At 43.5% G+C, this 64,380-nt stretch overlaps 1 protein-coding gene across 1 annotated transcript; it reads left to right on the forward strand.

Moving 5' to 3' along the window:
- The first annotated feature begins 29,315 nt into the window (after window positions 1-29,315).
- On the forward strand, window positions 29,316-38,950 carry LOC112452775 (netrin receptor UNC5C-like). The gene is made up of 14 exons (XM_025013172.1): window positions 29,316-29,485; window positions 29,566-30,011; window positions 31,405-31,619; window positions 31,980-32,193; window positions 34,243-34,578; window positions 35,077-35,244; window positions 35,521-35,685; window positions 36,012-36,047; window positions 36,127-36,397; window positions 36,510-36,658; window positions 36,895-37,634; window positions 37,914-38,305; window positions 38,430-38,531; window positions 38,611-38,950. The coding sequence occupies exons 2-14, from the start codon at window positions 29,951-29,953 to the stop codon at window positions 38,780-38,782; spliced, it is 3,021 nt and encodes a 1,006-aa protein (XP_024868940.1). The 5' UTR covers window positions 29,316-29,485; window positions 29,566-29,950; the 3' UTR covers window positions 38,783-38,950.
- Window positions 38,951-64,380: the final 25,430 nt, after the last annotated feature.

A 64,380-nucleotide genomic window follows, 5' to 3' on the forward strand; every position in this document is an offset into this window, starting at 1 on the left:
TTGTTATTCAGATACAAGATTAAAATAATTATTTTTCTAAATAATTTTTTTTTAAACTTTGATCTTTTAATTATTAAAGCGTAAAAAGTATGCAGCTAGAGCTTTATTTAGCGACACTTCTGTGCGGGCACGGCGTGAAGATATTCTTGGCGGTTGTACGCGGATACGAGTACAACACGTAAAATGAAAACACGTGCGATGCCCGATGTTATCGTCTCTTGGCGCCGCGCACTCGGGAGTGAGTCGCCTTCTCGGTCGGTTTTAACGGAAGTCCGCCGCGAGAAATTTAATTCGAACCACAAGTTGCTTCAAAGCGTCCCAAGTAGATTGCTACATCGTGTATGAAATCGCTCTCTCAAGCTTAGAGCTTGTCTGTTCGTCTCCATCGCCTAACTTCCGTTTCAGATAGTAGCATGGCACACACGGGTCCGCATCTTAATTGAGAACATTCCTTCGTACACGGTATATGTTCATTTAGCTCCTTTCCTGGACAAAAATATTATATAATTATTAGCATGTATATAAAGATTACATTTACGGTGCCTTTTTCAGTGCTTGGAATTCGATTAAAATCATTTCCTACTAAAACATCTCTATACTTTTTGCTATTTGACATTTATAATAATAAATAAAGATTAGCCTGACATATCTTAAAAAGACTGCCGCGCTAACCAAGCAAGTAAGAAATTAATCATTTGACTCGCCCGATCAAAACGAATAATCGGTCACGTAACCGGCCGACCGAAGCGAGCAAGTGTCCGTTCGATTAATCCGCCAAAAAACGAGTAAACCGAACAACGGTTTGATCGATTTACCTTTTATTCGTTTGTTGGATTGCTCGGCCGAGCGTGACGCACGCGCGCGCGCGCGCGGCCCTATATCCGCGCGAAAACACTCGTCCCGTTAAATGCTATAAATCGAGAAACGAAACGTGGATGGCGCGTCGCCAGAAATTTATCGAACGTTGCGACCGGTCATCCGCAAACGGCAGCGTTCTGCGAATGTGTGTGCCCGGGGGTCCTTCCGGTTTTTTCGCGATCGGCTACACGTAAGTGTAATGAATCTCCCGATCTTCCGTGAAACGAGCGCGCGCGCACGAGTTTCGCGCGCACTCGCCGTCCGCGTCCGAAGCCGCTTCAATGCGGCTCGTTAACGCGCCTCTTAATCACGATCGTCTCGCGGACAATGAGCTCAATCGACGGAAAAAGTGGTCGGCCGTGTGGCGGCAAATATAAATCTCCGATGTCAGAAACAATGCGATGCGATATACGAGATTGCGAGAAGGAGAGAACCGCGGGCTCGCCCACGCGAGTCGTACTCATCGATACTCATTCGGACCGTCATCCCCCCCCTGGTCCTTCCTCTCATCCGCGTTTCTTTATTTTTTCGCTTCTTCGTTCTCTCCGGCCGGATGAAGGGCAACGGAACGTGTGGCAAAGGCAAAGAAAGAGGAAGATAGAAAGATGAAAAAATCGCCGGTGATCAATTCTGGTGTGCCGATAAAAAATGTGCAAGTGGGCAACCTACAGTTTTTTTCCCGCCTGGATTTGATTCGCGAGAAAAATGCTACCCTCAAGCTGAACCGGATATACGCGTGGCAAGTAAAAATACCTCGCGTTTTCACGTAAATTTATATATTCCATTTAAATGTAGCGACAATTGACTTTAAAATAGAAAAAGGAACTAAAGGCGGGAAATAAAGGCCCGGGAACACATAGAAAAACTTAAGCAGTAAGACTTAAACATTAAGCAAATCAGTCAATCACAGTCAAGAAACTTAAGGCATAACGTACGGAAAACGGTAACGAATCCAAACTATTGATTTCCTTGCTGCTTAATTACGTCTTACTGCTTAAATTTTTTCATGTGCCCGAGCCTTAAATAAATTTTTGTTTATCGTCACATAGCTTAATTATTTATCACTGCAGCGATTTATTTCTTTCTATTTACAGTATTTACACACTTGCATTCGAATTGCGATGCAGGATACTCCCGAGTGCGAGGTTCCGCCGAAACTCGCTCTTTCGGCTGGCGCAAACTAAAGTAGATCGATAATCGATACGTCGAGTTGCGGGGTCGTAGAGCTGGGACGTTCTGTAAGTGAAATTGAATTGTGAACCGCCGGTGTAATTGGCTCGAATCAAGGCGCGTATCCCCCGTTCGGCCCCGTTCGAGGAGGCGGATAAGGAGCGATTAGGGCAGGAGAAGAGGACGCACGGAAGCGAAGACGTGTATGTACGTGCATATCGTTGAGCCCACTCACACGTTCCCCCGGTATACGCGTGTGAGAGAGGAGCGGGGGTGGGGAAAGAGAGAGGGCCACTCTTCGAGCAGGTCGGTGCAGCGAGGAGACAGGAAGAATTTCACGCTCTGCGAAGCGGGAGACTCTACCCGAGGGATTACCTCCAATTGATCCGGCCCTGTTGCCTCCTTTCTCACTCCTCGATAGATTCTTCTGTCGCTCCCTCCGTCTTCCTCCCCTTCTTCTCTTTTCCTATCGTTTTGCGCGTATATACCGTGAAGCGGAGGAAAAGCCGGTGGATGAGAAGAGGATGTGCGCTATCTACTCCTTTTTCCTCACGCTTTTCCCCCCCTGATCGCCCCCGTCCGCCCCCTTTCTAACCATTGTTCGCGTGGGAAACCAATAGCGGGAAATACATCGTTAGGAAGTGACAGGAAGGAAGGAAGGAAGGAAGGAAGGAAGGAAAGACGAGGAACCGCGGCATAGTAACGACTCCTCCTCTCCCCCCCCCCCATCGCTCGCGAGAGTGCCCTTTGTGTCAGAGCTGCTGCTCTTTCGGAGGGGGAGCCGAGCCGGCGCGACGGCGAAGACGAAGACGATGGCGAAACGCGGGAGAATGCTCGATCACGCCTGATTTCTTCTTTCTACAGCGGCTTGGCAGCATCTCTCTCTCTCTCTCACATACACATACGTCTCATGTCTTATGTCTCATCTCCGCAACTTCGAGGGGAGCCTCTGCTTGACATGAACTCCCCTTTACTTCACGAGACTTTCCGTTATGAGCGCGACCGGAAGACTCTGTCTCTCTCTTCCTCGGACGTCTCCGATACCTCCCCTTTCTTTTTTCCGTTTCACTTCGCTTCCTGTGCATCCTCTTTACGCCAGTCTTCTTACACGGCCGGCTCCTCGCGCCAATTAAAAGAAGTGACTCTCTATTCTCACGCTCGACAAGGAGAAACCCCTCGGGGGTTTAAGCGTGATGCACGTTGACAAAGTGACAATTACGCGGCATGCATGTACGAGTGTGCAGGCGGGCGCTTGAACAGGGGGAGGGGGAGGGAGAGGGGCGGGAAGGGGAGCCGCAAACTCCCCGCGTATTTCGTAGTCACGTGCGGTCTCGTGTTACATTTTCATTCGGCTAATTGCCTTTTCATCGAATCCCCGCGCCGCCGCCGCCACGAGCGCTTCCCCGCGCGGCACGGCTTAACACTCGTCTCTTCATTCTTCCTCTCGTGTCGCTCTCTTTTCCATTGACGAGACTAGAACGAGGCTTAAATCACACGACCCGCGGGGACATGACCCTGATCACCGGGCATCGGCGCAAATTGGACGCTCCCCTCGAATCTGAATGGCGCGGCACTTACGTTAGAATGTCGAGAGAAGCGTTTTCGCCGCTGAAAGAAAGGACTCGATATGCAGAAACGTTTTACGATATTTACGCGGACATTAACAGAATATTTAAGAGTACACAGAGGAAAAGAATATTCTTGATTTAACTTGATTTGAAAATTATCTTTAGTTTCAACGTGAAAATCTTGAAATGAGATTATAATATTGATGTGTTAAACTTACTTGAAGAAAACTTGCTTAAAGAAAATTTGCTTGAATAAAGTCATTATATAGTGCAACCAAGAAAAACAAGTTTAAATAAAAAGTTGAAATTTGTATAAGAAGATTATAGTGATTTTGCTTATATACGAAACAATCTATATTTTCTTATAAGAATTTCAACTTTTTATTTTAATATTTTTTTCTTGGTTGTACTATATAATGATTTCATTCAAGCAAGTTTAACGCAATATAATCTTATTTTAAGATTTCCACTTTAAAATTAAATATATTTTTAAATAAAAAACATTCTTCTTTTCTGTGTGAAGAAAACGTCGGTTTATAGTTCTTACATCTCTGATTGCAATATTATCTATTGAAATAAAAAATATATTTTATAAATGTGTTTTGATTGTGTAATACAATTGATGTTATTACGCTAACAAGTTTTGGCATGCATACACGCGGTATTCTGAATTTATTTTATATGTCACATGATTGATTAAGTGCTTTACCGATACCCTCTTCGAGATCTCCCGTTCAGCTCAATTGATTTCCAAAGACTTTTAATAGCGGTGCCTCTGGGGACCTCGACTCTCCGCGCAAATTGGCAACTTTCCCCACTAAAATTGGTGCTATTCCCCGATAATAAGGACGTGATATATGTTACTATCAAACACCTTTATTTTCCCGACCATTGAGTCTCATAAATGTAAGATCTATTAGGATCAATATAAACGGAATCAAGAAAATCTTTGTTTAATTTTGTTTAATTTTATTAAACAATATAATATTAAACAATAAAGTAAATAAAACACGCATACATTTTTATATTATTTATTATAGATATACGTATTTTATTAAAACTATATACAACTTTATGTTTAATTCGGATTGCTAATTTAAATCAACGACCGTGGCGGTTCAGCAACAATATTAGCGATGAATACATGGTAATATCTTAAAAATACAATTATAAAGTAGCGTAAATTTTGATAGGAAACTATCTATTCTCAAAGAGCAACATGCCAGAGACAAATTCCAGGCAATGTATAGACAATGCTCGATCAGAAGCTCGAGTGAAAACGCGATCGGTCTTTGGCGCGCGGAAAAAGAGGCGATTGTAAATCGAGCGGACGCTCGCGAGATATAACGAAAGACTAACAATTTGAGCGAACCTTGTACACGGAACAGCCATCGCACAGAACTTCATCTCTAATTCAGTTGAGCCGTAGATGATCAAAGAATGAAAAACACGTCCATCGCCCGACGTCGTTCCCTTCGTATGGTTTCGGGCGATCGGGTTCACGGTTGCGCCCCGCTAACGTTCCGTAGAAAGACATTTACAGTAAATGAGAACCGGAGAGAGAAAGAGACCCGTAAGGAGAGAAGAAAAATAAACGCGAGGGGACAAACGCGGAAGAATGGGGAATGAGGAAATTCGCGTTTCTTCCTAGCTGTTTCGAGAATCATTGACGTCGGCAAAGTAAACGGCGATCTGTCGTCGCCCGCAGCACCTTCAGCCTTTTCCACCGCAGTTTATTCAACTTCTTCTTTATTTCAAGTGGACTCGATTATTTTCTCATTTCGCCAAACGTTTTGAGCACCTCGCGCCCCGTTGGATAGCTGCCAAGATAATTCCGACGCGAGAAGAACTGCGTCATGACAATAAATGCAATCTTAATCCCTCCTATCTTCAATGCTCGATTTTTTAATTGAGGATTTAGGAAGGAAGTTTGATATACGAGCTGGACTGAATCGGTAGTGTATGCGAACATGTCTCTTCTGTAGGGGCTCTGCGCTTTTATCTCCTTTATAAGCAGAATTATAAAGTAATCTCTTCTTTTTTGCTCCCTTTCTAAATATAGTAATTTAATTTAAGAAGAATTGTAAAGAATATTGCTACAGTATATATACGATTTTGTGAAGATAAACAAATTGAGACCAGATTTGGTTCACTTGTCATTACATCTTATTATGCGCGTAAAATTCTTTTAAATAAAATTTTTTATAATTTAATTTGAGAAGAATTGCAAAGAATATTGCTGCAATACAATTTTGTGAAAATAAATAAATTAAGACCCAGATTTTGTTCACTTGTCACTACATCTTATCATGCATGTAAAAATTAATGTTCTTTAAATTTTTTACAATGATAATCTAATTTGAGAAGAATTGTAAAAAATATTGCTGCGATACGATTTTGCGAAGATAAATAAATTGAGACTAGATTTGGTTAACTTAAGTCAGTGCATCTTATTAAAAGTTGCACGTAAAAGATTTTTTTTATAAATATAACTAAACATTTTTTGTGAGAAAACTATTATATTTATAAAATGTGATAAAAATGAGTAGTTGATAGGAGAAATTATAAGATATATTGCACAAAAAATGGCGGTGAAAGGCAAATGGAAATTCTACTTACTAAAGCGGAGCAGTACGGATTTATGCTCGTTAGTTTACGTGACTGACTTTAAGAATTTGTAGCAGATTGAAGCAGATCAAGTCGAGGTCCATTATCGAAGATATCGCGACGATGCCGGGATATGGTTCAGAAAATCGCTTTCACGCGACGTTGGCATAAAATATATTAGCCGATACTTTACCGCAGCTTATTAGGAAACGCGACCAGAAATGTAATCTCTCCCTGGCGCGGCGCACGGCGGAACAAATCTCCGTTAGCAAAAAACGAATCCGTGATTATCGTAACGATCTCTTCGTTTCCTCATTCGGTAGACGCACGCCGGTGCGGCGCGGCGTATTCCACATCCCGGGCACGTATATAGAGTCGGATTTATTTGCGAACGGAGTTACGCCATTGGACAGCCAGGGAGAGCATTATTTACCTTGGTAATTACAGCGAGGTTGGTTCCACGCCGGTGGCTCGCGAGCCACAAATTATCGAGTGCGAGCTTTCGTTGTTTTCGGCGATGCGAGGGCGTGCCGGCCAGACGGGAATCGTTAAATTCTCTTTACAATCCGCCGTAATTTTTCTCGCGGACCCCCTCGACCAAAGTCGCGGGCTGCTCCGGCTATGCGGATCTCCTTGGCGACGACATCGCCGCGTCGCGCCGAGCTAGAATAAACCCTCTCCCCGCGCGTCCCCGCTTCGGTCATTTTCTCAGATTTTATGTGCACCGGTTTCTCCTTACGACCGTTAATTGCCGTCCGTTGCACGAAGCCGGTAAATTGCGCGCGCGATACTCGATATGTTCTTCTGCGCGGCATAATTAGATCCGAAGCAGCATTATATACGACTGCTCTTATCCAATCGGCTATTAATTTGTTCCTATACCCATCGTCGTTAATTTTAACCGGAATAACGCATCTTTTAAGATACGAAAGCGTAACATCTTTAAATAATTCAATAAAATTTAGTGACAGAATTAATTTAATTGATAACCTTTCTCGATAAGAAGCTTTTATTTAGTTATCGAAGATATTTTATATTAGTTCTCGTAAAATTAATGAACTATTTCTAATAAATTTATAAAAAATTATTTATTGTCTGTAATTCTGGAGCGCTACAAATTACACGTTTTCTTAAAGTGGATTCTAAATATCTAATCTTGAACTTCTTTCAATTTTCCGACAATCGCTTCTTCTCAGCTCCCAGCAGTATTACCAGCGACTTTGCTTTTAGATTTTCCATTTCAATAATACCTACATATTATTAACGAGATAAAGGATAGTAATATCGGATAATCCCATTTCGTACGACGTGCTGCCACGTCGTTGCGCCCTCGAAAAGAGTCTCGGCGAAGGCGGATCGCGGTTTGCCGGCTTAGAGAAATCTTAGCCGACAGCTCGCAATTCCCCCATGAGCCCACCAAGAAGACCCACGCGAGCGACCATCGCGCCTCGGTTTTTGCGTGCAATTTTGCGGGAGTAACTCAAGCCGCGCGGACGATCGCGGTCGCGTTCCCCGAGACGTTCCCCGGGAGATACGAGGGAAGTCTTACGAACTCCTTAAGCTCCACCGGGCATCTTCTTCCCGTTAACGAGCCACGAACCAAGAAACAGCTAGTCAGTAATTGGATCGGCCGATCGACTCCTTTATGCGCCGGCTGTTGCTACCACCGAGCGAGCAATGCGGTCTTCCTCAAAACCGCCGGGGTGTATACACCGTGCGAGAGACGGAGGGTCACGGTAACGTTATTAACCCGTAATCGAGCCCCGGGCAAACAATGAGGCGGTTTATTCAAGTCGGTGCCCTCGCGATCATGCCCTTCGGCACCTCCGGTCCGTCCTTCTCTCCGGCCGCCGAACTTCGTCACCCCTCGCAAGAAGTTTCCGCCGTTCTACGTAATGTTATGTAAACTTCTTGTGTCTGATCGGAAAAGCTGAGTTTCTCCGTTCCTTTCTGACTGACTTAATGGGATTTTTAAATATTTATGCGACTCTGATCGCGGATCGGAGACAAACAAAATAAATAAAGTCTTCAAATTTGAAATGAAAATAGAATGAAATTGGTTCCTTTTTAATCATGATGTTTACAGTGTACACATTTTAATATACTATATGATAAAAATATATGATGCAAAATATTTTAAAGATTTTATATAATTAGAAATGCTACCCGAAGTTAAACGATATATAGTTTTAGCAACATTCGAAAGACGATTATTTGATCCTTAATTAGGCAGATTGTTCGAAATTTGTCTATTAATTAGGTAGGTTCGTTAGAACTTGCGCCAGTTGGAAGGAATTTGGCGATCGTCAGCGTAAAAGATACAGAAGCAATGGAGAAATTACTATGATGATCGATGTACCGAGCCCGGAAATGGAAGGAAACACGCAAATTTATGGGAAAAGTTTTGCAGTCCTTGCGAACTTTATGCGGAATGACGTAAGCATAACCCCCTCGAGGGAGAAACAACTTAAAAACTGAGAAGTAAAGATTAATGCCGGCCGGATAACGCAAAGCGATATTTTAATGTAATTACCTGTATCGCATAATAGCGCAGTCCGCGGATCTCCACCTCTGCTTCTTCCCATCGCAATTTAATATACATATGTCCCTAAGTGGATTACATGCACGTGTCAGGGCGATGTTTAATTATAACAGGACGCGGAATATTTTATATCACAGGATATTTAAATTTCTCTATGCAAATATATATAATTGCTTATAGCGTGTACAGGCGGGAAAACACGTCTTTCGGTATTTCGATATCCCGTGCCGTTTATAAACCTCACCGCGTAAGTGATGCTTAAAATACTTCCACGGATATATCATTGGTTTAATAACGTCACGCGGACTAGCTGTGGCGATAAAGCGCTTAAAATATTGCCCGGCGAATTCCTATGTCGAATCGCGTCGCGTCGCGTCGCGCGGCGTAACCAGACGCAATTTTTCTCGTTATCGCGGGCAAGGTATGAAATAACGAGATTTCGCTATCGGCTTTGAACAGAGATCGGGGCGAGAAGTGAACTCGCTGGAAACATCATGGAGAAACGGCGGTAGTGATGAGCCAGCGCCGAAGGGATTTCCATAACCGAGTCGACCGGACGCGGAGCTGCCTTGTCGACCGAGCTGTCGCTGCAACCGGTGCAAGCGTATTCGATTTTCACGGGTCACATCGCCGGAAACTTATTATTCTCCGACAGAAGCTAGGAACAAGGGTAGAGAGGGAAGAGAGAGAGAGAGAGAGAGAGAGAGAGAGAGAGAGAGAGAGAGAGAGAGAGATATATTTCACCTGCCGATGCGTGGAATCGAGAGACAAAGAGCGAGAGAGGGTCTGATACATTGTAAACTGCGACTGTACGCTTCGCAGATAAAACCATGGCAATGTGACACGATAAAGAACTTTGGTCTGGTTTTGATTTGATTCGCGTATCGACTCGCGCGCACTTCCGATTCGATTCCGTATATACGCGCGGCGCGACCAAAGTGCTCAGCCGTGAAACCTGATTATGCAGAAATGAATTTTTGCGATATCCCGCGGTGATGGACGTTCCCTGTAACAATCGACGTACTCTTAGCAGCGCGCCAATCATGATCTTCAATTAGAAAAGTAAACGCACCTTCGGCATTGGAAAAGCATTGAAATTCGTTCAATTAACCGGCGATTTTCCGCTGCGTCGACGTCTACGAGGCGCGTTGCTCGATAACCATTGAAAGGGCTGCCTCTATTACGTCACCGGGTGGAAAAGCGATTTTCTGGAGTTTCCTTGCCCGTTCTCTACGTCCATACGCTAGGTTGGTCGTATACGTCCTATTCTCGACGGGCGGATCACGATTTCGTGACTTCGTGAGAGCGCGCGCGCGCGCGGCTCCATGAACGATGGGCGTATCGATCGCTCGGTCTCGATGCCAATAAGATCCTTAGGTAAATCTTTAAGCCGATGAGACGAATCGAAGATCAGCGCGCAAAGACCGAAAGGCTCCGACTCGGCGGCGGGCTAATCCTAATTGAGTCGCCTTATATAAAAGAGTCCGTCCAGTCACTTCGTTCCCCGGGCTTCCGATCGTCCCTTTCTTCCTTTCCTATCCTTTCCCCCCTTCTCCCTTTTACCCCTCGTATCGCCGTCTCGACGTTTCGAACGAGCAGCAAAGAAGCGATTTTCGCCGCGCGCCGGAGTAACTTCTATGATGGATTCCGAAATTGATCTCTCGACTGCATCCACGTGCCTCGAGAAGTGAACGTTTCCCAGCCACGCGGCGGTGTCGTAACTTAAAGTCGCGAAAACGAGCCAATCGAACGGTCGCGATATACCGTTTGCTTATTCTAGGCCGTGCCGGGGGAGGGGGGGTTGGTTATATAACGTTGAATGACGAAGTGGAAGACTTTGATTAAACTTCGATCAGCCTCTGTTTTTCCAGGCGGGTTTTATTGGCTGTCGATGAAGCGCCAGGAAGGAGAACTCATTGGTCTCGCCTCGCTCCTCTCCTTTTTCTCATTTTATTTTTATTAAGATTGATTTAAGATGGATTTATTCGGGATATTGGCTCGCGTTAGCCGTGCAGTTGCCGTTCTTCTTCCACGCGCAACATGAGAGCGAATAGAGTTGGCGCTTCAAGTTCTTTTTTTTTCTCTTCGATGCTCCTTTTCCATCTCGTTCTCTGCAACAGGTAGACGCGACATTCTAATTTTCTCGTGCAGAAATAAAGAGAAACGAAAGAAGTGTACAGATGAATCGAGAAACGTCAGAGAGAAATACAGTTTCTCTCGTTCGCGCCCTCCCTCCCACCCATCCTCGATGCCAACATCGCCGTCACTCGATCCATTTTCATCGGATTGTCTCGCGCCTGGCAAGCGCGCGGCATCCACAGGGTCCACGGGAAATACAGTACAGCGGATGGTTGTGTGATCCTTTGATCCATTGTCTCGACGAGGCGTCGCGTCGTCGTCGTCGTCGTCGGGGAGCCCCCGGGGAGTCCGTTGCCGTCGTATATCGGCAAAAAGGCGAATTCTAATTTGACGAATGAGAAAGTTTCAAGGAGGCCTCGCCGTTGTCTCGGTAAGTCCCCCTGGTGGCACGCGACAAAGAGAACGTCAAAGGCGGCGAGAGAAGAATCGTTACGATATGTAAAAGAAAGAATACGCAATGCCGTTCGTGCCGGACGGAATGGCGGAGAAACCGTTGTGTCAGTGTATCGCTGTGCTCAAAAGAAATCTGGAAACAAGAAAAACCTGTATCCACGTTTGACAAATAACGGTATCTCCAAGGAATGCCTTGAAGATTTCCTCGGAGGTTCCAGCCCGCGACGCTGAACGCCGCTTAAACGCATCACATGATTATATAATCTGGATGCTAGTTTTTCTTTAAGAAGTCTAATGGATCCGCGCACTTCTAAAAATTCTGACGTTGTTTACCGATGCCAATTGATAGGCATATAAATCAGATTTTAGTTTCACCGAACGTGTCGAAAGATTCCAATTCGACGTTCCGAACAAAACAGTTCTGTATAGAGTTTCGGATAGACTGATAAATGATATGAATGAATGATAAAGAACGTTAATAGGCGACGTTGAAAGGCCATGGGATACAAACAATAAAGGCAAAGAAGAATGTGCGGATCGTGCGAAGTATCGTTGCGAGACCGATCGAAGCGCACCGGCTTCAAAGAGTCGTCGTCGAGCGCGCGTGAGGAAAACACGGCGAAGAAGGCGGGAGGAGTGGAGGCGAACACGAAAACCCGGTGCCGCGTAATTAATAACCGTTCGAGCGGCGAGGCACCGAGCGTGGGTGTCGTAAAGTGGCTGTCGTTAGTCGCTCGTTGAAACCGGCGCCTTACTGGCTGGCTGGCAAATCGGAAAACTGGCTCGCAATGCTTATTTCTCCGCGCGTTCGTTCCCTCGTTGCTCTGGGTCTCTGAAAAACTGATTACCTGATTTAATAATGTTTCACGGCGGCACGAAGGATCCGAGATAATTATCTTCTCTTGGACGCCTATTGCCGTGGCAAAAGCGAATCACGCGACCACCGCGCAGCACACGCGCCTCGCCACGTTGCGCCTCGACTTTACCGTCGCCGTAAATCATTGAAATCATTTGTTACGAACCGTTTGGTAAACGATATCCCCGTTTTGTATTTGCACAGTTTCTCAATTGCACGTTCTACCCCGTGGATGCAATCCTGTTGTTTGATTTATAATAATTGTGATTTAATATTCCTTAATAATTTGAACCTGCGTCGTGGGCCCGGGAATGTTATTTCCAAGGTATAGATTTTTATTTCGTTCCGAGATTTACGAATATTGGCTCCGAATAAAAAAAATGACTATGTTTAATCGCACGTATGTACGACATGCAAATATACCATCCTCGACCCTGCCAATGAAAATAATAAATGCACGTAGCGATAGCTCCACGACCGTCATCTTTTATCGCTCGTTTTTATCACCTCGTGCTATCGCGCGTATCGCACGATTCCGCCTGGTCTTCGACGTTTTTGCTTTCCGAGTTAATTGCGCTTGTAATCGTTTATAACTTAACCGAACGGTTACGGTTAATAAATCACACATTCAGCCTATTATTATCGCGAGAGATTTTCGACAATACCGTTACACCTCGCAACTCTCGCGTCGCAGGCGATTAAATCACGAAGTCTCTCGGATTGAAATCGTTAGGCGAGAGAGGCTATTCATCCGAGTCAATTCTGAAAAAATTGAAACCGGTAAATTTATTGTGCCTCTTCCAATATACACGTTATCTGTGTACATATTTCTGTCGAACTTTTACGCGAGGATTGCTATCTTCCATCGAGCTTGCGACGCAAAACAACTATTTCTTGAAATAAAAACATGACAGTATATTTCAACGAACGACAACGTGACAGCCGTATATCCGTTTAGTAGCACTGATTGCTTCGACGAAAGCTTAGCGTGTTTCTATATTCTGGGGAAAATTGACTCTGTCATACGTGCAGTCTCTGAACGTATGATGGTACGGCGCGAGCTTTCATAAGGCATAAGCTCGGCAGGTAGTCATCATTCGGGGTCGAGAGGGAACTGCGGCAGTAGCTCGATGGAAGTAACGCGGATGGCCGCCTTGTTTCATCGTCGATCGTAGACGGTCGCTAGCCGGTTCCTGCAAATTGAAAGAGGCAAGGACTTCCAAGCCGCTTCTCGTTTGACGAGAGCGGAAGCGCTGGAGGACGTCCGGATTGGAAGGGCGGATAATTTTACGTCACGTCGTGTCTACGAGGATAGAAGAAGCGTCTCTCTCTCTCTCTCTCTCTCTCTCTGTCCCCGTTTCTCTCTCTCTTTTCTCTTTCTATGGGATCGATGCCAATCGGCGTAGTATCGATAGCCAGCCGTCCGTAAAATTGATTCTGCTTCTATCGGCTCCCTCGGGCTCGACCACGAGCCACAAAATCTCGTGGGAACCGAAAGGTGCTTCCTTACTTCTTCGTCGCTCGTCCAGCCCATGGCCGTCTTACTCCTTTCTCTTTGCTGCAGACCGCTACGTATTTTATTTCTCCCTCTCTCTCTCTCTCTTTTTCTCTTTTTCTCTCTTTCATTCAAGAAGAGGCACGTTCTCTCCTCGCTCGGCTGCCCGGCACTGCTGTTTGCTTTTCCGAAAGTGGTCCGATAGTGCGCGTACCTTCTGCCCCGTGCCACAGGTCGATAAGATTTGTTCCTCGCGGCCACGAGTGTCCGTTGCATCGCGACACGATCGACACGACGTTCTCTCGAGTGCCCGAAGTGCCATTTTATAACTGATAAGTCCTATCTGAAGATGGCGAAATATTTACCGTGCCCTACTGAGGTACTCTTTGTATCTTTATTTTGCTTTCTTTGCGCGCGATTGTCGAACGCGAGAGAGATGCTATTCCCTTTGCTAGCCTTGCTAGCGCGTCGGTGAAAAATTATATAAGAAAAGATTGCAGAATGCTTGTCAGATACACGCATCTGGCACGGAGGAACTATTCCTATTTCTTTATGTTATACAACGAACATAACAGTGAATAGAACTTTTAAGAGAAAGACAAAAACTATGACACATATATAATCTTTTATTTTTTTATAATAAAGAATATATAAATGCAATTGTATAAATACAGGAGTAAAATTTGTAAAAACATTAAACAGCTCAGACATTAAGACATCTTCTCTTAAAACAAGCACGTTCTTTACAGAGATATATGGTCTGAGAAGAAGCAGCGTAGCCGGCACGTAGACGAACTCTGCTCGTAAAATAGATTTCAAGATATTCGATGGGGCATCACTTAAAAAAGCAAAGGAACGATAATAGCCGTAAAACCGAGTCTCTTAATTTAAGACTCAGCTCAGTTTCTACGTTGATATTACGCATACGCAGTGTTTCCTTTGGAATACCAGCTGTCCCTCTAGTTAGTTGTTACGATCGAATGAATCATAAGGATATCGAATCGACGATACACCGCACGATATATAATTCTTTAATGATACTTTACGAGTGTCTATACATACATACATGTCACGCAGAATCTGCGCGGGAAGGTAATTTAAGAAACGTCATATTCCGCCGGCGATATCTTCTAAATCAGAAGAACGTAAAAATCGTAATTCCGCGAAATTCCGCTGCTGCGCGTGTTACATTTATAGAAAGAGTTAACGCGGCGTACGATCAGCACTTCATTGGCTATTTAACGCAGTCACGTCGAGCTCCTGCTCTTGAGGCGCGCTATCGAAGATTGTTATCACCCGTGGCTTCTCCTCGATTCGTAGACACCATAACAGCGTGTATTGCCTGAGCACATGATACATGCATCCGTTGATCAGCCTTTTCTCCCACCACCAGGAATTGATGCTCATGTTCTGATGAAGATCCATCAATGATATCTAAAACCAAATAATTATCAGGGAAATTTTGCATTTGCTCGATGCTCTAAATTTTCGTTGTACAAGCAACGTCTGTTTTTATGTTTACCGAGCTGAGGAATGTACCGAATACAGCAGCGACAATGGCCACTGCTGTCAGCGTGCGCATAATTACGAGCAACTCTATTGCGACTACAATGGCGATTAATATAACGCCGAAACCAAATTCTATTAAATACGACCAGTCACCGCTCATGTCCACCTGTCGGCCAATTGATTTGTCGAGCTTAACACGTGTGATAATGCTTGCGAACGGGTCAACGAGCTTTCGACGCAATGGCAAACATACTCTAACGCAATTTATTTCATTCTCACTAAATATATTTCTTTGATTTAACACATTGTGTAATGAGGGAGAGGAGCGTTTTACCAGATCAGAATACGCAATGACGATACCGAAGAGCTTTATAATAATGACGGTAATTAACGTTAATGACACTAAACCAGTAGTATTCCAATCCTCCACTTTCGTCATGGACAGTAATGTCAGAAGTAATAGCACAAGTACCACTTTCTATAAGTAATAGGACTGTTAGTTTTAGCTAATGCCATCACAAATCACAGAAAAAAATTTTGTTTTGACATTAATGTTTATGATATATCATTTACCACAATTGTAGTTAATATTAATTGCACGCATAGCAATTTCGAATTTTTAAATAATACGATATGAAGAACGGCCAACAGTAAATAAAGGATTCTGTAACGTGATTATGAATCAATGTATTTATGAAGTTATTAAAGCCAATATAAGTATTGTTACAACTTTCTGTACTTACGTTAGAATAATTATTGTTACAATTCGTGGAGCCAAATATACCTTGATGATTGGCCTACAAAAAACACAAAATTTATTTAAAGTATATCGGATATATAACGAGATATATGTATATCCAAAAATAAAAATCCAAAAGTGTAATGGTATTATATTATGAAAAGTCATTAATATAAGTCTACGTGGGTAGTCTGAAAAGTTTTAAGCCTTAAACATTATTTTTTCGGTCAAATTCGGTCAAATTTTTCAACATAGTCTCCTTTTTAAGTCGATGTTCGGCTCAAAACTTTTCAGATTTCCCTTGTATATAATTGTATAAGTATAAAGAAAATGTACTTAACCCGAGAACGGGCACCTGGGGCTATTTAAACACCCCAGTGTCGAAAAAGTGAAGTTCATGTCACAGTAATTTTTTTTAAAGTCGAGAATTCATATCTACCTTTCATTCGAAAGCTGTACCTTTAAAGTATAGGTCTATTAGAACTTACTGGGCTGTAAAAATCACCTCAGCTGACCGTTTACGTTACAAAAAAATTAATAAAGTATAGTCAGAGTTTATATTATAAATTCGAAATAAATAATATATATAATACGAGTTTGAATGAGATTCTGAATATTATTTTATATAATATATTTATAATAAATAAATAATGTGTATAATTATACAGTTAACAGTTAATATAAAATAGAAAAAAAATAATTCAATAAACACACATGTGTAAATGCTTAGAAAAAAACAATGGTTATAAATTTATTTAATTATTCTTTTTACGAACCTTTAAATATGCAATCCCGTCAAAAATTCAGAATATAAAAGCGTTTTATTAATTGATATCTTTATTTTATAGAAATACTGTCATAATAAGGGCCAGTTTCACCACCATCGGTTAATTGTAACTTTCGATTTAAACTCACTCTTCGTCTCTTTCTAGAGGAACAGTTCTCGGGTTTAATCAAAGGTACAATTAAGGCTCCTGGGTAGTCACCGCGGCCATATTGGATTCTTACTATCGAGGCGAGGAAAACACCCAATTTTGTTGTGCATGCCATTTTCAAATAAAAAGACATTTCAATAAAACATCATTATAGATCGTTTCAGAACACTTCCAAAATTGGCCGAAAACTACCCTTTTCCCTCGACAATAAACAAACAGCCATAAAACGAAGCCTAAACATACGAGAAAAACAGCCGTTTAACGACTATCGAAAGGAGGTGAAAACGTTCTTTCCGCATGCAAATCTTACTTTTCGGCCAATTTTACGACTTTCACGAATACGTTAAACGTTAGAGCACAAGCACAGAGCAAATAATAAAGAAATAGCACGCACAACAAAATAGGTTGTCAACATGTCACAAGACAGAATTCTCCATTGGAGAGAGTGAGAGGAGAGAGTGGCGTCGCCACCGTCAACGCAGAGTTCTCGGCTCAAGGACCAGGAGCCTTAATCGATGTTGCTGAAACTGGCCCTAAGTCGCTTAATTTGTGCTTTTTTGTTTTTTAAATATTTTTTGGGTTTTTCCTTACTTTTTTCACCAAATGGTTAGTAAATCTCTATGGATATTGTCCTCAAATACTAATAAATTATAGAACAATAAAAAATATGTAATTAATAACAATGACTTTTAATTGGGGTGTAAAAATCGCCCTAGGTACGTGTCGGTTTACGCAAAAGAAAGAAAATAAGGTGTTCCCGGGGTTAACAAATCAAATCAATTTATCACTCTATCTACGAAAATTCGACAGCAGCTATTCCAGCATAGAAAAACTTGTCGAGAATTTCGAAGGCACCGGCACCGATGAAGCAGGCTCTACGATTGGCTCTATCCTGGAAAATTCCAGAGTAACTATGTTCGAAGCAGCACATCGCATGAGAATTCAGATTCGTTCGACAATACGAATTGTTCTTTCGAAGAGCGCTGGGGAGCTACCCCCCCGAGCGGAAAACTCGAAGAAAAACTCGGTGATGTCGATCCTGCGGGCGACTTTAGTTTCTCTCTTTTATGTTCGATTAGTATCCGCGACGCGATGGCACGCGAAGTCCACGAACGTGACAGAAAAACGAGACAAAAGTCACACGACTTGTTGTTTTCTCGCCACGTTCACACGATTCGCAGTGCTTTTGGATACTTTCAGTCATAGCGGAATTGAGATGGACGTTTCAACAATAGAGTCGCGAAGCGACATGAAAAGTCATGGCATTATGAAAAAATTTTGACCTTCTGAAAATTGTCAAATTCATAGTGTCAATTGGACCATTCCTTCATTTTTAATTATTCCTATAGGTCGTCACTACTTCTGCTCAACATATGTTGTTAATTTAACTAGACCAATAAAATTAAAATAATAAATTTTGACGCACATGGCAGTTAAAAATAACAAAATAACAAAATATTTAACTTAAGGTATTGGTTTAAATTTCATCTTTTAATATTTTACAGCACGTGGACAAAGAAATATTCCGTTTTACGAACATGTATATGTATATCTTACATACGTAATTATGCGCGAAAAAACACCATATTTATTTAGTGCATTTGAAAGTTGTGAAATATAAGCACGAATAAAAGAAAACAACTTTTAGTTAGTACCTTCCTTTTCGTCTCACTCTGTAATGACGATTCTCTCAAGCGTTTGTCTTTAAACCGCGTAAAAACCGTTCTGAATAAACATGGGAGAGCTCCGCTGGTTCGGATGCACGTTTTGTCAGCAAATTAAAAAAAAAAATGGAAAACGAAGAAGGGAAAAGCAGACTCGCGAAATAAAGTTTCACTGGGGCTAATTCGATCGGAAAAAATTCCGAAGGGATTTCCTCTCCTCTTCTCGGGACGGGACGGGAGGTGCCGCGCGCGTTAAAACTTTTATTTTTTCGTATTGGGCCGAGTTTGGATCGGACGCTCGTCCATTTATATGATTAAATTCCACCTGATACTCTCCCGTTCGATTCGAACTTTACAGACAACCTGCGCGAGGAAGAAATCCGGGAGGTAGAGCTGATTTCTTTAACGTCTCGACGTGACTCGCTTCCATACGCGGCATCGGAGGCGACAATCTAATAAATATGTAGCAATGTCGAAAGAGTATATCTCGTTCACGGACTGTGTTCACGTTTACACGTCCGCTACGTCATTTTTCAAATATTCTCAAGCCGAACGAGTTTATTCGTCGGACGCGGAAAAAAGGAACGAACGCTCGCGGCAATTGACGCGCCGCTACGGACGTTTCATTCGTCACCAATCGTCGCCCAAGACCCAATACCCAATGTCGCGGCGACAACCGAACGAATTCCAGGCGTCAATAAAACTTAGTTGAACAAGCCCCGAGCACGATCGCCGGCGCTTAACACGGTCGCTACTTCCGATGGAAGAAGTTTTACCGGATATAACTCAAGCGAGAAGAAAGTCACTTTCCCGCGCAAACTACTTTGATAAATATCGTATTTGTGCAGTGATATAATGTTTGGAACTTTCGCGGTATAATCATAATGCTCAACGAGTTAGAGGGACTAGCGCCCACTAATGCTGCAACTTTTAATAGCGTAACACTGATAGTCCCCCGCTTGCGCGCGCGCACGAACCTAGCATCGACGTTGAAACAACAGGCGCGCCATCGCTAAAGTTACAATTGTATTCCCCCGGTCTGATTATGAATTTTGACCAAGTAGGACGCGTTATTAATTTACTTTCGATAATTATGCGACGGATTAATGCTTCGTTATACTTCGCAAACGGGATTTGTAAAATTATTCACCGTAACACTGCGAACGTGTTTTTCTTCTAAATCGAAATATTGTATTAAAAATATTTAATTTTGAATACAATAAAAAACTTCTCCAACACGTCACATATCGTAGTTATAATATGCCAAAATACACTAAAATAAATCTTTTTTTTTTGTAACTTCAACTGCAAATTTTTTAAAATTGTGACACGATAGAGCAACAACGTCCGAAAAACTATAAGAAATGATTACTCTCGTTCTTGTGCATTTTTTGTTGAACAATGTAATTTAAAACGGATTTTTCAAAATTAGAATGTTTTAATCTTGCTGAATACTGAATTATATTCACGCGACTATTTGTAAAAATTCACTGAGATAAGTACAGTCACATGATGCAGCTTCTACTTAGCAATGAAAGTATTTAATAACTGTACCAATTGTATAATAGTAATAATAATGTAATAAACTATAACAATATTTCAATGTTAATTTTAGCAGTAACTATAATTGAGATTTGAAGGAAGAGAATAACGCACGCATATAATTAGATCTTCGCGAACAGCGTCGCGAGAGTGCATCTGGATTTGGCGGCATATGGTCACTATCACGTGGAGTAGCGGAAGTTGCGGACAGGCGCTCGCGCCACATGCTTGATACGCGGCGATTATAATTTTCTCGCGAATGTACATGCTCTTTCAATTACCTCTGCCTCAGTGCGCTTCGCGATCAGGTGACTACGTCGCGGAAACCATGTATCTCGACGGAACGGAAGTTTCGGCGTAATTCACCGCGGAGAACCACTTTTCCCGACGGCATGGCAGTGCGCCGTTGCGAGTTACGAACGGAAGGCACGGAAGAAACGGGGCGGACGTCGAAAAGGCAGCTTCAAAAGAGAGAGCCTGCGGAAAGAGGGAGTAACAAAAGAGCGCGGCGCGGCGCGAGAGGACGTATCGAGCCGTATATCATCGCGCCGCGCGATCGGGGAAGAACGGCGAGAGACCATCTCGCCTCCGTCCCTCTTCGCGCCCTCGCCCCCTTTTAGCATATCGTTACTTCGGTACTCGAGTACGGCTGCGTTTAACGACCGCGCGGGACACCCGCGCCGCGACCCTTTCCCACTCTTTCTCACTCGTCCCCGACGAGTTCGTCGCGCTTGACAAAAAGCCCACCAATGGCGCGGACTCGGAACGCAAAGAGTGCTCGCGACGTCTCAATTGACTCGGTAACAGCTGATTTATGGCACGATTCACCACGGCCGATCCGCAAAGCGCCACTCCACCGACTCTCGAGAGCGTCGCGAGAAGGTGCGGGATCCTCCATCTCCGGTCGCTTCCTCTCACGCGAGCTAGAACGGATAATGTATCTCCACCTCACAGACTCGGCGCAACCCGCGGCTCGGTGAGGCCGCAAATGCATCGAAAGCGGAAACCGGGCAAAACGCGATGTGCACAAAGCGTGTACGTGCGCAAACTTGAACATACATAGACTAAAGAAGATTATTCTTGATTTGAAAGTATTTTTAGTTTCAACGTGGAAATCTTGAAATGAGATATATTGAGTTGGACGAAGAAAACTTGCTTGAATGAAGTATTTTATAAAGTTCAAAAAAAAAAAAAAGTTGAAATGAAAAGTTGAAATTCTTATAAGAAGATTACAGATTGTTGCATATATATGTATACGAATATATAAGTTTTGATTTGACACTTCTTTTCTTTCTGTACAAAAGTGCTTAAGCGTTTGTGCGAGTTTAATCTATATTAATTACTTCTTTTTGTCAACCTCTTAGCTTCAATTGGGTCTTCCACGTCATGGAAAATATACACTAATATCTAGTACAAAATTCTACGAATATTAGGTATTTAAGTAATGTTTAAGATATTGATTGAACACTTTTCTATCATTGATTTAACATTTTTTCGAGATTAAATATCAAATATCTGGCACTTGTTGAATTAGGATCGCAAACTAATCGTCCTAATAAGAGCAATAAGATTGCGGTATCTGACTTCGATATGGTCAACAATAATAATTGATTTATTAACGGGGGCCGAATATGTATGCCGTCACACAGATGCACTGTATTTTGATTGCAAAGCGTGATGGAGAAACCAAACGGTTTTCGCGAATCCATCGGTCATCGGTTAGCAGATATACATACATTTCCGAGCGGATATTTTAAGCAGCTTCATTGGTACAGCGGGCAAAAATTTAAGGGTCGCGCATCGCGAAACGAGTTTTTACCGGCGCGGCGGTGAAACGGCGCGGGCGGTGGCGTCTTTCGTGAGGAATTACGAGGAAGCTTAGTTCAATATTGACCCGAGCAAACGTGTGGCGAATATTATTACGCCATCTGCATAATTTCTGTATTCAGTCGGTGCTCCCTGAAACGCGTCTGTAATTACTTCGGTTGCCGTGAGGCCGTCGGTGTGAGGGTGGCGACATTGAGCGGCAGCGTTGCGGCGCGGGCGGTTTCGGGCGTCGGGGGCACAGATAGGCGTTTGTATACGTTATGTAAATGCTATATACGAGGTAATTGGACGATCGTGCGAGCCCTGAAAAGCCGAATTTCTCATGGCTTCCGGTTTTCTCGTTGGACCGTGCGGACATAAATCCGTATTCCGACCAAAGTCTCGTACTTCTGTTCTGACACGTATGCGCTTCATAGTATAAGCAAACACGGTCCCTAATCTCAGAGATTGCATGTATAGATCTCAATACCCGTTACAGTAAATCACCTTCGCTCGCATCGTGTAACGCATAAAAGTTGCGCAAAGTTTCGCTCATATCATGTTGGATTTGTAAATACATTCATCTATCATTGTATAAATGAATTTTTTTTTTATTAAATTGTATTATACAAGAATAGAGTGTGACCTGGAGACGATGTTTCGGAATCTAAAGAAAAGGTTCCATTTTTTTCACGGTACTAATTTGCATAATTTTAATTTAATTTTATATTTGTAGGAATAAAGATAATAATTTTTCGAGACAATAAAACTTATGATTAAATTACGAAATATTTGCATATCTTTCTGACATGACACAACACGAATTATTTTAATGAAACAAGTGTTACAGAGTGTAAAATTTTATGGAAATGAATGATTTATACTGCCTCATTCGGAATTCACTCAGCGACGACGGCTACAGCTATTGTATTTTTTTAGCAGCTCGCGAAATTAACTCTCTATTCGGCACATAACGGCTTCCTCTCGTGTACGTAACGACATCGGATTCACGCGTCGAATGTTGCTTCGTCAATAGATGAAGATACATTCACCGTTACAATGGAGATCGTGAACATTTTAATTCATGAACCGATGAATTAATCATCGCTTGCAAATGCGCACCGTCTGGAATCTCGAATAGGGCCTTAAGCTGTTCTTGCCTATTCGTCATACCTTCAGTTATCTCACGATATTAATAGCGTTTGCAAACAATTGTATACAATCAAAATTTCTTAAATATATGTTCATTAAATCTCGTATTATATTTCTTTCATCGATAGGGAGATGGGAAGGGAGATGGGAAGTACTACTCGTGAATTGAACGCGATTCCAGGTTTTCGGAATCGCAAAAGTTTCCCAAGACTTACCTACTAAAGAGAAAGGAGCCGAAACCTGCAATATTCGCACTTCGTATCTCGTTGCGAGAGTGAGTGCTCGACTGCGTGGAAGAGGCGATTTCCCTTATGCAGGGACGTCGGCGGCGATCGGTCGCGGTGCGGAAAGTGCGCTGATTGTGAATCGACCTGATTGCCCGAGTGCCGGCGGCGTTCAAACATCGTCCACAAAGGCGGTAATACTGGGACCGTAGCTGCGGTGCCCTCCCTAAAACGATTATCCACTCGACGAGCCCTCGGCCGGGGGGAGGGTTAGCCGCCCCGTAACGACGTATTGTGAGGGCCTCTCGTTGTGAAAAGCCCGCCGGGACTTCCTACCTCTGACGCCGGAAAATCCTCCGAGAGTATCCTCTCGAGAGTCGCGCTCCTTTGCTTCCGTCGCCATCCGCCCGATCCGCCGCAACCCCTCCCTTCGCCGAAAGACATCCCGTCTCTTTTTTTTGCGAGCGCGAACGAATCCGCGCGTATCGTAAGATCGAGTGCCGATTCCGATCGAGTGTGTCGGTATCTAGGAGCGTATCGCGCTCGCGGAGTGCTTTCGGGAATTGGGAGCTTTGTCCCGCTCTCGTAATGTCGAGGAACAGAAGACCGCACCGAGGATAGTTGCTCTTTTTCGCTAAGTCTTATAGAGAAAAGTTTAGCTTAAGGGAGTTTTCTACCGCGCGCGCGACAAGTCGCTGCAAATTGCAAAGCGTGCCCTTGAGGATGATGAAAGTTTGGTCTCAAAGCAAGTCCTTTGTTTCTTCTGATGGTGGGCGTTTCGCGAATAAGGCCATTGTGCGGCGAGTGAAAAGGGGACTTTCATTTTTACGACGATGCGAACGTCGTATTGTCATAGTAACGTCGAAAATGTTATTACGCAATTAAGAAAATTAAAAGAGAGCGCGCGGTATTATTTAAGAAATATATTCAATAAAAGATTAATTAAGAAGACGTTGAATAAAAATATATCGAAACGCATTGAGTACACTCGTTCTGCTTCCCGACTTTCTTCTTGTCGTGAAAGTTTGATGAAAATATTCAACTCTAAACTTGGATACAGATGCCTACATGTAAAGACGGAAGTAAAATTCTCTCGAAGGGTTAAAAGCGACTTACTTTTACCGGAGCATTGGTCGCCGCTTTGCATATTTGAGTATTCTATTACCTCGACGCTCATGCATTATAACTAACGTCACCGTGCACGTATCCCTAGATCGGGACCCTTTCTTTGTTCGCTCTTGTCTCGGGAAAATTCACCATGCGCGTACAACCGCGCGCGAGTGCTGAAAGACGAATAACATTTGTTTCTACTTTTTTTCTTCGAAATATATTGATGAGCATCAGACATGGGAAACAAAAAAGGCGGATAGTCGAAATATTTCTTTATGATTTTATCTTGGACAATAATTATGTTTCCTACAAAAAATGACTTTAAAAAATGATACTATTTTAAATAAAATTAAAAATGAAATTAAAAACCAAAAAAGCGAAGAATGAAATTGAGCAATTAATATATCTAATTCTTTAAACGCTTAACACTGTTAATATAACAATAATGCGATAGTCACTGGTTAACTGAATGTTTTACCTAGAATTAGTCTCCTCGTGATATTCATCAAAATTTTTTCTTACTGGTTGCATGATCGTGCATTTTTACATTGCATGTTTCGTCGAGGTAGCTGCGGCGCGCTGTTTTGCTGTGACAAACTTTCGACATGAATAACCGATGGCTAATAGGCATTCCGGCTTTCTCCGCGGTTGATCGGCGGGTCTTTTTATAGTATTCGTTAAATTAATAACAGATGCACGTTGCGCGTGTTTCCAAAACGAATGATACCGCCGCGAAGGAAAACCGTATACAGGTCCGAATTCTTTATTTCTCGTTACAACCGCACGACTATTTTCGTCAAAGATATGTAAGAGAGCACGTAAGGCAGAGCCGCGCGGGTTTTCTCGAGTTTGCGAAGACAACAGCTGCACGTACGCTGAAATATTAAGGTGAGGTAGATCCTATGGACAACCCTTTGGGAGAGATCCAATCGATGAAAGAAATAGTACGGTTCCTCAACCCCGCGATACGTATATGTCTTGTACGTACCGACGACGTTTTATTTAAACGTATAGACGCGAGAGCGGTCATCGGCTTGAAATAATACATTGCGGGCTGCACAACGTAACGTTGTACCTATATATATGTGTCATATCAGTAGAGTCGTGCGAAGGAATGACTCGAAGTACATATCTTTGTACTTCGAAAAGTATTATACTATTATATATCCGGAAGAGCTGTATTTTTATACTTCAAATAAATTTAAAACCTCTTGCACAATTGAAAGCCATTTTATAAAAATATATAGAAATAAATAACTCGAGGTACGTATCTTGTACCTCGAAAAGTACTCTACCCGGAAGGACTATATTTTTATTTTTTTACATTTAAAATGTTTTGTACAATTGAAAGCAATATAGAAATAGGTAAAAATAAATTTATGAAATAGTTAGAAATAGATTGATTAAATACAATTTGCAAAATTATTATCGACAAAGTAATTTACCACGTTTTGTCTTTATTTTTATCCTTGAAGCAAATCGTATAGATGGTAGATGTAACGGATGCGTCAATTTTTCAAGAGGGTCTTTTTATGATAAAGATAGAGAAATAGAAGAGAGTGACGATTAAATTCGCGCTGAAGGAATTATATGACAATCGACCATCATGATGCAGCACTGCCGGTCTTCGCAGCCGGCGCAATGGCGCGGTCGAATACGATGGGCCTGCGACCTGCGAATGTGGTCATGCGGATACAATCCGCATTTTAGCCGCTCCGCCTAAAATGGCATCCGCGCGGCACCTTCAATTTATCCAACGCGCGTGACTTGGCGAGTGTTTCACGCCTTGCCGGCGCACGAAGTTCATTTGCCGAGCAAATGTCGCGGATTATGCCACCCGCTGCCGCCGGCCGGTTTAATGATTAAATCGCCGGCCTCGTCGTCGCGTTATCCGCGCGCATTCTGTCAATCGCATTGATCATCGCGCGACATATTTGACGATACGCGTTAAGCGTGTTTATCGTCCGGCGTTTAACGGCCGCAGCGCGGAAGCCAATTACGCGCGGTGTCTGTTTGCAATCGGGCAATATTCATTGTCACCGGTTTGCAAGCCGCGCATAATCATACGTGACGCGACATTGTTTTTAATTACGCCCCCTGATTATCTCGTTATGCGAATTGTGATTTCCACTAAACGTCGCTCGACGGCTAACGCGCCGTATATATAGCCGTTATACACGTTATATTATATTATGATGTAGATAAAGATGGATAACAGTGTGCGATACGCAGATCGATCCTGTGTATTTGCGCTGCAAAATGACCAATTAATATTTTACGATTGATAACATATTGAAGAGACGGAAAGAAAGAAACTTATTCCATTAAGTTTTTCATTTCTTTTTGGAGCATTTGAATATTACTAATATTAGCGAGAAGGCGGAGCTTATCGTATCACCTATAACCGTCTAAATAATTATCAAATAAGCTGAATGGAAATCACGATTTCAATATTAACAACATATGTGCAAAAATTTAAGTCTTAATATTGAAATCGTGATTCTCATTCAGCTTGTCCGATAATTATTTAGACGGTTATAGGTGATGCGATAAGGCTCCGCCTTCTCGCTAATTTTTCACATAAGCGCGAATAAACGAGCATCCCAGTCAGCGGTGGCCACGCGTGTTAATAATTCTAACGGCGGCTTATCTAGATATAGCATGATGTACGACGTGCTACACGCGGAGAACAAGCATGTGGTAATTTATACTCGAAGCGTATACACCTTGGAGTCGATACGACGTAGTGTCTACGAAGACCTGCCTCAAAGCTCGATGAGATAAACTCACCTATTTTATTTCTTTATTCGCTTTTACTCGAGCGGAGATTTTTTATTTTCTTTTTCATATCGTCACTAACCCAAAATGGGCGATTGCAATTAGCTGAAAAAGGTTCGCTTAACAAGACATCAACTTGCTAATAAAACGCGCATATTTTCTTCTGTTATTTTTATCTATAACATATCGACAAAGTAAGAAAACGAGCCGCGTATTGTTCTCGTGCTCTTTACGTTGCTCTCCTTTTTTCTCCTCTCGTACGCTTTCTCTCGTGCCACGAACACTTCTCTCTCTTCTCTCTTTATTCTGTCCCGAACGGTACGGAACGAGCGCGTGGGCTCCTTTTTCCCGAGGGCGACATAAAGCCCGGGACAAATTGCTACGTGTGTTTACGTTAAATCGCTTAAGCACATTGCGCTCGCACACAGGCTCGAACGGATCGACTCTCTCGTAAAGGCGCGAGATAACCATCTGCGAGTGAGGGCCATCGGCATAAGTCAAGCTTCGACGTCTCGCCGAACCGATATACATGTGAGTATAATACATAATGGCGTATACACACATCGGCGTATAGATCCGGATTAAGGCCATACGATGCTGCAGCCACCTTAATGCCCGGCATCGAGCGCCTTAAACGTTATCGCGATGCATGCCGAACTCCGATCGGGCACTAATGTATATACTTTGTGTACACGTTAATCCTTTCCCGTAGGGTATCATTAATTACGGCGGGCAAGTGCCATGCCGTGGGGATTTTCTTGTCTAGTTGAGCGTGAGATACTTAGAGTAAACAGAGCGAAACGGAACTTCTCGTGGACAGAGACGCTTGAATGCGCTTTATAATGTTTGCCAAGACGCGTCGGTCGGATTCCCATTGCAGGAATGCGATAGGTCACTGGGAAAATATTTGCAGCTTTGGCATCTCTCAATTTGGCACCTCGATAATAAATGCCTAAAAATACGAAAATTTAATTCACGATGTAGGAAGAACGCGGGCTCTGTTCTCCAAAAATATGCCTGTGTGTTACCTAACATCTATAAAAATCCGCGTGGATCGTAAAATAAAGTTTTCATCCAAGATTTTTCTCTCTCGTGGAGCAAAACCTGACGTGACACGGGCACGTTCCGTACTCTTCGATTTTTAGCGCCAAGTAGCAACAAGGTATCGGTTTTCTGGATGTGTAACCAAGCGATTTGGAAGCTCGTTTACCGTAACATCCCACCCTCGTATATACGAAATTGCGAGGTTAGAGGACCGCGTCGTCGCGACGCTAAACTCGTTCTCGCGGTTGGATCCGATTTCACGTTCGAGCGGATCGGCAGTGATCGAACGTAGGAAATCCCATACGTTCCCGTGTAAGGATCCTCTTCTAAGGAATCCCCCTCCTCGATCGAGCGGATGTTCGAGCGATATTCATTCAGTCCTTTACCAAAGGCACCACGGTGGTAGACGAGGCGCGATAACAATGACCTCGAGGCTAACGGCGCTGGCTTTATGACGCGCCATGAATGAGGACGGGGTAGATGAATATTGAATCGTCAAGGAACTGATGTATCGACGTTTCGTACACGACAATGCACTCCTCGAACGCGCCAACAAGTACTCGGCTTTATCCGAAGAGACGTGTCCCAGCCACAAATGAGAGCTTCGTTAAAAAACAAATGGCTCTCGATCATTCTTTTCTGACTTGGGTCGTCGTCGATTATGTCAAAGATGTCCCGTGCGATGAAGGGTTGAAGTACTAACCCTTCAAGTGAATAAGCGCTTTACAGTCACTAACCCCGTGAAAAACTCTACATGCTCTTGTGGTGTGTGATATATATATTTTTTTTTATAAAAAAATACGGAAATGTATTTTGAAAAGGAATACAGATTGTTTCATACTCAATACGCCAGTAAAAAGTTAAACAACTTCTGTGACGGATATAAGAGTTAGAGGGATGCATATTTGGTGCGAGAGTGATATGTCGATCATCGCTCAAAGGCGGAAGGAGAACATTCGCGGAAGAAAGCGCAGCCTCCGGCGTCACCGCCACAACTACCACCACCATCAACGTCACCACCACCACTGCCGCCATCGCCGCCGCCACCGCCGCGGATACCGCCACCACTGGCAGCAGTAGCAGCAGCAGCGAGCAGCAGCACCCCCGACGACAAGGGGATGAAGAAGAGCGTCGGTATCGAAGTGAGACGTATATATATGTATATATAGAGGTGCGCGCACGTCGGCAAGTTCAGTCGTCTACCGCGTGCCGACCCGCGAGCATCGGTGCAACCACCCTCCCTTAGCGAACTTCTCGTTTCCCTCGTTTCGTTCACCGCCGTGCGCGAGGGGCTCGAAGCCGGTCACGTGTCCCCCACCCTTTCGCACGCTCGAACGCGAGTGCAACCATGCAAGTGCGAGCACCCTCGTTCAAATTCGTCATGTAGTCCTCAGGACGAGCCGCGACTAATTATTTATGGTATTTTTTTTCAAGGAGACGGGTCTTCTTCTGCAAATTAAAAAAATTTAAATGTGAGGTGAATATGACCCTCGAACGTTGGATCTGTCGTATGATTCTTGCGTACGCACAGACGATCGGGATCTCTTCTATCTCCGTTTGATCGAAGGCCAGGTCGATCTTTCTCGATGCATGTTTCACTGACGTAACATACCTCGATGCATCGCGGATGTTCGTTAAAATTATAGAAAATATCCAATGATACTTGACAATGATCACCGGCTATGAAGCCAAGATCATTCGTGGTTAACAAGCGCGACACTAATGAAACGTGTCAGCGTAGAATACAAAGTTCGTTGTGCCTAATTTCTTCGAGTGGCATGAAATAAAAAGACCGGTTTAAGTGAAATGTGAGGTAACGATGGAGCTGAGGATCAGTATTCTTCTTTTAACGCTTCTTCGTCTTGCCAGCACGCTCGAAAGTAAGTAACGGAGCATGAAGCAGTAGATTTAAGTTTGATGACACCTGTCGACTATTCCCGATACGTTAATAAATCCATTCAACTTGTGACAAGCATTCGAACAGATAAGTTGCACGAAATGCACGTCTCGCATGTTTATTACTTGAAACTAAATGAATTTATTATTAACACGTTGACTGCGCCAAATATGAGTTAATTCGTATTTGGATGATTTGGCCATTATATTATTATGGGTCGATTTTACAGTCTCCGATTAACTTGATTCTCCGATTAAACTCAGTCTTCGTCTTTTTCTAGAGGGACAGTTAGAAAGAGATGCAGAGTGAGTTTAATCGGAGGATCACATTAATCGGAGACTGTGAAATCGGCTCTATATATTTATTAACACGTCTATTAATACAAATATTTATTATTTTTGTACATTATATTTTGGGTTTTGAATAATTTATAAACATAACTCAAATTGACATCGGGGATTCTTTTCCCAAATATGGCTTGGCAGTCAACGTGTTAAACACATTCTATTTCATTAAGTGCACTCAAAAAATCGGTTTACCAAAATATCGGTTAAACTACCAGCCAAAACTATTGCAGCGCGGAAGTTTGCCGGCACTTTCCAGAGCGACCAAAAATTCATTTCGCTCGCTTCCGGCCGAAAGCGTGCCCGAGCCGTACGAATCGCGGCGTAAATTTACGCCTCGCGTTCCTCGCAAAAGCCTCTCACTGCGAATCGTGACATGTTTTCTCATGAGCGTGACAGCGGGGGTAATCATCGGTCCGCCGGTGCTCGGTTTACCGCGACCACTCAAACAAGAGAGAGGCGCAGTTACTCGGGATGTAATAAAGTTCCCGCGGGACTTAGGTGCGGGACGGCGAACACGAAGTGTAAAGTCCGGGAGATCTAAGCGCGAACGTGTCTCGCCACGGCTGATACACAGCGTAAAATCCGCCACGCATCGTTAAGCCCGACTTTACTGTTCCATCGTATCCGACTCGACGTCTAAATATACCGCGCCGTTTCGAACGCGCGCGCGTGTGTCTTCGGATAACGATACACTTTCGTAGAAAAGACGATCGGATATATAGGGGATCGTTTGTTGGACGTCATTGGATCCGATAATGCGCCATTAGTAATCCGATAACGCGTCTCCATCGGCGTTTCTCTTTATCGTGGTGGACGCGGCTTAATCCCTCCGATGGACCAAGAGCGAGAGCCCGCGGCGGCGACGATTTTAATTCAATCGATCCGATATGAAAAATTTCGGGGACGTATGGATAATGCCGCCGAGGGATTAGACTGACGGCTTTATCGGATTTGCGGAATAAAACGCGCTGGAATTATCGATTTTTTCGCTCGCAAGAGGGATAAAGCGTGTGCTGCGTTGCTCGCCAGGTACGAAGGAGGAGGATGACGCCGAGGAGGATGACGAGGAGAATTATCCTGTCGAAGATTACGACTACGGTGACTACGAGACCGCGACTATAACCAGCGATACCGATCTCATCGTTGGCGGTTCCCTGCCGATTTTCTTGGCGGAGCCCGTCGACACGTTTGTCGTTAAAGGGAAACCGGCGACGTTGCATTGTCGCGCCGCGCACGCACTTCAGGTACGTATTTACTGTAATAATCTTTATATATGATTCGCGTCTCTATATGACGCTTTGCGCGAAGATTTATTCCGCGTTATATATTTTCTTATTACCACTACACTACAAGTTACTCCATAGTATTATATGAATACATGGAAGTATCATTTCCCTTGATGCTCTCATATACAACCCCCGTTGGAGCTTTCCACAAAATGCCTTTGTCTTTATCTCCTTCTTGGCTCGAGTTTGGTGCGGCGGCTCTCTCCTCTCTCCTCGTTCTTATTACCTACTTAGCCGCAATTTAACGAAGACAAGCTGTTTCTTTCATGGCACGCGAAACTATACACATTCCCTCCCTACCGCCGCTCTTTTCCGCAGGTGTATTTTCGCTGCAACGGTGACCGGGCCGAGCATTCGCAGCAGCAGGATTTCGTCGACCCTCGTACCGGAACGAGGGTCGTCGAGGTCGAGTTGAACGTGACGAGAAACGAGGTCGAGGAGTACTTCGGGAGGGAGAGATTCAAGTGCGAGTGCGTGGCATGGTCGGGACCAGGTCAAATTCGGGGCCAGCCCGCTACGGTTGAGGTCGCCTGTAAGTAGAGAGCTCTCCCCATCCTCTCTCTTTCTCTCTCCCCCGCTCGCTCTTTCCCCGCTATCCTGTATGTCTCCTGTCTTCCCTCGATTCCCTTTGAATGTTCAGTTTACCGACGCGACGAAAGGATTTTCTTTCTCTCATTGCGGTAATGACCATGCCGCTCGTTTCCGCGGTACGTGAGATGCTCTAACTCAGGAGATTACGTCACTTTCACTCATGTTAACACAAGGGGGAAGAACGAGGCCCTTGAACAAGCTGTAACAATTATTTCGAGCGTTCTTGTAATTTATGTTCTAATTCGGATTATAAAATTATATTACGATTGTTGATAACATGGAAATGTCTGTGTTCCTTTGCAATCGCACGTATAAAAAGTTATTTCAGAAACATTTTTGTGCAAATTTATTTTATCAAATGTACGATGAGCATGGTCTTTAGTTACATCGCCATTCCATTATTTAGTAACTTTATTAATGTAATTTCGGTAACACGATTTTCATTTAAAGCTTTTGAAGAAACTCGACGTAAAAGCTTAATCTCCCCCCGCACCTTGTATATAGCAAAAAGAGAGCCTGGAAGATGGGACAAATTAATGGGACAAAGCGGACACGATTCGGTTTTCATCAAGTGTCCTGTGACGCGCAAATCGAGTACAAAATCTAATCGATATTCTATCGCAAATGAAACGACAGACGCGTAAGCCCCGGAATAGCGGCTGCGTTTTTTTTTTCACCAGCGGAAAACGAGGGAGAACCTCTGTTATTCATTGCAGAACACTCGTAGGTTATCAAAGCTAAAATAAAGTCGCCTATATATTGCGAGATAAGCCATATGAAAAGTGTATTTTGGTATTTCGGTGTATGTGATTCCAATAACGATGCGGGATTGCTTCGGGATTGGGCGCTTCGTAAAAAGTGCAACGCAAGAGCAATTTTCATTTAGACATTTCGAGTCGCGCCACGCCGCGCAAACAAGCGTGGCAAACAGGATGCAAAATTAAATCGGTATTTGCGTGCAAACAGAAAGCGGACGCGCTTTCGAAATTGAATGCAGGATGTCGATCGAATCGATGTGTATACGATTCGCGGAGAACGATTTTCTGCACAACCATCTTATTCTATTTCCGAATAGAACCCAAGTGCCGGCAATTAATTTAGCTGGATAATAGCGGCGCGCATTGAGTTATTCATGTCTCAAGCTTTAATATTTTATGATCATATAAAATACATTCGAACGCGCGCGCGACGGCGACGACGAGGAAAATGAGATATCTGCAAATTGAACGATCGAATCGTGTAATGGGAATTTGAAGTGGGAACCTATTATCCGAACGTTTAGGAAGTAGAAGTGATTTTTTGCGACGAGTGACTTCTACGACTCGTACGAATTATTGTACCCAATGTCAATGTCTATGGAAAAAAATATTACATTTTTTTTAAAAAACGTAAATTCAATGACACGTTAAAATTGTGTTTGGCACATGACGTATCGCGTGAAAATATCTCGAAGCCAGCGAAGGCAGCGTAAGCCGAAATGCATTTGAATCGGTCTAGATGGTCCATAACGCGGTATACTTTGTGATGCCGGACGTATCATCCATCAGTCGCGGGCCTGCATACCGTGGCATAGAATTCCGCCAGCTTCTAAAGCGCGTAACCGCCACGTCGAGGTACTATGGCCGCGCGGTCGGTGCTTACGCTCTTCACGAGCGATATGAAAGCCTCGCTTTTTGAACGCGGACGTGGTGCGGCAAATAATACCGCGACGGATAGCCACACCGAACGAATGACCGCAGTTATGCATTCTGTGGTTCACGCGCCGCAAATCTTTTTCCGTCTTTCTGATGGTCGGGGGGCAGGGGAGAGGGGGAGAAACCGGACAGAGAAACCCCGTGAAAGCCCTTTCGCGCGTCTGTACGCGCGCCCTAATATCGCTGAGTGCCACTCCTCCCTCTTCCCGTTCTCATTTCCCGCTCCTCTCGAACGTGTTTCCGAGCGAATATTAAAAAACCCGCCCGATACCGGCGGCCCGATCGTGCCGATGTAGATCTGAAGAAGCACTTCCTGTCACCGCCGTATTCCCTGTCGGTGGAAGCCGGCCGCAATGCGGAACTGCGATGCTCGCCGCCTTTGGGTGTACCATCACCAAAGGTTTATTGGCTTAGGAATGGCTCTCCTCTTGAGACGGCCGCCGCTGGCGCAGCTTCCGCCACCGCCGACGCGAACCCCAACGAGATGTCCTCCGCGACCGGCTTTGTACAATCCGCCGACGGGCATCTGCTCCTCGGGGAGGCCGAATTGAGGCATCAAGGGAACTATTCCTGCGTCGCTGAGAACATCGCCGCGAGGAGAGTCAGCGAACCGGCGGTGCTCACCGTCTACGGTGAGCAATTTTCTTTTTACTGTGCAAATCGCCGAATGGATGCGGTTGAAGAACACGCTCGTGCGCGATGATTGAGGAAGTGGATGGATAAAGATGATAAAAAAGCTTATAGCTTTGTAACAATTTATCCTATAAAGTTAAAAAAAAGATTCTTCTTTTATGTTCTATCTAAAATATTATTAATACATATAAATCTATCTTATATTTGTATTCCAAAAAATAATTGTAGAGACGTTGTGGAGATGTTATTGTATTATTCTGCGCGTTATTCATCACATGTTCAGCTCCTCCAATAACTAAATTTGTAGTGGATGCGCTTGCAGATTTCACGATGATTAAAATTTGATTCTCTTATTTTTAATTGACGTCGCGTTGGATAAGCAACTCACTCATGTCTTGTGGCCTGTTCGAGCCGCGGGGTGTAACAAGGTGTTATTTGTTCTCGTTTTAATTTCGCCGTTGTATCCTTTTTTTTCTCTCTTTCCGATCCATTCTCAGTGAACGGCGGGTGGTCGTCCTGGTCCGGATGGTCGGAGTGTAGCGCTCGCTGTGGTAGAGGCGTACAAAAGAGGACAAGAACATGTACGAATCCTGTTCCAATCAACGGCGGTCAAACGTGCCCAGGGCCAGCTACACAAAGGGTAGAATGCAATCCTTCCTGCCCCGGTAGGTGGACCTACAAAGACTCCACTCATGCGCCACTCAAAATAATATAGAGCAAAATAACATAGAGTAATATTGTGTCGCAAATCGTAATAGAATACAAAAGTTAATACGAGTGCACAGGCCCCGTATTGACATGTACTAAACATTTTTAAGCGCGCTACAAAAATGCGTCCCGATCGAGATACACGGTACAGATGTATTCATTCTTTTCGCCGTCTCGCAAATCAGATAATCGCAATTTAATCGAGATTTTCAACTTCGCCCCGTTGCACGCAGCGGTCGACGGCAGATGGTCAACTTGGTCCTCGTGGTCCGCATGCGGTCCCGATTGTTCGAGAGTAAGGAGGCGATCCTGCAATGACCCCCCGCCGAGCAACGGCGGTCGTCCCTGTCAAGGCAAGGACGTCATCGTCGAGTCCTGCTCCGCGGATCGATGTAATGGTGAGGCCCCAGCCCGTGTTTCTGCTTCTTATTGTTCTTCGTGACTCGCACTCGAGTGCCTAACGATTTATTTGGAACGAGCGCGGTCCTTTTTAGCTCTCCGCATTCGATTGCTATTCGTAAAATTCGATGACTCTGCATACGCGGTGACTCATCGATAAAATGGCCGGTGCCGCGGTGGATAAAATTGAAATCTGCGCGCGAGGACCTTCCAAAATGATTAATTACTTTAGACTCCATAGTCCCGCGATGTAAATTGTCGATGTAAAATTATATACGTTATATCTTTGTTATTTGAAACATTTCTCCCTTCTTATTGCATGCAGCGCTCGGGCAAGATGGGCCAAGAGTACTCAAGGAAGGTAAAGAAACCGGTTGAATTATTTTTAAAAACGCTTCCGTCTGAAATGGAAAAAGAAAAAGAGATATTTTTCTTTGTAGCGACTCGGGCGGTCGATTACAGAAATATCCTCGCATTGTGGATCACTTTGAGTTTAGCCGCGATAATTCTGGCCGTAACAACGATTTTCTTCGTTCGCTTGATGCGCCGGAAAGAGAGAATGGAAGCGTTGTACGGCGTGGCGAGATTGGACTTTCGTCGTCCGGGTGATCTCGCAAAATCGGTCGTTTCTAAGAACGAGCGCTCGGTTTTAGCTAACGACAGGCGTCTCGAGCATGTGATAGACGAATCGAACGCCGCCAGACTACCCAGGTATATATATCTTATGTACCAATCAAAATAATGAGAGAACACGGTATACATAATATGAATCAGCATTCAGTTACATTTACATAATCTTACGACGCGCTGGCGCAATGTGCAGATCCTGTTCCGAGCATCATTATGACGTTCCGCAATTGTCATTACCGTCGACAACGAGACCATCGCCGAGCTCCTCCGTAACTAGGTCTTCTTGCAAGAACTCGCAACGAGGACGCGGCATGTCGGATAATGAGGAGGGACGGTCTTCTCGTAAGAAATTCCCATAAATTCGAGATCACGAGAGCTCTTTAGACAATCAGTTTCGTTTCGAATAAATCCCACTTCCTTGCCAAATAATCCGAGAAAAAGTACCTTGAATCTCTTATTTTGAAGTAAACTCTAAATTTTGAAATAATATTGCAAAAGTAATAAATTTAAATACATTTTTTTGCGTACGAAGATGAAAGTTCTTCGTCTATCGGGAATCTTTATACGTATATTCTCAGGCTCGACGTATCAAGCGAATCCAGAGAGCACAAACGAGGACGACGACGAACAGGACGATGATGAAAGACCGGACGAGAACGAACGATCCACGACGGATGACGGTAGTGGCTTCATCGTGAGAGCCATAATTGACGAGCAAGGCGCCCTTCTGGTCGTACCCGAGGTGGGCGTTTCAATGTCGGTGCCGGAAGGTGCGATCCCGCGCGGTCGCCGGCACAGTCTGCATCTCGCCGTGCTCGGCGAAAATTCCTTCAGACCGAATCTCCCGCCCGGATTCACGCTGCTGTCCGCCGTGGTGGCCTGCGGTCCGGCGAGCGTCGATCTCGCGAAGCCGGTGATCCTTCAGTTCGAGCACTGCGCCGAGCTGAGAACCGGAAACTGGGAGATGAGTCTGTGGTCGACGGAGATCGACCTGGAGACACGTTCAAACAACTCCACGAGTTCGTCGGCGAGCTCGAACGGCTCGCCGTCCGCGACGACGTGGCGCAAGGTGTTGATGCTCGGCGGCGACCCGACGAATCTACCCGGTCAACCGTTCGCGCAGCTCGATCACGCTGGGGTGTTTCTCGTCACGGAGACACCCAGCGTTTACGCGGTGGCGGGAGAAAATTCAGTGGTCGCGCCTGGACTGGCCGTGAAACGGCTCTGCGTCGCGGTTTTTGCGTCTCGCGAACGCGATCACATCAGATGCCACGTACTCGAGGACACCAAAGCGTCGTTTAAGCTCGTAAGCGAACGAGTGAGTACAAAATATATATGTATTTTAAATCTTAATAAATATATGTATTTACTCTTGTATTTATTTTTATACCAATGTATAGATTAACTTTAATCTCGGTTTAACTTACTTTTTATCCTCTTCTAGTTCTAAGAATTAGAAAAAGATAAAAAGTAAATTAAACCGAGATAAAGTTAATCTGCATTGATAGAAATGGACATTAGAGTATTGTTATAATTCTATTAACAAATTGCCCGGTGGTTGTCTTATTCCCGCGAGTTGTGTGTAATCCTTTCGCAGGAACGACGCTTGGGTAGCATTTACATCGATCACAGTACTCTCGGATTTCGCGCTAGCGGCACAGCACTTCGCGTCGATCTCGAAGATAGAGAGAGCGGTTTTGCCGAGCGGCAGGAAGTACCTTACCGGCGCGTCTGGGCATCCTCGAGGATTAGCATCCGGCGTTCCTTTAGGATAGAAAAAGTTGTCGGCGACCTCAGGCTCGGCTTTGAGCTTCGAGCTTGTCAACGTGGTTTCGAGGATCAAGGCTTGCTTCTCAGGATCGATCTCGATCTTGTAAAAAGGAGTAACATGAGCGGAAAGAGAAATGGTAACAAGACGGAGTCCTCTGTTGTTCTACGAGGGAAAAATTCAGCGAGGTCCACGGAATCCGTCATACCGAGACCCTTCAGGTACTTTTTACATTAACACACACACGTTAAAAATAAGATAAAATATATTTTATACTCTCATCAATAAAAAAAATATATAATGAAGTTGATATGTATATGTGATATTTTATTTCGATTGTTGCAGATTTTCTAAGACGCTTAGAAAGCAGTTATGCCAATGTCTAGATCCGCCAAGTGCGCGCGGCAATGATTGGCGGATGCTCGCTCAGAGATTGCAAGTAGACCGGTGAGTTTTAATCCTTTGCAGTACATCTTCTTTTTTTACGGATTTACGAAAAGGATTTAAACCGAGGCAATATTTTAAGATACGTCGACTACTTTGCGACGAAAGCGAGTCCAACGGAACATATTTTGGACTTATGGGAAGCCAGGCATCGCGAGGCCACGGCTCTGGCAGATTTACTGAATCATTTAAGACTGATGGGACGCGTTGACGCAGCCAACGTACTCGAGAGTCGTTTGGGGCCATGGATTTAAAAAAATTATGAAAAACCTACACTGTCATAAGCAAACAAAATGCAAATTTATAACGCAGACAAAGTTTTGAGAGACAAAAGTTTTGTAAATAGAGTAGCTATTATATGGTATTAGCAAAATGGATGTAGGAACATATGTTGTATAAATATTGGTCATATTTGTACATAAAAGTTTACAAAAAATACCTGTGTATTGCATTATTTTCTCATATTCCCTTTATATTTTTATTCTTACGTAAACCATAATAATAAATAATTATTTTATATCGATTTTCTGTATATGTGTTTTCGTTTAAAATAATTAAGATATCATATTTTTAAAAATTTTAATTGATTTAAAAACAAATTATATTAATTAATAATGTTTTATATTTATTAAAAAACGCATACTAAAAAAAATAAATTATATTAATAAAATGTATTACCTATAACAATTTTATTATATTGATAGATATATTTTAAGATCAACAAGTATATATCTCATTAATTATTAATGCAGCAATCATGTTATCTTTCATATCAATTTCTTTTATTAAACTGCAATTTATATTTTTCATCATTATTAAATCAATATCAATAATAATTTATTTCTGCTCATTATTCCCTGCAACCAACTGCATCGGATAATTGGTGCAAATTCCACCTAATGAGACGCGCTTTAACGAGCAACATGACCAAGCGCTCGGGAAGGTCGGAAATCACAGATGACATTCATGGCCGCATGTGCCCAATTTGCACCTGAATGCCGATCGTCGTCGGGCCAGGTATCCGGCAGTCCTTGAGCGGGATCGGACGAAGCGGAAGCCTGTTGGAGGATCCAGTTGCGGCCGCATTTAGGCGGGTATTTAGGTACCATTTGGATGTATCGTATCGCGACGCAAGCATTCGAGGAAGGCTCCTAGGTATCACGTCCTGGACCAAGGATGCGTAGGATGCTCGAAACAATGGGCATTATCCCGTCACCGTATAGGGGTAAAGGTCGAGGGGTTTGGGAAGGTATAGGTATGCAAGTACGAATGGCAGAACCAACAGCCTCCATATAGGTATGTACGTATCCCTCTGCTTCCTCTCTCCTGTCCCCCTTTCACCTTCCATTTCCGTTAGTTGCTCTCTCTCTCTCTCCCTCTCCCTCGCTCTCCGTCTGCTCTCCAGATCCTCTTGGAAGCATGAGAGGCGGAGCATTTAATCACAGGTGCCCGTTGGTGGTAATTCCGCCGGACAATGCCTGTTGACCCGAGTCGCCGGGAATGGTGTACCGGGCCACCCTTTAACGCAATGCGATTCGCCAACCACGAGCTCGAATACCTTTCTCTTTTCCTCTTTCTCTTGTAAATTCTCGTTTTTTCCATTCTCTCGCGCGATACCTTCCGTTTATCTCCTTTTTGTTTCTTTTTATCGAAAACTCTCGCTGCGATCACGATAGCGGAATGTAGAATCGACCGTTCGATGCCTGATAACACAAAAATGTCATGTTTCGTTCTTTTCGCAACCTGACCTAGATGTTAGAATCGATCGAAACAAACGAGAGAGAACATGGAAAAAAATGCTGGCAATATATATGGATCAACCTTTTAATGAATATATGATAAAGCACATCTCTCCGCGTGAAATAAAGAGAGATTTAACTATAGAGCGCGCTAACATTGACTGTTTCTCCGACCATTGAAAAAAAATATTAACCGATGTTATTGGCTCCCTTTAATATGTGTTTATTGGCTAAACGGCTACCATCTCGGAAACGGCATATCACGTTTCAAGACGCATGATCGTTCGCGATAAGCGAAAGAGCCTAGCGTCCGTAGCGAGCGGATGCTCTCGGACGGATCCTCCAACGTTTAAAACGACGGCCGCGGTTACGCACGAGTTACCGACACGGGGCGTGCATAATCCACGGGTGGATCACACATAAATCGCAGATACAGGATCGTATTAATTTCCCAGCTAATCGCGATTGGGATCTACAGGCAATTACGAGGAGGATCGGTGAATCAGATTGTAGCGCGCGGCGCTTTACTCACTTCCGTTAACGCGCCGCAGAGTCACGCACACACATGGGTAACGCACCGCACGCTTGTGACCCCGGCGCTACCGTGCGGTACAAAACGCCCACGCCGCGCGCGCGCGAGGGTGCCGCTCGAGGGTGGTTTATGAATCGTCCAGACGTATCGCGATCGAATGACGTGGAATCGGTCTCTCGTATACGTGGTGGCCGGTAAAGTCATTAATTCGAGCGGTAGGCCGACGCGTGTGGGGTGACCAAACACAAACCGCCTGAGGGTTTTTAGCCGCGCACCTAACGCTCGGTTTAAGATTTTTACCTCGCGCGAGAGATATCAACGCGTCACGCGCGCGTATCAAAGCGTGAATCTTAGTATTAAATCCAGAGCGAAGGCATCTTCTCCTCCGCGAAGGTGTACGGGTAATGAGTGCTTTAAGATTTGAATGACGGTAACTGTTAAAGGAACGGTCGGTGAATTTATCGCAACGGGGTCCCATTAAAAACATGAGATGCACACGTGGCACTGTCTGCCGAGTGGATCTACCCGTAATAAAACACGGCTGTAAAAAGACTCGCACAAGTTTTCCGGATAGCGATGCGCACATCGCGGCTGGTGCGCATCGCGGCGCGTTACAGATCGCCGAGCCGCGCGGCGTGTAACGCGAAACCCGACAGTATATCGTCTTTCAAATAATTACTTTTCGTCGAAAGGAAATGAAGGAGGATGCCGAGAACGAGAAGAAGTATACGACCGTTTCGGAAAGGTTACCGCGTTGCGCTTAACGAAAGGAAGATCGTGCGCGGGATGCGTGCGGAGTACTGCGGAGGCAGCTGCAGAGATCTTATCGAGGATTGCGCCATGACTCTCCCGAGCCCGGGGAATCCAATCGTAAATGATGAAAATTGAAATTACGAATTGCCACCGATGCGGCGAAGACTTATGCGCGTTGAATAAATTAACCATAGCCTTAAAATTACTTTCGTTCGAAAGAAGCGGAAATATTTTGCGGGCTAAATTAAACGCCGTCCGACATCGGTAAATGTCGCTCTTTTATTGTGACCGATGTATTTGTCGTCTTTTTCTATTTTTTTCTGACACATATTTTTCTGTTTTGTATCACATTTCAGGCATTTTTTCGTTCTAAAATATGTAAAAATACGGAATTTCTGTTTACTGTTATGCAAATATATGATAAATATGAATATCGAATAATTAAACGCATGACGGTGTTGAAAATTTAGAGATACCGGCATAACGCGCGTCGCGATAAAATAGCGATGTAATAATAGGAGGGGAATATTGCCATTCATCAACTTAACTCGTTAGCAGCGGCTGGCATTAAAAATGTTCGAAAAACCGCTCAAGCGCGTACGAGAAAGTTTTGCGACGGGTGAAAATTTCCGGAGCGGAAACCACCGCCCGAAATGGCAACGAAAGAAAGAAGAGCATTTTTTCACTGTCGTTCGCCAGGATTTTTGCAGCGTTACCGAAACAAAAAGCCAGCTACATAGTTCCGAAACAATTTCGTCGTGGAATTCGACGACATTCGCGGCTAAAAAGTAGCAGGAAATTTTGCGCGCATTCCGTATACGTGGACGACGATACGTACAGCTTGCATTAAAATTGTTATCGAAAAGGACACGATTTAAATGATTATACAATGACTATTTTTAAGCAAATAACACATCATCGCAAAATCGATCTTAAAATATTTCTGGAATAAAAATATCTTGTACATTTGTTATTTTATATATTTTAATAATCTCTTTTTAAATTTTGTAATGTTACATGACATCACACAAAATCTAACGTGAAATTATATACAATTGTATGAGAATTTCATGTTTATAATTGGCATTAATAAAATCTCGGGCATTTTCTAGTCTGCAGAATAATTTATAAATAGAAATATATTGCGTGATGAAAACTGTTGTTCCTATTGTAATGTAATTAGAATTTAATCCTATTCTACCTGTTCTTCTAGTTGCTCCTATTCTATTCTCGTCGTCGTAGAAACGAATGTATTGTATTGCAGGGCGTACCCAAGACAGTGAAATATGTCGAGTCTCGCGAATTTGTTGAGCGCGTAACTCTATCCCCTTCGCGGCGGTAAGCTAGTATCAATGTCTTGATTTGCTCGTGTCACCGCGTGTCTTCCTTCGAGCAGTAACGACACACTATACCGCGCAGTCTCTGCCATCTACGCGAGGCATTTGCATGGGAACGCCCGGCTTTAATTCGCGGCAGCGGCGAGCTGCCGGCGGTGCTGAATTATGCCAGCGGCGTAATTTGCATAACCCTTACAGGCCAGCCCCGATAAATGACGATTCGCGGAAAATTGGCCCCCGGCCGCGGCGCGCATCCCGCGCCCCGCACCCCGAATTAAATCCGCCGCTTAATTAACCGAAGTTTACAGCACGGACGCGAGAGTCGCCGCAATCTCGTTCGTTGCGGCCACGCTTAAGCGAGCGCGTCGCTGTCACGTAAAATCGTAAGAACTTTCCGTTCAGTGCTTATACTCACGTGTCTTACGACATTAACTTTTTAGTATCCAATTAAATATTACAGTTATAAAATATTTTATTCAATTTTATAACGTATATGTTGTTTTATAACGCAGACTTATATAATAAAATATTACAGATAGTTGTATTAGCTTTCTTAATATAATAACTTTTTAACGTTTTTTTCAATATTGATCATATTTCATTAATTCTATTTAATTTAAAAATCAGTATCTTCTCAGGCTTCATCAAATCAATATGAGTTCCTAACAATATAGCTATATACGTCGAAGGAAGCTGTATCATGTAATTACGCGCTCTTAGGCTATTGTCAGATAACAGCTGAGAATATCGAAGTTTCAAAGTAGCATTTAAGCCAAGGAAGCTGTTAGTTAACCTCTGAACTTAGCTGTTCGAACAGAGGAAGAGGAAAAATTCACGCTAACTACTGCTCTCCTTTAGAAACGCGTGCACATCGGAACGAATAGCTTCAATTGATTTTGCTCTTAAGGCCCTGAAGTCATTATGTCGCGGTAGCCGACATGTTCCCTTTCTTCTTCGTAGCGTTCTTCATTCGCACAATCGCCAATCACGCTAACCGCGTGGATTAACAGTAAAACCTCTGCTACTAGATCGTTGAGTGCAACGAGGCATAGTCGACTTGATGCATCACGCGAAGCTGAATCAAAATGCGATTACGTGGCTTGTATCCGGCCAGCATATGCCGAATCCTCCTTCCTTTTCTCTTTCAGCCGCAACGATAGCCTTCCTTTGCGTCCGATGCTGCATGGTAATGCAATTCATCGTATTAACAAATCACTCTCCCGCTTCTTAATGTATGCACGTCTCTCCCTGGTTTAAATTCTCGGCACGCGAAATCGTCAGCATTCCTTCTTCAACTTTCTCTCCGCGCGCGATTTTGCATTCTGGTTTCTGTCAGCGCGACTTTTCGGACAAAATTCCCGGTCCCTCGATTCCGGCAATCCGCAGAGTGAAAATGGTATCACTGAAAGCTATCGTTATCTGACAATTACGACATTTGAATATATAATGGTCCGATAATTCTTTTTCCAGCGCGAGAAATACGGTTGTTCGAATCTCCGATCGCTCTCCGTCACGGATGCGCCGCGCTAATAATGCAATTAATTTCGCTTTCATTTCCACGCGCCTCTATCTCGAAATAGCATTAATTATCAAGCATAAATTGTGTCAGTATGCGTCGCATTTTAACAGGTGGATTCATGCATAAACATGTCCTGCCGATCTACGATCCCCAATTGGTCATGTAATTTTAAAAATGTAATATCGCTACATTGTACCATCCGTCGTGGGCTTTTTCGTTGTTAATGACGCAATCATGCCGCCCGTCCCCTTTACCCGGGCGATGTTTCGAATTAACAAATTGCCAGCACGCCTCCCGTCGTTCCACAAATGCAATTTCGTACCGGTTTCAACTTTAAAGTTCCGTGCGTGTGCATACTAATTCCAACCAACCTGGTTTTTTATTCACTGCTTTATCAGTGACGTTTTATACTCTTTCAAGCCAATTTTGGAAGTAAAAAGCACGATGAGAATTCAAATTACATTTGTTAATTATATCTTCAACTCTTCGTGTGTGTTGCAACGAGGTTGCAAAATTTTATAACGACGCGGACGATATATGATAATCTAATAACTCTGAAACTAATAAATACTTCTGAATAATTCGGAGTTATACGGTTGCAATAGAATTTTGTCATAATAATCGTAATTTATAAAATATGACATATAAAATGGCGATAAAAAGTTACTGAAAAATTTCAATTATTTTGTTTCATCAAAGGCGAGAATAGATAATGCAATTCCTCGAATTCATTCCTGTCGCAATTCTATTTCGGGGTTTGGTCTTGGAGGCGATAGCTATCAGAAGAACGAAGAAGTTTTATGATCTGATATTGATAGATGAAGAGAGAGGAGCCAGCATCGAAAGAAACGCACTGGCTGGTCCTGTGCTTCAGTGTCGCATTCCCCGGACGCTGACAGTGAAGAACTGACCGTCGTGCCGCGGAGATTAGTTCCGGTTTTTGAAGGATCGGCCATCGTCCACCTACACGACCGCCAAACATCCCCGGTGAGATTGTACGCGACGGGCCGACATGAAAAAGTCCGATCGAAATCATATATCGAAATAGAACAAATCGTTGACGATGTAACAGTGACATCGCGATATTTGTCAAAAGCAAAATCGTTTAAAACCTTCTGTTATTATGGGACCTCGAGGCGTAAAAAAAAGGGGGATGATGGATGTTACGCGCAGTTGACAATTGTCGAAACGCCGCGGTAATGGCCACGCCTTCGAATTTTGTCGAGGCGCGCTCGCGGAGCGCTCCGTGATGTGTCATACATAAATTGAAATTCACATATTAAATGCAAGTAGAGAATTGATATGTGCCGACCATACGCGCATTAAATTTAATGAATGGCCGCGCGTATCTATCTCTACACAAGCGCATACTCCATTTACAACGCTGCAAACCGCAATGATGCCGATAATTCATCGTGGTTTCGCGTAATTCGTCGATGTACATATCGTTCGTCGATCACCGGCGGAATGTTCGTATTATGTATTAATAGCGGCTCGATGACTTTTGACGCGCGTAAAAAGACGTCGAATTGCAGATAATTGTTCTCGTTATTTCCACGTCCCAAGTTTCTCTCCGTTTCTTCTACTCGTTCGTTTTCAAGGACTCTGAGGAATAAGGTCTCTGAGTCATACCCGACAATTTCAAAAATCGTTTCCTTTATCGCGAGTACGGCATACGGAATTCGACCGCGCTACGTGCAAACTCAAGTGACGTCGTACACGGCCAGACCAGGACGGAGGGAGGGAGTCGCTATAAATACGGTAATAAATCGCCGCCATAAATCGCTGGCTTTGTTACCAGCGGTATCGATATTGTTGCCGACCCCGCTATCGGATCCAGGTTAGATCTCGGTCGAGACGACGAGGATGACAACGAGGAGGGGCGGCGGGATCGAGGAGGAAGAAACCGAGAAGGCGCGTACACCCTCCGGTACGTGTAGGACGAGGCACGGACGCGTTTCCATAAGAGGACGAAGGAAGGGGAGAGAATGCTTTCGATAACGCTCTTGTTACTTCGGACGCGGACACGTCGCGCCCCATGTATCGAAGTCCTCGAGCTCCTCGAGAGGATCCAGATCGAGCCGCTTGATCTTCTGAGTAGATAGGATGGCCTCCAGACATCTTGGCTTTTGCCGCTGAAGAGTTCGTCCATCCGACGGCGGGTCTTCTCGTCGAAGGATCCACCCAAACGAGAGGTGTCGCGTCGTCGAGGGAAAAATGTCAAGGTTGCAGAGGGGCGCAACTTCGCGTTTTACATGGCGGTCGAAGGAACGAATAAGCGCCAATTTAGCTTTTCAAGTTTCATTTCAGGATTAAAAGGAAGTTTATTAGTAGAAGAGAGATGATTTATTCTTTGGAAGAAACTAGTACTTTTCGAGTCGTGAAGGAAAGTTGCCATGTAAAAGATATACATAAAGAAGAGCAACGAGTGTCAATTATCTTGAGTTTAACAAAACGAGATACATAAATTTGAAAGGTACCTTAATCCCTCGCTTCGCCGTAGAAGCCCTGTCGTATTTATTTGTCGCGAAACTTAACAGATCGTCTACTAACTAATGGATTGGGAGTCAACAATTTCTTCCCGTCCGCCTTCGGGCAATACTTTGTGCGTTTTGTTTGTTGCATTCCCCGTGGCCTCGACTTGCGTTTCTTCAATAAAACTCTTCACGGTTCCCCAGATACCCCGGACTCGTGTTTTAATTTCAGGCACTCGGAGTGCGTCGTCGTCTCTCCTCCTTGCTTCTTTCGGGCCGTCCCGTATTTTAGTTGTTTCTCGTTGCTCTCTTTCTGTCCGATCGAAGACCCGATAGATACCAGTGGACTTTATCTGCCGTGGAAATTTCATTTCCTCTCATTGTTTCTACATCAGGCTCTCCAGACAGCTTCATCGCGAGAGCGAGTTAAAGTATCTACTTCTAGATTTTCGCGTGAGTCAAAGTATTTACTTTTATATCTAACATTAACTTCGGTATTTGACTCTGAGAAAAAAAACATAACGAAAGTTTTATCGCAAAAGTCTGGTGGATTTTTCGATTATCACCTACAATAATGTGATAATCTGCCGAAAGTCTCGGCAATTCCCATCCCGCTTTTCTTTCAAAGAATATCCATAATCAAAATGCGCAAACAACCAGGCGGAATCTCTACGCTGATTATCGTATCGTGTATTTGGATTTTTAATTCAAGTATGGCACTCGCTTTATACAATTATATTTTTTATAAAAGTCACATTCTATTTCTGAAGACAACCAAAACGATTCTAGCATAATTGTCAAAAAAAATTTGATATTAGCAGTATAATTCAATCGCTCAATTGTTTGCCAATCCTCGTTCCTTTCCTCTTTTTCGAAGACCGTAATCGAAACGCGCAAACAACCAGGTGGAACCCGCCGATCGTATCGTATCACTCCGTGACCATATGCACTTCTTCAGTGAGAGACCTCGCTCCGTTGTGCAGGACCGCATTATCGCTTAGTACGCCGGATGCGCTCCGGGTACTCCGAAGTAGTCTGGCGCTATCGTATTCTTTCGTTCCTCCGTTGAATTTGCACGCGCCTCGCATGCGTGCGTGCGCGAGTGCATGCGTGAGTACGTGCACGCGTTCATGCGTGCGTGCATACGTGGCTCGTTCAGCCGTAGGCGTGGTGCGGCTTGCGAGACTTCCCGTAGATTACGCAGCCGCGCGTCGCGCGATGCGCCTTCCTCCACGTACCTCCGCGTGCGGGAAAATCGAAGGAGGCAAAACCGAAAAAGTCGAAACAAGTGGTTACGTAGTCGCGAAGCAGAGAGCCGCGACGCGACGCGCGCACTTTATTTACGACATTATTTCCGAAGAATTCGTCGTGCCGCCGCGCTCGGCGGTACGCCCAGCCTGTCCGCTCGCGCGGTGGCAATTTGGTCGCACGGCCGTGTTACCCGCTAGCCAAGCCGATGTAAATGCAAATACAAATGCATTTAAACTGGCCGCGATATATATATATATCTCTCTCTCTCTCTTTCGCTCTATCTCTCTCCCTCCGGTCCTCTATTCGCTTCTCTACTACTCGCGTCCTCTCCTGTCGCTCCAACGAAGCCGAGCCCTGCCTATCCGCGGCCGTAACCGTTAATCCGCGCCGTGACTAACCGCGCTCGAATGTGCGAGCGTGGCTACACGTACACACAGGTTGTGCCAGCTAGCCCTCCCCTCGACAGACTTAATACTCTCCGCGTGGTCCACGCGAGCCGCCGAGTCCGACGCCGCCGCGTAGACGCAGCCCCTTCTTCTTCATTATCCTCGACGGGTCCCGTGTACGCGCGGTTAACTTTCCTTTGGCCCAAGAGCACGCCGAAGATCCACGGGCCGAGAGAGCGACGGGGGTTGCGGAGCGTAACTAATTTCAGACATGTACTTTGTCGCCTTAATTAGGTATTTTAATGCGACGTGCGCGCATGACGTTGTCGCGAGACGGCAGACGACAGTCCGTATACTGGCCACCGTAGTCCATTCTATATTTGGATTCCAGATATACTGTCTAGGTTTCATCGCGCGTCGCGTCGTTCGATGCCGCGTGAGATTTACGTGACTCTAATTCGTCCCGCTTTTGCAATGAATTTATTAACGCATTCTTCTTCATCCGGTAAACGAATATATCACGCGATCTTTTATTCTGCAAAACTTTTTAAATCGCATACAATATTAATTCTTTTACAAAAAAGTTAATCTCGAGAGTCAATCAACAAAATACTAAAACATACGTTGTAACTTTGACAAATATATAAATTTATGGAGCATTAGGTGTATAAATTATTTTCATCGTTGAACAGTTTGGAAAAATTTGTGACGGGCTCGCGTAGAAGAAATACTTGTCGCTTTTCCTTCCTTCTATCGCGCGCGGAGGTGCTTCCCTTTTCACTCGGAAGGAGGAACTCACCCCGCGCGCCATATGTACGAATCATAGCGGACGTGTCTGGCGACGACAGGATAAAGAGGCGCTCCTACACGCACTTACGTCACGTCCTTCCCCTTTGTACTCCCGCGCCATCCGGTGCGAAACCGTTCGCCGTCTTATCAGCGCGGCGCGCGCGTCCAGATAAGGCACGTCGGACGTGGCGCGCGCCCAACAGCATAAATTGTTTCGAGGACACTCGCCGATCTCGCGGGCGATTCGCAAGCGGTGAGGAGCGACGAGAACGGGCCGTTTTATACGCGCACATATACATAAGTTTGCGCGCATTGCATCGCCCATATAGTCCCATATACTCCGACGTACGTTGTATACATTATATGGTAGCGAACATTTCTACACGCGTTCGCTCGCTACCATCGACGCAACAACTGTCTCCTTCCCTACTCTTCTCTTGTCTCCCTGGAGTAGCAGGAAGTTCGATCGTTGAAATCGCAAGAAAGTACCTCGGCGACGTTTCTTTTCTCCCTACAGAAACCGCGCAACGATCCTCCGTAATCTTCGAGTGTTTCAGACGTGCTGTTGTGACATGTCGCCGAAAGAAAAAGCACAGTAATACTTTCCGAATATCTGCTGGAGATAGTACAAAAATGGCTATATTTATGTAATATGTTAAAAAGAAAGGAATTTGTTATATGTATGTATCACAATTAGCGCGGGCTTGTTTTATTTAAATTTTTATTTAAATGTCTGACATTTAAAGATATATCTAAAATTTAGTAAATCTCGCATTTTTCGTTTGGAAAATTACGGTACGTCGATTTCGCCAAGAAAACACTCGGAAATCCACTTTTATTGGAGATTTCACTGCGATTTAAACGGAAAAACGCAGTTGAAGCTCTTCTCTTTGCCGGGAGTTGGTGGGATAGCAAGATGAAGACGAAGGATGAATCTTAGCCGACGCAAGAAAGCGGCTCCACCAGCACGTTACTTTTCCGTTGGTAAATCGTGGTCAGCGTTTCTCGGAAATCTTACCGCGATTTACAGAAGCGAACGTTATTAAGGAGTTTTCGTCTGCAGCGATGCGAACGGGCCGAGAGGAGGAAGAATCTCGCCGTGGAGGATCCTCGGTGGACCGACCGCGATCGACGAGAATTTTATTTTCCCCTCCGCCGCCGAAACAGGTACAAGCTGAGAGAAATGGATTCGGGCGAGCGGGGGCGGGGAAACATTGTCGAGAAGAGGACGGGGACGGTGGTTCGTTAGCCGATGTAATTTCAAACTTGCTGACTGGTCCCGTGTATGAATGGATCCGGGGAAAGGTGATCGGGCCAGAGAGAAAGAGAGAGAGAGAGAGAGAGAGAGAGAGAGAGAGAGAGGGAGGGAGAGAGAGAGCCGCGAAACCCCCATTCTATCGGGTTGGTGTACCTCATTTCAAAGCCCAGGGGCGGATTAGACCTTCGATTGACCCTTCTCAAGTTTGTTCTTTGGACTGCGAGCCGTTTGACCGTCCAAGGCGAACTCTCAAGTGGCGCGTATACAAAATCTTTCTTTCAATACTCTCTTCATTTTACTTTGGCGATTTTGCCTCAGCGTAGGACGTAATGGAACGGCTTTTAGCAAGCTGAATAGGCATCCGAGGAGAAATAAGCAGACTGATGAAGATGACTTTAAGTATTGCCACAAGTATGGCTCGCGAATGTTAACTACTTTTCCTTTAGCGCTAATGTACTTCTCGATAACTTTATTTCAATGATGACTGCCCGAAAAATGTCTTATTTGCGTTTTTAATAAATCACCAAGTCCAAACTGCACGTAATATATACTACTTAATATCAAGATGATGATCAAAGGATCGATAATTCTACATTTACACGGATTTACGAATCATAAATTGTCATGCCGTTCTGGGGGTTGGCATTAACTTGGATCACGATCCAATCCGAGATTAGGGTGGAATCCTTGCCAGAATGTACATCAATCGTACGATAGCCTGAGTTGTGGGATCCCATGAGCTTCGAAGACGATCGCCTTTTGCATTTAGAGTTGCGTTATAAGCGTGGATGGCAAATAGTTCTATTCTCTCGAGCGCTATAAGAATATCGGGCATGCGATATACCCATCGTATTTGCTACTTGAATATCAATGATGTGTACATATCGCACCTCGAGAAGAATACAACTTAAAAATTCATAATTTTTAGGAGAGAGAAAAACAAATTTAATTAAATTTCTTTGAATCGTGAGATAACTGACGCAATTATAATTACGATATTTTATTTTAATGAAACTTATACTGTTTCTGTTGTGATTCACTTGTCAAATTCACTTATGGCACTATGTTTAAAAAAATAACGACACTTTTGCTCTGTGCGGATTTCGCATCATATGACTTCTGAGACTATTATAGCACGTAAGTAACATTTCAGATATGTACTTTTTATAGGCTTTTAACTTAAAATCGAAATTTTTCGAGTTATGACAGTATTCTTCTCGGGGTGCGATATGTATTGTTATATCAAAATTGCCATATGATGAAAAATAATAATTCACTCAAAAGGAATTTTAATAAATATTTTAATACGATACAAAACACAATAAAAAATAAGTTTTTCCCCGAGTTAATGATTTCATGTTGGCTATCATACACAGCTTATCGGAAAACGTAATAGTTCACGTAACGCAACAGTATCAACATACAACAGAGATTAATTGGCTGTTTTACGACACATTGGCGCTACTTGTATCAGGCAGAAAATTGTCATTGTTACAAAGTTATTTCAATTCTCACGTGCGCCAGCTGTACATCGTGGCATCGCCGTTAATTACCGTGATATCTTCGTGCATAACCCGCGGCATTGTTTCTCAAGCCTGAGAAATGCTTCGAGAAGAGAAAGACTGGCGAGTAAGAACGGCCGAGCAAGTTGGCGTGCCGCGACGCGTTAAAAGCTGTCGTTACTCATAATTAGCGCCGAATCACCGAGGCTTTTACACGGATGAAGGCCTTTTAAAACGGTGGGGTATTCGTGACCGTCGGCTGTTAGAATAGTTGAGCACGCAGGCACGGTATTACGACGACGGCGAGTTCCCAGTTTCTACGTTGAATATGCGCGGACTGCGTCTGAAACAATGGAAAAAATTTCACCGTAACCATGAAGTTAACTAGATGAGAGAAATTATTTCCAGTTTCTCATAGCCACATTGCAGTGTCGCGTATATCCGATTGATGATTGTTTCTCAAAACTGTATTCATCTATTTTCAACACAATATTACGTGCCAAGAAAGGCTGCATTTATATATATATATATATATATATATATTTTTTTTTTTATTGTTTCCTCTCAGGGTTACAAGGCCTCTTGCAAAAATCTTACTTTACCTTAACCACTTATCCTTACTATCTAATTACCCTACGGTACCTATCTACACGCACACACACGCTCGCAAATTCCCTAGCCTATATGGACTTCCGTTTTCGTTTACAAAATTGTTAACTTTTCACTCTTACTCTCTCTCTCTCTCTCTCTCTCTCTCTCTCTCTCTCTCTCTCTCTCTACCCCTTCTCTCCCTCCCTCCATCCGAAAGGCTGCATTTGTTGTTGTGATTATATTACCTTTCTTTTCATTTTACGCAATATGTAAAAACAATTATGTACAGGGTGAATTTTAATGGATGTCCCATCCTTTTACCATCAATACTTCATCGAGCATCCTTTTTTTGATAAAGAGCACTTCTTATATAGAATAATTGTTAAACTTTACGTCTTCGTTACAAAATGGAAAATTTTTTTATATATATAGAAAGAAAATTGAGACAAATTGGCAGATGACAATTGTGAATGGGACATCCATTAAAATTCACCCTGTATATTTAATTAATTCAATTTGTTTAGATTATCTATATCTTTGCTGAAATACATTTATTAAAATAATGATTTTCAGGAATTTGTATAATATTACACATTAAAAAATCGTGCGTCCAAATGTTAAAATTTTCTTGTGTTACCAAGATTTGACTCTTATTTCAATGTAAAATTAACATACAACAGCTATGTTATTATTTTCGTAACATTTTCATGTGTTATATTTATGTCAGCGTGATAACTAACACTTTATGTATGTCATTTAGAAATTGAATATTATTTTGAGTTCTTTTAACATAATTATTTCAAAAAATCAACACGTCTTAAAGTTATTTTAACATAAACAAAAGTTAAAGTAAATTTTCAAATAATTGTAAACTTTGACATATAAAATAATCTAAAATATGTGTTAATATAACTCAAAATAAAATGTATAATATACATAGTAAGAGTTACATTAAATCAGACGAAGCAAAGTGTTATATCAACATTTTGTACAACTTATTTTTACATTATACTTAAAGTTAAAAGAACACATATAAATGTAAAATATAGTGTCAATAAATTAACATTTTATTTTTTACTGTGTAATATATATTTCGATAATAGTATAATATAATTATAAAAATAATATAATAATATGTTATAGCTGATAATGTAATATAATTATTATAAATGTTAATACTAAGGAATTTTATATACGTGTTATACGACATCAGATTTTTAGAAATAAAGATGCTGTGGGCGCAGTTTTTCGAATTGTAACAATCGCGTGTAATCTGAAAGAGAGATAATCGCACGTGGCCGAAAAAATGAATCCGAATGAAGTGCCTTGGGTGCAGGCCGTATAGCCTGTATACAAGTTTTCCGGTCTTTATGGTCACAAAGCCGACCACTTGGCGGGCTAGTCCTTCTTGATGAATAAACTATTTCGCCTAGGGTTTGCCTCCCGCGAATAAACGAGGCACGCCCAGTCATTTGTGCAAACGCATAAAAGCAGCGCAAGAAAGGCAATGAATCGCTTTATTCGGCGAAAAAACGTGAGGAACGAAAAGGAGGAGTTTCTGTAATATTAGGTAAATAAAAAGATGGAAATCGTGGTGAATAATGTACATAAATAACTTTTGATTTCGAATAAAGTAGCACTAGAACAATCGCTTTTAATTAATATTCAATATCATCATATACTAATTAAAAAGATATTCATGTTGAATTGTAAATGTATGCGTAGAATACCTATGCTTCGTTACTACAATTTCGTATTTTAATGTCATTTCTTGACAGGTAATTGAGATGAAAGTGGAGAAATGTTAAGATCCAAAGTATAAATGTCGACCACCGATAAAGATCATTTAATGTATGCAAGAATATTTGTTATCATAACAATTCGAACCCTTATCAGTAACTTTTGTTGGAAATTTTGACAGGGGTTGTCCGAAACAAAGACGGCAATTTCTAAAGGCGCTTCGTTACGTCGACGGTGGTTGACGTCACCACCGACGTTGGCGAAAGGCCGCAACAAAGGAGCCGAGATCCACAAAGAGGAATATTATTCCTGCCGGGCGTAATCCTAGTACGAATATTTATTACGCGGGCCATGTTAAAGCGGGCCGGTTGAATGCGAAAACAATGGCGGATTTTCCTCAAACTGACTAGCCACACACGAATAACGCGGCCTATTCTGATTTATAAGGGGACTTCTTTCGCCCATTTTATCTCCGAGGAAAATCAAGCCTTCCAGTGTCGTAATATCCGCGAAAATGCGCGAGAACCATGGTTAGAAGCACACCATCATTTTGCGATGATATTAATACGTATATGACATGAGAGTTAAAGTTATAAAGTATTTATGTTGGAACCTGAAGCTCGGGGCTCTGCATGGTCTTCTGAGCGACGATTTGCGCGGTGATGCTGCCTAATAAACGTAACGGAAATGTATTTCTTTAAACATCGTGGATTAAATCGCGACTTTGCCTAAATCAAGGAGCGCAATACCTGCACATAGTTCCTTTCAGATATAAAGTCTATATTGTTGCAAGGAGAAAACGTAGATAAGAGGTGTCTTATTCCTTTGTCGTATAAAAGATTCCCGATTTTCATAGCAAGGCAACCTCTTCGCGTAACCAGCAACAACCGTCATTTCTCGCAAAGAGCGATGCTGCCGCGCGCGCTTTCCGCTCTTTTACCCTTGTTTTAAAATATTTGGGTTTTATGAACGAGCTCGCGGGGTGCATAAATTACACGATATTTTGTGCGACGTAAAGAGAAAGAGAGAGAGAGAGAGAGAGAGAGAGATGCGAAGAAGCGAAGCGTCCGGAATATAATGTCCCGTCGGCTTTTTCCACCGGCACAAAACACCGCCGGTAAAGCACACAAATTGCGCGACGAGAGAAAGGGGAGAAGGAGCAGGAGAAGTCGACCGCTCGGATGTCACATCGAATATTCGTGGCATAAATTGTCACGTCCCGCTCACGCACCGGTGTGTGTTGGACCATAGGCAGCGCGCCGCGTTTTCTGATATTTCTGCGGTATTCCGCGATAGGTACCAAAAAATTAACGGGACACATTCGATCAAAATTGTATTCGCAACGAGAAATGCTGTATTCGTCGGCGCAATTACATCAGCCTTACGTGGAGGAATCTTTTTGTCATGCAAATTAATTTCTCGCATTTTACATGGCGTTAATATAAATGTGCGTAAAATATTCCGTTATATTGCAAAACTTAATAACGCAATTTATATAGATAGGTAGTCACACATGTATATAGTATATTTCGATTACAAAGGATATCGAACGGAACTGTATCCCATAAGAGAAAGGGTCATAGGTGAAATGTGGGTAAGACGCATTTATCTTCGTTTGAGGCGAATCGAGTGCGAATAGCCGAACACCGATAACCCTCGTACACCTGGGATACGGATCGACTTATTTCCGACAAATCGGCACGAACGGCGCCAGGGTTTCGATTGATCGAACGAAACATTCCCTCTTCCTCGAGGTCCTCCCGGGGGGATCGGAGCGTCCCCTCCGCCGTTTCTATCCGCAACGGTGAAAATCGAAACTTTCCTCGGTTCCGACCGTGAAATCCCCGGGCGCGCAGGTACAATGATTTGCACTGTAAACGTAGAATACGCATCCCCAAGCTATTTCCGTTAACTTTTGCCGCGTTGTGTTTCCGAGAAAATAATACGCCACGATGGAGAGCATAGGAGCTCATTTCATTTTTTATTCGCCAACTTTTGTGTGGTAATGATACCTAAACGATTCCGTACTCCTGTTTATTAAAAGTAGAGCAACTTTATATATATACTTGTAGAATATCTATAAATTCGTATTGTTGAACTTATAATAATATACTTCTAATTATTACATTTAGCCGTAACGCGAAAGATATAATTGGAAACACTTGGTCGTGCGGATCATTTGCCGCGCATGTCAAACTTCAATCTGTCCTGGATAGCGTTTCTCACTTAATTGCTCTGTGTTTTTTCCCCTCCATCAGCCGCCGTTTAAGTATTCTTTGAAGGCCAGACGCAGAATTCTACTCGTTTTATTCGCGGCTCGCTCGCCCTCTCTCGTTCGTTCGCTCATGTGCCAGCTCATGCCGCACAGACGCGCGACTATGCCTCCGAGATATTTTAATTGTCGCCTCAAAGCACAGCGGGCCCTAATGTAAAAATTCTTCGTCACTCGGGTGAAATATGAGAGGAGTTGACGAGTCGCTAATAACCTCCCCGCGGAGTTACTGACGGCGAATTTAAAGTTCCCTCGACGAGAACTCTCAACGTGTAATTCACCACTCACATCTTAGGCTAATGCGTTAATATTTCCATTATGAGCGCGAAAAATCTTCTTTCTTTTTCGGTATAATAACGCAAGGGAGTTCAATTATATTGCTATTTTCTATTTATTTTTTATCGACAGTATTTATTTAAATAAAAATAATTAACAACTTTTTTCAATATTTTTCTACATTTTTTCAGATTTAATAATTAGAATTTATTCATTTTAATGTTAAGGATATACAAGGTACTTTCAGTATTTATAAGACGTAAAATATTTACATTGAAACAAGCAACGGTGAGAGACGATTCGAAAAAAAACAGATCGGAATAGCGAAGTGCATCGAACCGTCACAAAGGATTTTATTTCATCGGTAGTCGATTTCCGAGGCTCAGGTGCCTGGATGTTAAGTTCAGTCCCCCGGGCTCGAGGCTGTGCACGGCAGTCCGTGGAAGTTCATAGGATCGCGCGCGCCGAGTAAATCGGGGTGCAAGGGGATCGGCAACTGCAAACGCGAGTCGGGGTAAAGAGAGCGTTGGAGCTCGTTAACACGCCCTTTTGACGGATCTTAAATCACCCGTGTCCTCGAAGAATTGGAAAAGAAACTTTATAACATTCTGAGATTAAATTGGATTTTTCCCACTCGGACGTCCACCTACGGAAAGAGCATGCAAAGAAAGGGGGAAAGAGGAACTCCGTGCCGCGGAGTGCTTAATTTTCGAGCGACCCTTCTCGGGAAGTTCGTCAGTTAGCTATGGTAGGTAAATCGCCGCGGGTACATCGATTAGCAATAAGGGAAAGGTTTGCTTTACGAGCTAATGAATTGATCCAAACCGATTAACTCGCGTGGGATCGTTATACTCGCCGAATGAACTCCCCGACGTGGTGGAATTTTCGTGGGCGCGTATCCGATCCCCGACGCTGCAAGGAGCGATTTTTCACCGACTTGCCCTTGGCAACGAGACACCGTTCTCCACATCGATAAACCTCTCTTTCCTTTTTTCCCTCCTTCGTTCGCTCGCTCGTGCGGCAGGGGTGAAAAATAATTTGCCACGCGGAGCCGGCAACTTTCGCGAACATTTCGGGCCATTTGTCCGCGATAGCACCTCGCCTTACACAGAAGGAACTACTTTAATATCGCTCCTACCATCTATTTCGTATGCATGCCGCGATCTCGTTTTCTCTTTCTCTCGGTCGTCGTCTCCCGCCGCCGGCCCTCGTCCCTTCTCTCCCTTTCAGGGAAAGAGCGCACGTGAGCGACCCCCCGCTCGTTGGGAATGATAGTCGTTCGTAACCCTTCATGGACAGGATCATTCGGATCATGCACCGTAGTCGGAGGTGCGCGCGTCTGGCGTATGAAAGGAGGAATCACAGGCATAACTTTAAAGCCCCAACTACAACTACCCGTTTCGCGCCGCGGATAATAGAAATCCTCGGTTTATTACACGCGCGCGTTTTCTTCTTGCCGCTCAGACCTTGAAAGAAGCTGAAATTGAAACGGAAGTCTTGAGACACGCGAAAGAATGCCTTAAGTGTTCCGGAAGAGTTGGTCATCTCGTAAAGAACAATTACACAGACCGTGCTTACTTAGAATATGAATAACTCTTGCTCGTGCGTAATCTTCTTCTAATCAAATACTGTTTTATGCAATGTTTTTGCATGTTTGTTCTTGCCTCTTAATATCGTTATATCTCTCTTGAATTTCTGTCGTTTAAAATCCATAAAATGAGTTAATATTTTAGCGTTTGAATATTTAATATATTAGCTAAGAGAAACATTTTTATCAGCGTTTTCATTTTCATTGTAGAAACAGGGGAGAAATAATGGTGCAAAATTGCCTCCGTTTTACGGTTAGAGAAGAGAGAGAAAGAGAGAGAGAGAGAGAGTGATAATAAACTTGTCACACCGGTGTCCGCGGGTGAATCACATCGCTTTAAAATAAAGTTGAACCGCTACCCGGACGAGGTAATCTTAAGAGCATACGTTACATCAAAGTACATGTGGCTTTTAATAAAGAGCACCGTCGGAGAAACGCGGCTTAATAATGCAGGAAAGCTTTCCTTCCGCTCTCCATTGTCGCTTGAAAGTTGCGCAAATAAAGAGGACGCAGTAAACTCTACAGTTATTGGCACTCTAAGAGCAGGTGTTCAGAATGATTTCTCTTGGGATCCCCGGCTCTTTCTTCGGACGGCGATTCTTTTATTCTTCTAGCCGAGCGAATTCCGCTGCGCGCATAAGAGATCAGACATGGAAAGATTAGTAGAAATCGCAGGTGAGCGTCAGACTAACAAGAAGTAACAGCTGACTGTGCACTCCGTTTACACGTGTTTTATAAATTTTAACTTTCTCGTATATCTAATTTTTATCCGAGGGCAGTTCGTACTGAGGCATTTACCCAAGTGGTTTTTCAGGATATTTATACAAAAACATATATATGTATATTTTCTTCTAAATACAAAAGATATAAATATATTACGTCGTCCATCACACAAACCTAAGAAGATAGTGAGAAATGAATTTTTCTACCTTTGCGTATTGGAGTATTTATTTGCTGTCGATATTACATTACGCACGCACATTAATTTACTGAATTACGGGGACTCTCCTGCGTTTACAGCGCGCACGTAGCTCGGAGCTTATAAATAGAAAGAATAATTCGCTTCACGCCTCTCTCCGAGATCGATTTAAAATCAGACTATACGACTAAGGACGCGTGGGCCGGTTTCCGGCGAGCGGCATTACTGCCGGAACACGATTCAGGCCGCTGTCATTTCGGACGATTCGTTTTCTGCCTGCCTTCGTCGCGGCAGCGGACGCGCGAGAGGACGTAGGTGGATACACGAACTTCCACAGAGGAGTGCTCGATCTCTCTCTCTCTCTCTCTCTGTCCACCGTACGTACAGGCAAGGCCACGGCCATAAATTCACAGCGTGCGAGCCCGCGCCAGAACCATGTCTTCATAAAATCTTAGATCGAAGATTACGGCGCTCTCGACGCGCGGCGCTCGTGTACACGCGAAAAAAATAATTAGGCGAACGATCTTTTACTTGCGCGACGCGCATAGCGCGAGTATGCACATTGTTGCGCATAAATTGCCGCAAAGACGCGCTAATCCTTATTTATTAGGGCACTTTATTTTATCTTACTCTCTTAAACGACTACAAGCTTGCGGCAGGAAGTTACCTCAATGGAGAAAGCGAAAGTCGCTTAATGAGTTATTTGGAGCTTTCTTGGAGAAGCTTTCGTCTTTTAATTCTTTTAATTAACATGTCGTTTGTGAGAGAAGATTATTTTGACGCCGCGTGCAACAGTGATTTGGTAATAATCGAATTTTCTTCTAAAGTTTTCCGTCTGGAACGTACGAAGCTTTTTATGTAAACGAAGAACTTCTGTCAGTTGACGTTACGCTCGCCACTCGTGCACCCGCACATTGCTCCCGGAATTAAAACATTATGAGATCTCTTTTATGAAGGGACGATTAAAGCACGTGCAAACCCGTCGGGGCGCACGCTCGTCGTGACACACTGTGTGCTTTAAAAATGTAAATTTATAAAATCCAAGTACGCGGTGCACGCGAGCTGCGCCGGCGAGACACCGCTGCGCCGCGAGAGAATTTAGCGTAATTTATGCTCGTGCTCGTATGGGGTTGGTTTGCCCCATAAAGCAAGATAAATACGCGTGCCGTACCTCCGCGTACTTTTAAGACCCGTGCACACGAATCGAGCGCAATCGAATTTTCTGATGTCGCATTACGGCCGCGGCAGGCTTGGGCACGCCGCGCCGCGGCGATGCCAGCCGAGCGCTTGGATGAAAATAAGTTTCAAGTAGCATAACTTCAACTACCACCGTAAAATCCTTCCCCCGATAACTTAACTCTCTTGCGCCTGACAGGCAAATAAATTCTGCGGAATCGCGGAATGATGCAAGGGCTGAACGCAACCTAACAGCCGCCCGATACGTGCGCCATAGCTTCACATTGCACCGCGAAAGTATACTCGTATATCTCTTCTCTCAGGTGCTTTCTTGAGAATATGAGAAACATGTTTACTGCCCGTTCACTTATCCCCCAGCTTTCCGCCTCTTACTCACGCCAATGTCAATTGATCATTTCGCTTACTCGCAAACATATTTCAACGACATTTTATTTCTGGCGACGCTTCTTCTCGAGTTTCAGTTTGATTTCCTTAACGACCGTCGCGATAGTCACACGGAATGGGAATCAGTTAATTGAATTAATTATAATAATCCGATAATTTTTACAAATATCAAAGGAGTAATAATGCAGTTTATATATCCGCGTATCTATTTTCTCTTACATTAAAATTAAATTGGAAGTCGCATTGCAGGGTGTCTCTTGAGATCTCGAAACAGCCGGATTGGCGCGCGATCCGGAATATAGCCGGTGTTATGATTTTATTTCAATTATGTCCTCCATTTTATAGGAATTGCTGGCGCACCAGTACTAAACGTTCCTCGAACTGAAAGCAATTCGTGTTTGCGTGCAACTCGACGAAAATGCGCTCGTATATCTCTCCCCGTTCAAGGTGTCTTCCCGAGAGATACGTTTACTACCCTCGCTCCCGTTATTCTTTTTCCTCCCGCCTCCTTCTCCCGCTTTCCGCCTCTCACTTTTCCTCTCCCTTTCTCTCTCTCTGCCTCTGATTTTACCCGCGTGCCGATTGATCATCTCTCGTACCACCCGCAACTTTACCTCGAACACGAGTAACGCCACGTGTGCCTCACGGCATTTTTCGCACCCGCGAAATTGTTTTCGTGCGTAACTCTCGCACCATTGTGCACGTTGTAGCTTAATAGCTGTACATTATTCAGTTGCACGCATCGCGACTGACACTGTGAGAAAAAAGAATTTAGCGAATTGTGGATTATTCGATTGCGATTCAATGCGACAGGTAATCGCGAATACAAGCAGCACGTCTATCCTAGCACGTGTTTTCACACTACATATGCCAGTTATCTTTGAACTGATGTATTATCTTTGCATCCTGTTTTTTATTTTATTTTTATTTTTATACTATTTGATATCTTTTTCGCAAAGTGTGTGCATTACAATAACAGCTTATTTTTCGACGCTTAAAAGTAATTAATTACAAAACGCTTTGTCAAGCCTGGACGGAATGTTTTCATGCAATTTTTTTCGTGCATTTGCTCTAAAAAGATACATTATATTAAGTAAGCAGTAACTGTGTTACTCGCGATGTAATTTCCCGTCGACAGTTGACGAAATCCCAACGACGCGCATTGTCTTCGGACGAAGGGAGTTTCCGATCCGTTTTGTGTCGTCCATTGTAGGAAACAACGAACGAGAGTAACGAGTTGACAAACGACAACAAGACTGACGAAATCTTGCCTAGCATGAGAACGCACTTTGAAGAGCAAAGCACGGTTACGATCCGTAAGCGTTCGTAGTGTCTCCATCCATCACGCTTCTTAGAGTTCGACCGTTCGACTGGGTCCTGCCGGTACGCTGATTAATGATCGGCGAGTCAGCGAGTGCATGGTGATCGAGAGTGTCCGGTATTGAGTTTCCTTCGTGGATCGACGTGGCCCGTTAATTCGCGAAATCCGACCGGTGTCCATCGGTGTCTTCTCCTTTCCTCTACCTTCCCTCCTTATCCTTATTTCCCCTTCTTCTCTTCTTTTCCTTCATTCTCTTCGAAGAACCGTGGGTAGCTTCTTTCAATCAATGTCGATTAATCTCGATTTGGGCTCATCTCCCCTCCCTCCGTCCCTCTCGTAAATCCTCTTTTTTCGGCGCGCGTGTACTGCAGTCTCTTTCTCAGCTAAAGGGCGGAGAGAGAGTGCATAATTATTCATCGGGGTCTTTGCCTAATTCCAGCTCGTTAATCACCGTCCTCGCCGTCTTCCTCAGGTCAACGACCTAATCAACGATTCGCGAGAAATCGACGCGATTAAACTTCCTCATTGATCCGAATGAACGGACGTCGTAGAGATTTTCCCGGTTTAATTATTATCAATCTCAGATGTCGACTGTTCTCAAATTATACAGTCGCCCTATAATGAAAATGTCAATTAAAAAAGTATATTTAATAAGAAAGAATAAACAATAAGCTTTATATAACAAATATATATTAAAGCATACTTTCTATAGAGTGCAATATACAATGCATGGATTACTTTAAGCGTATGCGAAATGATTTATCTGGTATATATTAAAGCCCGTAATCAGCTTATCTTGTTTATGAAATTATTTTGCTTTCCTTCTTAATTGGCATATAGGACACGCACGAGGCTTGGGAATTAAAATGCACTTAGGTACATTGTAAATGTAAAGTACGACTGTGGTGTTGCACGTACAAGCAGAGCCATAAAATTAAGTGGCTCCCGTGCACGCGTTACGGGGAACGAAATCCACTTCGGTAAAAGAAAATTATTGGACCGCTCTGCGTCAGGGCGAAAATTGCTGTCGTCGTGCTTTTATTCTGATACGTCGCCACGATATCCTCCACGGAGGCAGTTTCGATCCGGTTTCCTGCACGCCGATACGAATCTCCACGCCATGCGAACGAGCTTTAACGTCGGAACGATCTGGTGGTACGGCCGACTAGAGATCGTAAATGAAGCTTCGTCCGCTGCAGATGAGAATCTTCCTATACGGGGAACGAATGAAGATATCTCGTCGTCTCGGTAACGTGGCTCCGTAGTGTTTATGTTAATTTTTATGTTAATTAACGTTTATGTCTGATACGATTTATTCGCAACTGGCAAAAAAAACCTGCTGGGAACGCTAGAAAATAATCTTTAAAGGTATGTCGATTCTCTCTTTCTTTCTTTTCTCTCTTTCTCAGCTTCATTGAGGCAGTGTAATATATCATCTGCGCTTAGGCTTTGCCGCGCGGGTTAAGCGTTAAATGTTCGCGTTCATTATTGCACACAAATACAGATAGATTGCGTAATTTCCAGTCGCTTGTTGGCATACCAATTGCATAACGCAACGTCGATGCGCCCAATAGTCACGTAATGGATCGGTTACCATTCACTAATAATATATCGGACTATTAGCGTGATTGCTGCAGCAACATCGTGCATTGCGAAGTTGTTATGTCTGTAGATGTTTGCGGAATTACATAACGTAAACGTATTTCTGGAGCAAAGTATCATCGCGTATGTCCAACTGCAGCTGAGTGATGACATAATTAGAAATTAAAAGAAAGAAGAAGGAACAGTAAGAGATTAAAAAAAAATGGGTAAGGGGAGAAAAATTACTGCTGAATTATCGGAAAGAAATCAAAGTCTAATGTACAAACGTTTCCTCGATGCTCAGTCGCAAGGAGACAATCAATTCCGAATTTGCCATATTGATCTCGATATTTTTCATCGCCCCGCATGCATTCTTCCGCGAGATCTCTGTAAGAACCGACGAGAAAGAACTTAGAGACTCATGGAATAGTGGATCGCCCAAT

Source organism: Temnothorax curvispinosus, unplaced genomic scaffold (genome assembly GCF_003070985.1).
Source record: "Temnothorax curvispinosus isolate PA1 unplaced genomic scaffold, ASM307098v1 QBEX01003650.1, whole genome shotgun sequence".
Lineage (NCBI taxonomy): Eukaryota > Metazoa > Arthropoda > Insecta > Hymenoptera > Formicidae > Temnothorax > Temnothorax curvispinosus.

Bases quoted from the DNA above. Each gene is read 5' to 3' on its own strand.
- LOC112452775 (XM_025013172.1), top strand. From the start codon at position 29,951: ATGGAGCTGAGGATCAGTATTCTTCTTTTAACGCTTCTTCGTCTTGCC. The intron at 35,245-35,520 runs GTAGGTGGACCT...CGTTGCACGCAG, and splicing joins ATGCAATCCTTCCTGCCCCG to CGGTCGACGGCAGATGGTCA. The intron at 36,398-36,509 runs GTATATATATCT...CGCAATGTGCAG, and splicing joins AACGCCGCCAGACTACCCAG to ATCCTGTTCCGAGCATCATT.